This window comes from Akebia trifoliata, chromosome 8 (assembly GCF_017979445.1).
Source record: "Akebia trifoliata isolate Shusen 1 chromosome 8, ASM1797944v1, whole genome shotgun sequence".
In the NCBI taxonomy this organism is placed as follows: domain Eukaryota; kingdom Viridiplantae; phylum Streptophyta; class Magnoliopsida; order Ranunculales; family Lardizabalaceae; genus Akebia; species Akebia trifoliata.
Window position 1 is genome coordinate 48269136 of NC_141382.1, and position 57625 is coordinate 48326760.

General features: G+C 34.7%; 4 protein-coding genes and 1 pseudogene across 11 annotated transcripts; 3 read left to right on the top strand and 2 right to left on the bottom strand.

Moving 5' to 3' along the window:
- Positions 1–5610: 5610 nt before the first annotated feature.
- On the top strand, positions 5611–21429 carry LOC147397385 (thioredoxin M4, chloroplastic-like; annotated as a pseudogene). Its single transcript, XR_015180461.1, has 6 exons — positions 5611–6047; positions 15200–15244; positions 17164–17264; positions 18535–18840; positions 19035–19168; positions 20513–21429. The product of XR_015180461.1 is annotated as a thioredoxin M4, chloroplastic-like (transcript).
- Positions 21430–27171: 5742 nt separating this feature from the next.
- On the top strand, positions 27172–30133 carry LOC147397386 (E3 ubiquitin-protein ligase RMA1H1-like). Of its 4 annotated transcripts, none has more exons than XM_086452996.1 (3): positions 27172–27420; positions 28075–28180; positions 29246–30133. In XM_086452996.1, exon 3 carries the CDS (start codon positions 29284–29286, stop codon positions 30022–30024), a length of 741 nt encoding a protein of 246 aa, XP_086309122.1. In that variant the 5' UTR covers positions 27172–27420; positions 28075–28180; positions 29246–29283; the 3' UTR covers positions 30025–30133. The 4 variants fall into 4 exon arrangements, with proteins under 4 accessions (XP_086309122.1, XP_086309121.1, XP_086309120.1 ...); XM_086452994.1 differs by having other exon boundaries at positions 27175–27420; positions 29238–30133; XM_086452995.1 differs by lacking the exon at positions 28075–28180 and having other exon boundaries at positions 27173–27420.
- Positions 30134–31382: 1249 nt separating this feature from the next.
- LOC147397387 (pentatricopeptide repeat-containing protein At4g21705, mitochondrial-like) lies at positions 31383–35825 on the top strand. Its single transcript, XM_086452992.1, has 2 exons — positions 31383–31767; positions 34440–35825. Exons 1-2 carry the CDS (start codon positions 31477–31479, stop codon positions 35670–35672), a joined length of 1524 nt encoding a protein of 507 aa, XP_086309118.1. The 5' UTR covers positions 31383–31476; the 3' UTR covers positions 35673–35825.
- A 2072-nt stretch (positions 35826–37897) lies between these two features.
- On the bottom strand, positions 37898–44124 carry LOC147397388 (nuclear/nucleolar GTPase 2-like). 4 transcript variants are annotated; one of them, XM_086452987.1, is made up of 12 exons: positions 43967–44124; positions 43543–43793; positions 43242–43375; positions 42990–43119; positions 42219–42379; positions 41801–41902; positions 41608–41712; positions 41329–41457; positions 40930–41070; positions 39345–39445; positions 39189–39246; positions 37898–38356 (listed from the first exon to the last, which is right to left on the bottom strand). In XM_086452987.1, exons 2-12 carry the CDS (start codon positions 43781–43783, stop codon positions 38057–38059), a joined length of 1602 nt encoding a protein of 533 aa, XP_086309113.1. In that variant the 5' UTR covers positions 43784–43793; positions 43967–44124; the 3' UTR covers positions 37898–38056. The 4 variants fall into 4 exon arrangements, with proteins under 4 accessions (XP_086309113.1, XP_086309117.1, XP_086309116.1 ...); XM_086452991.1 differs by having other exon boundaries at positions 43543–43805; positions 43967–44070; XM_086452990.1 differs by having other exon boundaries at positions 43543–43864; positions 43967–44036.
- Positions 44125–45832: 1708 nt separating this feature from the next.
- EIFISO4G1 (MIF4G domain-containing protein / MA3 domain-containing protein) lies at positions 45833–53279 on the bottom strand. The gene is made up of 9 exons (XM_086452997.1): positions 52843–53279; positions 50721–50792; positions 50126–50221; positions 49274–49453; positions 48680–48777; positions 48025–48112; positions 47569–47919; positions 47237–47479; positions 45833–47140 (listed from the first exon to the last, which is right to left on the bottom strand). Exons 1-9 carry the CDS (start codon positions 53032–53034, stop codon positions 46130–46132), a joined length of 2331 nt encoding a protein of 776 aa, XP_086309123.1. The 5' UTR covers positions 53035–53279; the 3' UTR covers positions 45833–46129.
- Positions 53280–57625: the final 4346 nt, after the last annotated feature.

Below are 57625 nucleotides of genomic sequence, written 5' to 3' on the forward strand. Positions count from 1 at the left end.
TGAGGTGTTAGCTTTTATTTTCAACATGTTAATCCCAACAATTTAAAATCCATTATAGGGAACTACAGGAAAATACTACTACAGAGGACCCCCTTCCTTGATGAAGATTGTTTTGAGAAGATTATTTGGACCTATCACTATTACGTGTCATATTTTTACTGCATTACTGTCAAGTAATTTTTTTCATCGAGGATTTTATTTTTTTTATTTTTTTGAAAGGGGGAAGAGGGGGTTAAATTGGCTAAAAATGTTATAAATTAAGGCATGCGTGAATTTTGCACTATTTTTTTATTTTAAAAAAATGAAGAAAAATTAAAATCAATAATATGATTATCCACAAATTGAATAAAATTTTCATTTTCTAGCATCGAATAAATGATGATATCTCGAGCAAACCTTTGTTATCTCCATGGGTTTTTTTTTTTTAGTGTAAAAAAATAGTAGAAACTTAGTGAACTAAATATAGGTAAGGAAGGCTTTTAACTACATCTGCGTAACATTTCCCTTTACACTACATTTCTAGTCCCAACCCTAGATGAAGGATGAGTATTGCTTCAAGTTGATAGTCAAAATAAAATCTACCACCTCTTAAAAAAAATCCTAATAAAATAGTTTTAATTCGTTCATGCTAGGGCATTCTTCAAAGGCAATGCACTACAACAAAACCTATTTGTGGTAGAAAGTAAGTATGGTTAGTAGGGGCATCATGTGGAAACAACACACTAAAAGAATGCCCAATGTAGTAAGAGTAGGCAATATTTCTCATATCATATGGGATGATTAGACTTTGTCCATGCCCATCCTTTTTGGGGATAAGAGGGTAAAAGAAGAAAAACAATAAAGTTTTAGGAGTATTATTGGAAAAGGAGTAACATAGTAAAGGCAATTGTCCGTTGAGTAAAAATATTTTTCAAACAAACAAAAACAAATATAAAATTAAAAATCTACTTAAGATTGGCAAGTAGGGTCATTCCACTGAGGAGGAAGGGACTAATATTCAAGATTTTAAAAATTCAAAAGAAAAAAGGGTCTGATTTTTTAATGAAAACTAATTAAATTAACTAAAAACTTTATTTTCAAGTTTTTTTAATAACTCAAATTAAGAAATCGACAAAGGTTTTTTATTTGAAAATTTTAACAATAAAAACTCATTTTTTTTTATAAATCTAAAAATTAACTAAGATTTTCTTTCATTAAAAATTTTTATCTCTTAATAATTTTACATAATAGCTAGTATCCAATATAATGGGTTCACCCCAATAGTAACGGACCATGCTTGGGATAAGAGATAAAGAGAAATAAATAACAGAATTTTAGAAACAAAGTTTATTGAAGAGAAATCTATTAAGAATTTTGAAAAATATGCAAAAACTTTAAAAATAAAAACTAAAAAAACATCTTGACTTCATCAATATTCCCAAATTGAGAGATTAGCCAATATTCTCTTTAGAAAATTAAAAAATTAACAGATGGATAATAATTTATTTTTTATTGATCTTTAAAATAAATCTTGAATAAATATTTGTTTTCCAATTTGTAAAAAATAATAAGTAAAATCTAAATCTAAAAGAGAAAAAGAAGAGATTGGGAGATGAGAGAGGAAGAGGGAGATATGAAAGTAAGTCATGAGAACCCAAAAACTTAGAGAGTTAATGTCTTTTATAAAAAAAAAAAATATGATTGCTTTGACAACACGTTTTTATCATTTTTTATTTGAATTTTATCTTTTACATGAAATAAAATTATCTTACCCTTTTAATTAGAGTTTTAATCCCACTGACCTTGTTTCATTTTAATAACTGAGTCAAAAGTTACGTTCAAAATGGTGAAACATGACAGACTTGTAGTCTCTAACTTATTACATGTTTTTTACAAACTAAAAGTCTGAATTCACTATTTAACGTGAAATACAAATTTATTATTCTCTAAATCAATTTTCTAATATTAAAATCTCGTCTTATTTTGATAAGTAAAAAATTATGGGTAAAACGGTATAACGTGGTAAATTTAGAATTTGATCATGTCAATTTGATATTATCAAATCTCTTGGATTGTGTTTTGACTTTGACCATTGACTTTTCACTTTGGTGGTTTTTCCACTATTTGATTATTCAATTTCCATATGTTTTGTTTGCAAGAAATTGACATGTAATTAAACTCTCAAAATTCATGAAAATACATGCAATTTAATCAGTAAAATGTAACTTATGATGAATTAACTATTATGCATAATTTTATGAAGAAATCATAACTTTTAGATTATAAAATATAGTTAAGTGCTCTATAAAATAATGGAAAAATACACATTTTTAATCTCTTAACAATAATAAAGTTAAAAGGGATTTTTTTTTATGAGTAAGTTATACTTGAACTCACGACCTCAAATTTGCTTTGCAATGTGTCAAACCAACTGAGTTATGGATCTACGCTTAGTTAAAGAAGTCTTATTGAAAAGAGGATGAGAGAAAAAGAAATCAATTTAAAATTATTCCTTGAGATGTGTAGACATCCCAATTTGCAAAAACTTATTATAAAAAAGTCTAAATTTTCAAAATCTCAAGTTAATTTCAATTAAAAGCTTAAAGTCCTCCAATTGGCAACATTACATAATAATTGTCATTTGACACATTTCTTCATGCATACATGCACACATGCATCATTTCAATTGTTTTGCATGCCTAAACCCTGTCTCTAGTCCATCTATATACCCTAATCCAAACTCATTTTCTATGGATCAATCCATTATCCATATCTTAACTCAATACCAAGCCCATTTTCAAGTCTAGTTCAAATATCTAAATCTAAACCATCTTGAGCCTATAACCCAAGTCCAATGCTAAACCCATAAAAGCCCATGATAACTCCAAAAACTTAGGGTCCTTCACCTTTTCTCAAAAGAGGATACATGGTAGTATTTTATAAGTTCCAACATCCAAGAAAGATCCTCATTGGTGGGTCAATACTCTAACCTAATTTGAAAGTCAACTTCATTGAGAAAAACTCAAGAATGCCTCCTCAAAAAGTGAGATAAAAACAAAAAAGTAATTTGGTATTTGGTAAAAATCCTTAAAGTTAAGAGAATTTTCAATTCTATCATTAAAAGGTAATAATCTTTAAGTACATAAATTGAGTTCTCCCATTGGTCTATTTCAAAAATATATATCTACCATTACTTTTGAGGATATTTATAAAAGAACTAATGTCTACTTTTTATTTACCACTTCATCTTTACATTTGTTATTCCCCCACTTACCCTCAAAAAATACCTTTGTTCTCTCATTTTTATTCACCAAAAAATAAATACCAAATAAGTTTTTAGGGTTTCATATTACAAATTCCAATTCTACCCTCACGAAGATAGAAAACCCAAAAGAAATAACTAAAATCTCATATATTTTTTTCTTATGTTTTTAGGGTTAGACCACTTTATCCCTATAAATTTTTCAAAACACTATAAATAATCTCATTTTCTATAAGTAAGATATGCTTTCAAACCCCCATCTCTCAATCTAAAACTCTATCAAAATTCCTACTCAACATCTTTAACCAGCTCTCAACTCAACCCTCAACTCAAGAATTTCTATCCATCTTTCAACTATCAACTAAAAACCTTAATCTTCTTTAACCTTTAACTCTCAACTACAACTCTAAATCTTCAATTTTTTTTCAAGACTTAATATCATTCAAAAATATTAATGGACAAGGTGGGTGTAGATTAGGTCTTTTATTTCAAATACTTGTATCTTTTATTCTTAACCCTCTATTTATTTTATATTCTAGAGAGTCTTTATGATGTAATGCACAACCTCTCCCATATCCGGTAGGTTGGATTTTGGTTCGGTCTAAAGGATGAGTGTTGAAGCCCCTTTTTCACCTATAATGTCTCTCATGTATCATATTGTACATTATATATCCATTCACATATACTTGACAATGGTGAATAAATATGTCACCCGCTTGTTAGGGTTAAAATACTAAGTTTATAACTTTGCATTCATGCATTAAGGTTACGGCACTGAGGGAACTCCATCATGGAACCTCACTAAAAAGTCTAAACCAACATTCCTACTAATGAAAATAATATAAACTATATAAGTTTTTTTTTTTTTTTTATAAGATATTCTCAATGTTTCACATTGATATCAAAGCCCTTTTCAAAAGGACATTTTCACCTATTATACGCACTATCTTTAAACATGCACCTTCATACATATTTTAATTTCTTAAATTTTTTAAAAGATTTGCCAAGTTTCAAAGGTACCATCTTTGGTAGAGAGGATATGGTGCCTAACACCGTCCTCATCCACTAAGTGGACCTCCCTACTTAGATCTTAGGTAGACCATGCTATTTTTTTCGTAAATGAGAGTCATTGCAATGATAAAACAAATTTCAAAATCATTTCAAGTGCCTATTCACACTTATTTTCAAAAAAAGATAGTGACGACTCCAAATAACATAACATTAAGGTTGTATGATGATCATCTCACGTCTACAATAATGAATTAATTATTAAGTATGATTTTTTGAAGAAATTGTAACTTTTAGGTTATAAAATATGGTTAAGTGCTCTATAACATAATGGGAAAATACACACTTCTAATCACTTAACAACTATAAAGTTAAAAGGGATTTTTTTTATATAGATAAGTTGTACTTGAACCCACGACCTCAAATTTGCTTTGCAACGTGTCAAACCAATTGAGTTATGGGTTTAAGCTCAGTTAGAAAAGTATTATTGGGAAGGGGAGGAGAGAAAAATGAATAAAGTTAAAATTATTCCTCAAGATGCATGTGAAATTTAAAACATTGGGGGAAGATAATCAATGTGTTCTATTATATAAATTAGAATTCGCTTGTGCCTACAACACGAGCATCCTCTTTAGGGTTTAAAGAGTGAAAGAGGAAAGACAGTAAAGTTAAGAAGGGTATCATTAAAAAAGAAGGGAAAAAATAAAAGACAATAAAGTGAGGTTGTGTGGATTCGACTTTTTTATCTCAATTTTTATATTCTGCAAAACTGTAGTTAATAGAGTCCACCATTGTGTTTTACTACATAAATTGTGAATAAAGAAATTAATCCAAAAATAAAGGATTTTTCTCTCTAATATAAACATGAAAACTTTAGCATGTGAGACCTTAAAGTTAGTGGATACAATGGAAATAATGAAAATTGGTATGATTTGTTTACAAGAAATAATATATAAATAAACAAAAGCTAACAAAATTGATGGTACATGAGAAAGAAATAAAAATAATCTAATAATATAATAAATAAAAATTAACATATTATTTTTTTTAAAGAATTTTTTTTTATTTTTTGAGTATGATCGTGGATGTTGAAATGGATGGCTACCGAACTCCCATATTTAAAAATGAAATACAATGATGAAAATTAATTCTCTTTTTTCATATATTTTTTAAAATTCTTTGAATTTTGTCTTTTACAATCATGTGACATCAGATCATATTTTTTAGATGTCAAAATTGATGAGGTAAGAATCTCCTCTAACGTATGTTTACTAACAAGATAACCGCATAAATTTGAAGTTGCACGGTAAGATGAAGTGAGGTTTGATGGGTAACAAACTTTTAAGGTTCCCTTGGAGTTGTAGAACTCGAAGGGAGGGAGTTTTTGTAATAAAAATACAACAGTTGGATCTGCCGGGTAAATTTTTCTTATTTTTTATTTATTTATGCAGAGCACCCTTTTGGGAGAGGACTAGTCCCGTCGAACGCCTTGACTCCTCGAAAGTTTTCCAGCGTAGCTCGATTCTCGTATTTTAATGGCGGCCTCACTCGAATCAGTTACAGTTCCTCGATCTTCAAACTTTCGAACCACTCTCTCAGCACCCACAATGGCGTCTTTGATTTCCTCTCTCTCGAACAACTGGAACGTGAGTCCTTTGCGGGAATTCAAGAGTTTGAGGATCCATTCGCGTTTTTCGAAGCTCACATTAGTTTCGGCAAGGTTGAAGAATGCAAGGATTTCTCTTCGAAGAGGAGGTATTGTTGTTTGCGAGGCTCAGGAGTCAGGAGACGACTCTTGAAGGTTAGGGTTCTACGAGTTTCCCCCCTTTTATCTATATTTAGGTTTAGATTTAGATTTAGATTTAGATTGCTGTCTTTGGTTTTTATTATTTGTGTTTCTTCTAGGAGAACTAAACCCCGACCTCAAAGTTCATATTTCTCAATTTCAAATCCACATTCTCAAATTTCGCGTTTTAATCCGTAACAATGAATAAATATAAAAATATTATATTATATATTAACAGTAAAAAAAAAAAAACATTATAAAAAATAAAATAAAAACTTGTTTAGAATAAATGGTTTCAAAACTCGCCCCGAGACGTATCGCCTGAGTTGTCTCGGTATCAGGAATGGACGGGATGGACGGACAAGTCAATGTATTGGACGAGATTTAAAACCCCATATTCATTTTTCTCATGGTTGAACAAGGTGTCTCAACATATCGGAAAACTCGTCCTAGACAAGTAGGTATCTGGCGTGAACGAGACATGAAGTTAGAGGAAGAAATGCATTATTAAAATAAAAATAAAAATTGAGGCTTGCCTCTGCAGAAAGGCGTGTATGTCTTTTAGGTGCCTCAACTTTTATGTTTCAACTTGATGCCTCGGGGTGTTTTTAATGAACCTCATTCTGAGGCATGCCTTGAGGAGTACGCCTCACACACCAAAAACATTGGATAGAACAATTATTTTCCTTTCAAGTTTAACAGAAGACAATAGTTGAAAGATATGGATAGTAGAGATCATTGAGTAAGAACTTTAGGATATACCACTTTAGAAGAACACATAGAGGCTTTTAGTCTTGTACTTTGATGGATGGAAGTTGAGTTTTCTTTAGAGAAGATTGATTCTTTTTCAGCACAGTGATCTACCTGGTTAGAAGAGTACGCTTATGTGAGGTATAGACCTTCATATTTGATTTGAACTTTTTTTTGATTGATTATATTTGGAAGGAGAGAACTTATGGGTTTAAGCATAAAAAAGCCAATGAAAATGAAACTGTTGACAAGTTCCTCAAGCATAGGAAGAAGAAACTAATTACTCACTGACAAATTCAGAACCTTAAAAAAGTTCACCGAGGATAAAACCTTTTCCTGCTATAGAACACGGTAGGTTGTCATTTTCAGTTCCCATCTTTCCTTAACTAATAATCATTATTCAAGAAATGATTTGAAGAAACTAGTAACTCACAGGCAAATTCAAAACCTTAAAAAAGTTCACCGATGATAAAACCTTTTCCTGCTATAGAACACGATAGGTTGTCATTCCCATCTTTCATTAACTAATAATCATTATTCAAGAAGTGATTGTTATCCAATATGTAGTAGTCAATAGAAAAGGTAAATCTCTTACGATATTACTCTCTTTTATGTATGATATTATATAAATCACTTTTGTATCATATCAAGAAAGTTTAAGATATTTGTTTGGCAGGCAAGGATGGCGGTGTACAAAATCATATCATAGTACTTGTCTCACATATGGAGAGAGTAAAACCCATCATTTGAAGGGACAAATGTAAGAGATCCTGATGTACACAATGTTGGTTTTATTGATTCTAGATTTATTCTACTTTAGGAAGAGTGGGAAGAAGGTTAATTAGGTGAAGAAAAAGAAGAAAGATCACAGAAAGGGTTTTAATTGGCCATTGTGAATATGTCAACAATCCCAATTGAGTATATGTTGAAGGAATAAATACAAAGTTTTGCAATTAAGGATGTGAAATAGCATTCAATAAAGAACCCAACAATAATATTGATGAAGTATGACTAAAAAATATATTAGGTCCGGTCCAAGTGTATTTGTTTTTGGAACAATCTCCACTTTGGCGAAAAACTCTTCAACACTTGGAGAATCTTGGAATCCGATGTGTTTATAAAACCTCCACTTTGATGAGAAACCTCTCATCTCCATGCACTTCAAGTGGGGAGGTGCCCTCCAATTTCGACAAGCAATGAGATTGAACAAGTTCAAGCAATGTTCGAACTTATCCCTTGTAATCAGTTTAGTGAGAAAATCCAAAGCCTTCTCATCCATGTAAACATTTTCAACATTGATTTCCCCTGAGTTGACCCAATTTCGACGTTGATGGAATCTAACATCAATGTGTTTCGTTCTAGCATGAAATACTTTGTTCTTGGCAAGGCAAGTGACCTCTTTGGATGCCTCCGCTATAGTCATATACTTTGCTTCGGTTGTTGATAATTCATTTGTAATTTGTAGCATTGATCTCCAATACACTAGACCTCCACCTAATGTGAACACATAGCCCGTAGTGGACCTCATCTTGTCAAGATCTCCGACAAAATCAGAATCCACATAACCAACCACATTATCTTGCAAACACTATTCCCAAGTTCTCGTGTTTTTCAAATAACGAAGAACCCACTTGATTGCTTTCCAATGCACTTTACCCCTGATTTGTCATGTATTTTGAAATCATATTAACGGCTTGAGAAAGATCGGGCCTCGTGCGTACCATAGCATTCATAAGATACTCAACGACACTTGCATATGATACATTTATCGTCTCTTCTACTTCAGTATTGGTTGAAGAACATTACTTTGCACTCAAAGAAAAGTGTAGAGGTAAAAGAGTAGAAACCGGTTTAACATCAAAGCATACTAAGCTTCTTGAGCATCTTGTGGATCAGTAGATGTACTTTTGAGATAACCACAACTTCCCAACTTTCTTATTTTTCTTTATGTCCATCCCAAAAATCTTGGTAGTCGCCCCAAGATCCTTCATGTCAGATTCCCTACTCAATATTGCATTGAGTTCATTAATCTTCGACATGTTCTTGCTTGCTATGAGCATATCATTAACATAAAACATCAAGAGAATAATAGTACCATCATCGAATACATGAGACTAGATACAACAATCATATGTACATCTCTAGTAGTCACTCAACATGTAGGAATTGAACCGCTTGTACCATTGCCTTGGAGATTTGTTGAGTTCATGTAGTGACTTATTCAATTTACAAACAAGATCTTTGTCGGTTTCAATGAACCCTTTCGGTTGAACCACGTAGATGACCGTATCCAAATCATCATGAAGAAACACCATCTTCACATTAAGTTGTTCTACCTCCATGTCGAAATGTGCTACCATAGCCAGTAACACCCTTATAGATGTGTGCTTTGCTATCAGGAAAATAATTTCATCATAATCAACACCCTCATTTTGTGAATACCTTTTTGCAACCAACTTTGCTCTAATACCATTTGTTATACATGTGAATATCTTAGTGAAACTCTATTGGTAAATTGATCAAACACCTCTTAGGTATTTCACCAAACATCTATTATGCCAAACTTTTAAGATCTTTTTTGATAATGGTAATGAAATATAAATTTCAACAATAGTAGCAAATGGAAAAAGAATCACAATCACAAAAAGAAAATGGGAAAACAACACAATATACAAGACAAAGAATTTACGTGGATTATCTGAAAGTCACGTCCACAAAGGTATGAGTCTTGGAACTTGATTTCATTATAAAAAAAAGGGCAAATCGATACGAAGGAATCACTTCTATCACTTAACTTCACCTTCTTCTTCTACATCTCAATATTTCTAAACCACTCCTCTAAGTTTTTCTATTTTTCTCTGTTCTCTCCTCTAGAAAAGACTTAAACAACAAAAGAAGACAAACCCTTTTTTTTTAGATACACCGCAAAGTGGTCCACTTACACAAGTTACAAGCCCAACCCAAACTATTTAGGGGGTTTTCAATGGTTGAGAAGGGTACAACGATGATTGAAAATTCCGGTGGGGTGAAGTTTGAGGTGAAGCCATTTGATGGGAGGTCGAACTTTACGCTGTGACAAAGGAAGAAGAATATTTTTATCCAACAAGGACTTCATAATTGCATTTGGAGTATTGAAGTAAAGTTGGAGAGCATGTCCAATGAGACATGGGAAGAGTTGGATGCTATTAGTTTCAATGAGTGGCATGTATCAGATTAAGTCATGTACAACATCATGAAAGAAAAGACCACAGAAGAAACAAGGGATATGCTTGAGAAGTTTTACATGAGAAAGACTTTGTTCAACAAGCTATTCCTTAAGGACCAACTCTATGGCCTAAGGATGAAGGACAGGATATCATAGAGCACTTGAACACGTTTAATCGGCGTTTTAGTGATTTGTTGAAAGTAGAAGTCAAGTTTGAAGAAGAAGAAAAAGCATTGTTTTTGTTGACATCATTTCCAAATTCCTTCAAACACTTTCGGATTACTTTAATGTTTTACAATGAGACCCTCAAGTTTGAGGAATTGGTTCGAGACCTTATGTTTCATGTGACCATGAACAAGTCAAGTGGGAATGAGGCTCAAGGGAAATGACTCATTGCAAAGAGTTCAAGTGAGCGAGATTGAGCAAATGAGACGGTCAAATTCAAAAGAAAGAATTTTACATCTAAAACTAGAAGTAAAAAAAAAAAAAAAAAAGCTGAGTGCTGTCATTGCAAGAAGAAAGGAGATTACAAAAGAGATTTAGGAATATTGAAATCTAAAAGAAGAATGTAAAGCTAAGTGATAAAGACAATTCCCTTGCATCGATTTGCTCTTTTTCTTTATAGTGAAATCAAGCTCCAACGCTCATAATATATATATATATATATATTAGTGGACGTGTCCTTCAAATGAACCACGTAAATTCTTTGTCGTGTAGATCGTGTTTTTTCCTCTTTTCTGTTTGTGATAGTGATTCTTTTTTCATTTTCTACCATTCTTGGAATTTATCCTTCATTGCCATTATTAAACAAGATCTTGAATGTGTGGCATAATATATGTTTGGTAAAATACCCAACAAGTGTTTGATCAAATTATCAAGAGAGCTTCACTAAGGTGTTTACATACTAAACAATAATTGTAATTATGCCTAAGGGGATATTTATTGGCCTTATGTGGAGGGTTTATGATTGATTTAGGTATAAGTAATAGGTTAAATTTGGAAAAGAGATTAATGGTAAAGGGTGTATATGGTTTAGGGATGATTGGATAAATTTCTTGATGGGGTTAGAGGATTCTTGATAAGTTCTCTATAGATCCTTGATGGGGTAAAATCAGGAAAAATAAAGAAGATGATAGATTTACCTTGTAATCACACCTATGATTTCCATGGCGTCATCAAGTTGAATTCTCCCAAATTCAAACAATGAAAAATAGAAACTTTTTTAAAAAATAAATAAATAACTATTCATTCATTGTCTGATAATAATTCCTTACAATGGTTTAAATAATTCTAAGACTTCTAATTTGACTCTATTTTGTACTTCAAGGTATTTTTTGGAAATAGAAGCTTTCCAAAGAATAGTAAAATTTCTAATTCGACAAAAACTTCTAAAACAAGTAGGACTCAAAATAACATAAAATAAATAAAAAAGACTAATATCCTTATAATTCATCAAACTCATTAATTACAAAATTGTCTTTGAGGCCTATGACAGTTGGCTTGAGTCCCACATTAGGTCCCTTAAGCTAGAAATACCTTATAGTCTTTTTTTCCTTCTTTATTTTGGATCATTTCCATATTTTTTTCAGTTCGAAAGACTGTGAAATCACTGCCAACGTCTGGTTCTTAACGAAGACTCAATATTTGAGATAGGCCATAAACGACGGACGATGATCCAGAAGATAGTGCAATTCATTATTATTTTTTTCATTTAATTGGATCAACTTTTCTAGAGATTCGGGTGGGATTTACTGAGTGGTGGTCCACCCTTGGTATGTCTGCCACATGTATTGACACAGTGTTCTTGTAGTGTCTTTTGGTCTAGCTTATATATATATATTTATAAAACAAAACACAACTGAGTTGGAACAGTTGTGTGTGACACAAACGTCCCAACATAAACATCAAACATAAGTAGGGACTGAGATTAACTCTCCCTATGAATCTCGAGGTGACCAATTTAATCTCTCGCCCAAATCTCATATACACACACTCTCTCTCTCTCTCTCTCCATCACCTCATCACCATCTCTCTCTCTTTCTCTCTCTCTCTCTCTCATCTCATCTTAATCTTTTGTTTTGTTACTATTGTGTGATTCAAACTTAGATTTTGAAAATCCTATTTGCAGATTTTTGTCTTTAGATCTTGAGTTTGATTTTTGATAGCTTTACACATGTATGATATTGGTGGGTTCTATGTCTCTCTCTCTCTCCATATCAAGCTACGACTTTATAGATTTCTAGGGTCTTTTGATTTTTTGTTGATTAGGGTTTTTCGAATATTTTGTTTATTCTTAGGGTTTATGTATTCGGATTTGTAGGAAGGCGAACCTTTATTTTAGCTTAAGGCCCTGCTTGGTACCATGCAAAGCATTTGCAAATACAAAAGATTTGCTGCACTTTTTGGTCTGCAAACTATTTACTGAAATTTCCGAAGGGCTTAAGGGGTTCATGCAAATAATTTGCAACGCAAAAAAATTTCAGAATGTAACCAAGCATCTGTAAGTTACAAAAATTTTACATGGGCCTAATCCTAACTGTAAACAACTACTAAAGTTGTTTGAATGTGTTATAATGCTTTGTAATGCTGAGTTTTTATGATTGAAGTAATTATAAGGGTGTGATTGAGGTGCTAACAATGGCTCTTTTTAAAAAATTCTTTGGATTTTGGATTTTATATAAACCTGATCCTAACTATAAACAACTGCTGAAGTTGTTTGAATGTATTATAATGCTGAGAAGTCTCTCTTTCTCTGTGTTGTTGATTTGGTTGCAGCTTTATGTAATTTTGCCCCTTTTCCATGTACAAAGTTCCCTTTTCTATGGGTATTTTTGGTCTGTTTTGATCTTCTCTCTAGGTCTGTTTTGATCGTCGAGTCTCTCGCCCTGTTCTTTGTTTTGGTTGCAGCTTTATATAATTTTCCCCCTTTTCCATGTACAAAGTTCACATTGAGAGAACCCATCACAGTGCTCTGATCTTTTAGAGGAGGTATTTGATTTGTTTTAATTTGATCTTCTCTTCAACAGAAACATCTCTACCCGAAACCCCAGATAAAGAACACCATCTAATGTTACTCTACCATAAAAAAATTAAGAGAGCTGTTATTGGCACCCCAATTTTTTTTGCTAGATTTCTATTTTTTGAGTTTAAGATTTTATATGAGCCTAATCAAAATTATAAACAACTACTGAAATTGTTTGAACTGAATGTTATAATGTTTAGATAATAATTTGAGCCAGACCTTTATAAAAGTTGGGGTGGCAATAGTAGCTTCTTTCATTAATTTTTTTGCTAGATTTCTATTTTTGGGTTTAAAATTTTATATGAGCCTACTGAAATTGTTTGAACTGAATGTTATAATATTTTGTAACGTTGAGATAATAATTTGAGCCAAACCTTTGTAAAAGTTGGGGTGACAATAGTAGCTCCTTTCGTTAATTTTGTTGCTAGATTCCTATTTTTTGGGTTTAAGATTTTTTGAGGTGAGCATCTTGATCAATCCTTTTGTAAGGTTTTTTAAGAATTGGGTTTTGTTATTTTCTATTTTCTATTTTTTTTTTTAATTAGAAATCCCCCTTTCTATTTTCTATTGCATCTGGATCTATTTTCTATTGTTCTATAATTAGAGGTGAGCATCTGGTTTGTTGGTTGATGGAATGTGTAAAGGTTTGTTTATTTCTTTTTTTCTTCAATACCAAGGTCAGCTACTAAATTTGCTCTTTCTATCTTTCAAGTCATTAGCAACCCCTTTTGATGATTCCTTTTCACTGGCAACCTGTTTCGTATGTTTGGTGATTTAATTTGCAATTACATTGATAAACTTTAACTGCCAGCTAAAGTTTTTTTAGCTAAATATCTTTCTTCCTGTTTGTGACAGATTTATTTCAGATTTTAGAGTATTTGAATCTTCTGCAAAGTTACTTGCATACAGTTGAGCATTGGAAGATAATATCAAGGTTTTCATTTTGTGTCTATATGTGTGTGCATTAGTGTGTTGCTTGATTCATTGAACTTTTGTCTACAATATCCTAGAACTATTTCTAACTATTGGCCTAACACTGTCTAGCAGAAGACCTCTTTTGATTTTATATGACCTAAATGCCCTCACCTTCCTAATGACTTACTTGCTTAAATTGGATAACTTCATATATATAATCTGAATCTGATCAATTGGCCACGATTCAATTAAAATCAGATTGGATTTATGGGGGATCAAATGGTCATAGCCCAAAAAATCTGAATGAACTTCTCATTTACCTATCAAAATTAGATTGGATAGATTAGCTTTTACCATAATGGGAAGTCGTGGGTTCAAGTCCAACTTACCTATCACAAAAAAACACTGGGATCGATTGGTCTTTACCATAATGAGAGGGGATTCTTAATTTTGGTTATTATTTTTTTTGTTCTTCTAATTTGTAATGTTTGAGTGTTCTACCAAGAATAATCTTAATTATTTGCTTGCTTACACAAGGTTTAAACGATCTACACAAACCAATGAGAAATGAGAAAACTTCATATAAATTTGATTTCAGATTCATGAGCAATTGATTGGCCACGATTCATCATGAATCTGATTCTGAACTAAATTAATTGTATGAAATATCCCCAAAGCTATTGTCCTCATTTCCATTTATGTAATTACTTTCTATGTTTATAGGAGCTTGAAAGATGTACTTTATAAAAGATGAATGCATTGCAGGAGCTTGCAAATTTGCTAGAAGAGAGCAGATCATTACAGGCATTTTTATATGTGTTGTGTGTGTGTGTGTGTTCTTCTCTCCTCATTTGTTTTATCAAAGAGAACATAGTATTATTTAAAAATTCAGGTCTGAATTGGGCCTTTAAAGCCTCAAAGGACGTTTGAGACTCTATCAATCACACGTTTGAAAGTTTGGGACTTTTGGGGCAATTTTTTCATATGTTGGGAATCGAGGGAAGGGAGAGCGAAACTCGCTTTCTAGTGCATGGAAACAGCCTATGTTGGGGGCAGGTGACAAACTCGATGTATGGACGTTTCAATTGAAATGCGCTACAACAGCACTCTCACTAGGCAGGCTAGGGATTTATCGTTTAATAAATTCAAGGGGACTTGTAGCCCCAACCCCATCCCTTGGAAAGAAAAAAGGTAGCACCGAAGAAAGGAAAGAGCGAGATGGTGGTTTTTGTTGTTCCCGCAAAGCGAAGATCATTCACTTGGCAAATGAAGTGGGTCAACCTCTTTTTGGCTTCGGCCAAACACTTTTTCTCACTGGTATGCATCTGTTTTAATTTTTTAGTCTCTTTCTCTCTAACGTAATGGTCTCTCTTTATTTATTTCTTTGTTTGTTTGTTTTTTGTTTTAGTTTTAATTTTAGTTTTAGTTTTTGTGTATTGAATGACCTGTTTGGGTGGGAATGTGGGTTTGTGTAATTTTGTGAAAACAGAGAAAATTGACTCACATTTACCTTTGGGGATTAGATTTAATTTGTCGCGAGTTTGAATTTGTGTTAATATGGTAGAATTTTAATTAGAGATGCCCTCCTTGGATATGATCATCTATTGTAGTACAAGACTTCTAATGTTGTACCTGTTAAGGAGAACACTAAATGCTAGAAAATTCCCCCTTCTATAATCTAATCCAGTACTCTCTCTCTCTCTCTGTAAGTTTGTTAAATGAGTTTTACGGGTAGGGTTTTGAAAGCTTGCAAGTTGAAAATCGTCAAAATAGTAAGAGGCCTTTTCCCACTCTTATATTTACATGATACAATCATGTGAAAATGGTTTTGTTGAATTTTGATTAATAATTTTTTATTGTGGCAAGTTTAAGGTTGAAAAGCGAAAAAAAAACCTGCAAGTGATGTGGGCACTACCTCCATATTGAGTTGCAGTTTAGAAAACCATTCTCTTTTCATATATAAAAAATACTGTGGGTTTGGGGGGTATGATTGATCGGTTTGGGAAACCTTTCTTATTTCGTGTATTGGCATTAGGTCTTGGTGTGGAAAGAATGTTCATTGTTGCCTCATCATGCATACAAGAATGGTCTAACATCATACAAGACTTAATTTGGATCTTTTCCAACCTGTACTTAAGAGAGGATGTTGGTCTGATTTTTTCTGTTTAAAACATGTTTGATTTAGATCTAGAAAATTGTATTTTCTTTCTCAAGTCATGTGCTTTTGATTGAATCATAGTCAATCCAATGTATTCTTTCTCAATAGTTTCTTTATTATTCTATAGGTGGAAGTGAGGGTTGGTTTTTCAAGTGAGGCTTCAATGAAAGATTCAAGTGTTGGGGTTTTGGTTTTCTAAGAGATTTAGCTAACATCATTTAGAGAACTCCTGCAAGTTGCTTTGTTTGCAACCCTTATAGGTAAGGATTTGGGGTCAAGAGACCTCAAGCATTACTAGGGAGGGTGACATTGGCCTTAGCAAGTGAACCATTACTGCAGGTGGATACTGTAATTTGGTTGTTGTTGAGATCACTGATTGTGGGAACACACAGTAGAGTTTAGAGATCCTAGATTTTTAGACTATTTTAACGTTTTAGGTTGCATATTGATAAGAGAAGTTCTTTGCTATTGACATTTCAGCCATATCTCCCTCTCCCTCTCATAGGCTATTTCAACTTACGCAGATCTTCTCTTGGTAATCTCATTCCTTTATAGATTTTTTGGTGTAATGTTAGACTACATCAAAATGCTTCTCTTTGATCAAAATATCATGATTGGATGTGGTATCTGTAATAGATTCGAGACCATTTCTGGCATACAAATATTAGAAATGGGTTTCTATGATATTCTCAATTAAGGATATTTTATTTATTTCCTTTTAAACTCTTGAATGTACTTGAGTATGGGTATGTAGGATCATGCTTAAAGCTAATTGAGTATAGTTACTTCCTATCTTGACCACAAATTGTTCATGAGAGGTTTAGTGATGCAATGGCCCTATTTAAACAAGGTCCATATGTTGCCTTAGTTCCCAAACCGTGAAATGAGAAATGCCTAATTTTTTTTTTGTACTTGATCTGCTTTCATTATCTGGTTTTACACCTATAATAACCACATGTGCTTTCAAAATTAATCATAAAAAACGCGTTGGTACAGTCCATGTTTGATATTTCATCTTTCTGAAATCAGACCAATATATACTTACGAGTTAGATAGATCATAATTGAAATACATGTAGGCGTAAGGAATACATGCACGGAACGATGGGCTATGGTCATACTATCAGATTGATAGGCGAAGAGCGGTCGTTGCTACTGTACAGTTCAATACCTAAATTTTGTAAGATCATATGACTCCATTTGTTTCTTAGTTGAATTCTTCTTATTCTTTATTTTCCATATTTTAATTTGATCAAATATCTGATTGAATGTGTAAGGAATCCTTTTGTGCGCGTGCATGTTTGGGTTAGTAATTGATGGTACTAAATAGTTAGAGAAGGAATGTAACCAGGTCTAAATCATGTGTGTAATGTTATCACATTCTAGCTCCATGATCTAAAATATGCGTGAATCATTCGTGCCGTAGGCACAGGCAAACTCTAGTATATCCATGCCCTCTTAGTTTTTTCTTGTTTTTCTGGTTTTGATACTCTAGGACAGATGAATGCTTTTCAACAGAAGACAATACGCCTAGACATGTGCAGCATATATCAACTTAATCAAGTGGGCACTATTTTGCATGTTTAGCCACCTACTTATGAAAGACCAATGGGTATGCTTGTGGGGGTTTCGTTGAAGCCTATGAGAAATTATTCGTATGGGCAAGGATTAATCATGCTAGATCCTGGTTTGTAATTGGGATCTTCATTATATTTAGAAGAAGATATTGATTATGACAGATGGTAGCATCTTCTTTGTGAGATTATTTGTTGAGGGTGAGGAACCAAGGATTTTGTTGTTGAAACTTGAAAGAGCAAATTCCAGACCAATCTATGAGGTGGAATTGATCCGGGCCCAAACAATGTAATAGGGGCAAGTTCTAGTATAGATGCGAAAAACTACTAGAGGAGTCGCTGAAGGATGGTGAAACTAATTTCTAAAGAAAGAAAGAAAAGAGAAAAAAGACGCTTAAGTTAAGTTATGGTATTACTGCATCATAGGTTAAGGGAATGCCACATTTCTCATATAGAGAGAACAGGGGGTACTGGAGGTCAACAATGGCAAACAGTGATAATGTTTGCCCAGGAGCCTTATGATGATGTGGGCTTACAACAATAGTTTTACAACGATGATAATCAGTTGGTGTAGTGTCATAGCTGTCCTTTGGATTTCGTTTCATGTCATAATCATATGTTTTGTTACCAAGTGCTGCTACAAATTAATCTAATAAAAATCCTCAGAAGCTTATTGAATCCTTGCTCCTATAATTTTTTAGAGACAAGACCACACTTGGTCAAGTGAGCCGCCATTCTCAAATTTCTTTTGAGCTGAATGTCCCCGATTCTCAGAATTCAAGTCTTGTAGAAACACATCTTTTCACAATATGAAATAAGCACTAATCTTTCTGTACTCAAAAATTTCCCATTTTCTCTGGTTTTCAACTTTTGCAGTGTCGTCCGTAACTGATGCAACATGGAAATCACTTGTCCTTAATCTTCCCGTGCTGGTTGATTTCTGGGCCCCTTGGTGTGGACCATGTCGTATGATCCATCCCATTATAGACGAACTTGCAAAGCAGAGGGTAAACTGAGATGCTATAAATTGAACATCGACGACAGCCCTTTGACAGCAACCCAATATGTGATCTGAAGTATACCAACTGTCATGATATTCAAGAATGGTGAAAAGAAAGATTCTGTTATTGGTGCTGTGCCCAAGTCTGCATTGACTGCTAGTATTGAGAAATTCTTGTAGAGGTATGTACAGGCATGTTTTTTTTTTTATGTGTGTGCAAGAATTAGCCTATTTCTAGCAATGTAGATGATCTTTTTATGGTTTTCGAAGTTGTCATTTTTGCATATATACTCTTCTCTCACATACTAGATCTGTATAGTTAGAGGCTGTGATTCTCTTATTTTGTTGTACAATTGTAAGTCATTCTTTCTTCCAGTGTTTCTTAACTCCAAGGAGTAAGACAAGGCGGTTCACCTCCCAATGCCTTGAGTCAGAAGGATCAAAAGTCTTATAAGCAAGATAAGCATCTATGGTTCCTACACACTTTCACGTCAGGATGTGCGATATGAGGTACAATCTTGAGGTCACTCTAGCACAACTCTTTTTAAATAGATGAAAAATAAATAAATTGTAAAAGAGTAATGTTGGAGTGACTTCCTACGACGCTGAGCTGATGTGGAGGTGTGCACTCCACCATAAATGCTTTTCACTCTTATTTCTCAAGGAAAAGCATCTGTGGTTCTGTGCACACCTTCACATCAGCTCAATGTTGAACGCAATGTCCTGGGAAGTCATTGTAACATTTTCCATAGCAAAAAAGTCTAATAAAAGTGCAAATAAGCAAAACTTCAAAAAAAGAAATAGAATAATTTTATGACAATTCAGAATTTCACATTCCAAAGTTTAATATCCAAATTTAAACTTCAAATTTATTAGAATCAAATTAAAATCGAACCACATTTATAGTATAGTATTCCCTATCCTTGTTCTCTTTGCCTAAGTCAATGGAAGTTAAGATTGAAAGACTCATGAAGAATTTTCTGTGGAATGATAATAATGGTGGTAGAAAGTATCATTTGGTGAATTGGAAGTTAGTTTGTACTCCTAAGAAGAATGGAGGCTTGGGGATTAGAAGGCTAAGATTAACAAACAAAGCTCTCCTGGGCAAGTGGTTTTAGAGATTCGGAGAAGAAAGAGATAACTTGTGGAGGAAAGTGGTTCAAGCTAAATACGGAGAGAAGGATTATGATTGGTATAGTGATGAGGCTAGAGAAACTTACGGATGTAGTGTGTGGAGAGGGATTATGAAAGGAGTTGATAAGTTTGATAGGGAGATTAAATTCAAAGTTGGGTTGGGGGATAAGGTTAGATTTTGGGAGGACTGTTGGTGTGGAATTTCATCTCTGTCTACTCAATTCCCATCCCTTATACGTTTGCTCTTTGAAAAAAAATAATTCGATAAGACAGTGTCTGATTCGGAACGGGAACACAGATTCTTGGGATCTGGGATTTAGGAGGAATTTCAATGATTGGGAATTGATGGAAGTCTCTTCTTTCATTAATCTCCTTAACTCGATCAAAATCAGAGAGAACGAGCAGGACAGACGGGAATGGATCAAGGTTAAGGATAAGAAGTTCTCTGTCAAGTCTTTCTATTATTGCCTGCTTCCTTTGTTTGTGGTTTCTTTTTCTCCTTCTATCATTTGGTCCACTTTGGTTCCTTCTAAGGTGTCTTTCTTTGTTTGGCTTGCCGCTTTGGGTAGAATCCTTACCTTAGATAATTTAATTTGTCGGGGGTGGATTACCCTGAATTTTTGCTATCTTTGTTCGAGGGACGGGGAATCTGCTAATCATATTCTTATTCACTGTTCTTTCTCCCGTGTTATTTGGATGTTTTTCTTGTCTCGCTTTCAGGTGGATTGGGTTCTTCCCTTATCTTTTTTTGCGCTTTTAGAGGGTTGTAGTTTCAATATCTTCTCTTGAGAAAGAGGCATCTCTGGGCTATCCTTCCTTCAGCCATTGCTTGGGGTCTTTGGAGAGAGCGCAACAACAGGGTGTTCCATAGCAAAGAGAATTCGACTTACACAGTGATTTTAGACATTATGGGGTTTCTTTTTCTTTGGTCAAAGTTGAGTAGAGATTTTGAGGGAGTGTGCTTCCAAGATTTTGTTTTTAATTGGGAAGCTATTTGTGTTTAGTTCCATCCCTCAGTGGACGGGTTTTCCTTTCTTTGTTTTTCTCCTTGTCATTTTTGTTTTTTGTCTTGTATTTGGGGGCTATCTTAGCCTCCTCTTCTCGCTTTCTTCATTAATATAATTTATATTTATCAAAAAAAAAAAAAAAATAGTTACAGAGTGACTTTACTTTGCCTTTAAAAATGGGAAGAGACATCTCCCCAACATGTTCAGACCCATTGAACCTATTTAATAAATCAAGAAAAGGAGTTGAACAATTAGACGAGGAACACATTCGTTGAAAAATATACCTTTTAGTTATCAATTAAATAAAGAGATAAAAAAAATGGTAGATAATCTAAAATATTAATTAGGGACCTGTCTAATGTTAACATAGGTGTTTTTCCTGTAATTTGTTTATGGGTGCATCGTCATTGTCAAGTACTAAATAATATGAAAATTCCAACAAATCTAAGTCATCCATGGTCTAAAATAATAATAATAAATCCACTAATGTATTTAAACTTTGACAAGTTTCTGCTTATTAAACTCCGACTCTTTGAGATCAAGTCAATTTTACTTTTATTTTAGTAGATTTTTTATTTTATCAGTTATCAGAGAAGATTGCATACTTTTACTTTTGTTCTCTCTTTTTATTGGCAGGGATAGGGTACCTTTCAGTTTTGTTGCTTTTCCCCGCGTCATTCTTCACATCGTGTCCCCGACTAGTGGTCATTGCATTTGTCGACTATTACGTTAAGATTTTCTTGCACGTATTTCAAGGTGTCAAGGATTCTCTTTATCCACATTTTCTTTCCCTTTTTCAAGAAAGCCCAAGTTGCCCCAAGTTCGGGAATTAGCACTCTCACTCGTAATCATCCAATTGGGGGGGGGGGACCCCAATTCCTATCCACATTGAGCTACTAATATAATTAAAACCAGGCTAATCGAATCAATCGTTAATGTGAGCTAAGACCTTATTCGAATCAACTTTAAGCCTTTTCATCCTAATATAATATTTAATATAATTTATATGGTTTTTTATAAATTATCGATCAATCCGTTATCCTCCATTTGGGTCCCAAGTTATTATATTAGATCAAAGTAGAATTTCCAAGATGTGCATGATCCATGGATGGTCGTGGCTATATCAGATCAAAATTCTTTATATTATAAATTGATACAGACATTTTCTAATAATTTAATTTCCCAACAACCCAACTATATAAAAACCAAAGAAAGGAAGGCTAATGTATTACTTCTCTAGAAGCTTCTGGATGTTTATTATGAGTTTCTGACTTTCAAATAAATATAATTTTAAAAAGACTAAACAAACCAAAGATTCCAACTTTAGTCAACTCGACATATTATTGAGTCTACTATAGTCAAATTATAATATATATTATATTTGTTAAATATTATAAAAATAATTTTAAAATTCGACACTGTATTTATTTTTCTGTTTCTAATTAAGAGCATCAAATCGAACAGCCAACCAAACAGCCAACCATGTGTATTGATGAACTAGAGTTCACCCGTGGGGTAAGCATCCTCTTTCGGGTTAAGGGTGTTAAAAAAAAAAAAAAAGGGTAGAGTAGAAGGTGGTAATTTTAATAAGATTTGAAAATGACACAACATTAGTGGATTTGGATCATGTCTAATTGGATTTGGAGTATTATTAAAAAAAATTAAAACTAAAATAATAAAAAGATGAAAAACAATCAAATGAGTTAAAGGGGTAAAAGAGAAAGTATAATAAAATTATAGAGGGTGAAGTGTGAAAGAAATATTGGGTTCTTCAAAATTATAGTTTGATGAGAGAGTTAAGGTTGCACAAGTGAAAAAAAATAAAATAGAAGGGAATTATTAAAAAAATTTGGGGTTAAATGAGTTAAAGATAAAAAATAATAAAATAGGTTAAAATGGGTAAAAGAGTAAATATAATTAAATTAGATAAATGATAATAAAGTTAAAAGGATAAAAAGAAAATGATAATGCTGAAGTAACATTAAAATGTACATTGCGAGGGACATTTCTGACGAGAAAATGTGTCACATCCATGTCAGAAATGTTTCTCATGATGTACATTTCAATGTTACTCCAGCACGACTCAAGATAATAATTAATAAAGTGGTTAAAGTAATTCCCACACAAAGGTTTGTGTCTCACAACTATATTAATTCAGTTGTATTTTGTTATATAGAATTTTGATTTCAACAACCAAGTAAATTAAATGAAAAAATTCAATTAGGTCAAGTTGACTTAGCCAAGCTTTCTGTGAGCTCATTTAATTGTATAATTTAGGCCCATGGAATTATAGTAACCAAGGCAAGGGTTCAATTCATTTAATTAAGACAAAATTTGAAAATGTACAAATGATGATTTTAGATTTCTTATGAAAATCCATCATCTTCTACTTCCCTAAAAATTCTATTTTATTCTTGAGATTTGAATGCTAAAAGAAAATAAAATATTGAGATTGAAGGATTAAAATATTTTCATATTTAATGAATAACCTTCAATTAATTTGTTAATTCATTTATTTAATCCACTAGTCCTTATTTGAAAAATTCAGAGAGAATGTTTTGACTGTATTTGAAATTCGTGGGTGAAAAGGAGATCATATATGCTCGGTGTTTAATAGTATTGTTGTATAAAAAATACAAGATAACAAGTCCCAATTTTATATTTTGGGTTGGGCCTAGTTTTACTAAGTGTAAAGCTTCTAGAAGACACTGACGCAACAAGTCCTGCATGTGCTTTCCACCTAATCATGTTCACTATCTCTGGTGATGGTGGAGTCTTTAATATAGGAGTGCAATGTGGTCTAGTTCAAATTGAGAATCGAGCCAAATTAATAATTTTAGAGTGGTTTGATTTAATTTGGAACAAGTTGCGATTCGATTCCAGATAATGAAAATGGAGAATTGATCAATTTGATTCGGTTCTCCGATCAAGTTTATATAGAATCGAACCAAACCAAGAACTGAACCCATATGCAATAAATATATATATGGGACATGTTCAGCAACAAACATTTTGGCAAAACATGGGTTAGAAGTTTTGGAATGGGCTGATTTTTGGTGAGGATGATCGCTACAGTGAGGTGATCATCATCATCAAAAATCAGCCCATTCCAAAACTTCTAACCCCATCAAAAATGATTTACAAAAAATGGATGGTCCACAATTTTTCAACTTGTAAACATAGGACTAGAAGTTTTGGTGTAGAGATCATCCTCACCAAAAATCAGCCCATTCCAAAACTTCTAACCCATGTAGGACAAAAATGGTTGCCTAAAATGTTGGCCAAAATGTTTGTATATATATATATAGTAGCGTTCAATGGCCAACAGTTTGGCAAACATTTTGGCAAACACATTTTTCAAAACATGGGTTAGAGGTCTTGGAATGGGCTGATTTTTGGTGAGGATGATCTCTATGGTGAGGAGATCATCATCACCAAAAATCAGCCCATTCCAAAACTTCTAACCTCATCAAAAATGGTTTACAAAAAATGGACGGTTCACGATTTTTCAACTTGTAAAATGGGGCTAGAAGTTTTGGAATGAGCTGATTTTTGGTGAGGATGATCTCCTCACCGTAGAGATCATCCTCACCAAAAATCAGCCCATTCCAAGACCTCTAACCCATGTTTTGAAAAAGTGTTTGCCAAAATGTTTGCCAAACTGTTGGCCACGGATAGGGACCCATATATATATATATGGGTCCCGTTCGACACCCTACGCCTTACCTTACGTGTTTTGTTCTATATGGATTAGAAGTTTTGGAATAAGTTGATTTTTGGTGATGATGATCTCTATGGTGAGGAGATCATCCTCACCAAAATTAGCTCATTCCAAAACTTCTAACCCCATCAAAAATGGTTTACAAAAAATGGACGGTCCACGATTTTTCAACTTGTAAATATAGGACTAGAAATTTTGGAATGGGTTGATTTTTGGTGAGGAGGATCTTTTAACCGTAGAGATCATCTTCACCAAAAATCAGCCTATTCCAATGTTAAAATAAATGTTGATTAATATTTATTTAAAATTGATTCAAATAAAATTAATTAAGTTTATTTTAAAATGATATTTGAAAATTACTTTATGGTTGGTGTACTTTTTATTAAAGAAAAGTAAGTATTTAAAAAAAAAAAACATTTCTATTGGTTAATAACTTTTCACATGGATTGAAATTTATAAAAATTCTTTTTGGCTCTTTTTTCAAATATTCTATAAATCTCACATTGTTTTTTTAAATGTTTTGGAGGGATTTTTAAACTTATAAATAAAAACCTATTCTCAACTCTTTCTTCATTCCAAAGACTCTCTCCTTGAGAGCTCCTAATAGTTTCAAGCTATATGGAAATTTAATAATTCTTTTTTATTTTATTTATATATATATATATAAAATAAGAAATAAAAGAAAGAGAGAGAGAAAAAAATTAAATGTTTAATAGGGCTGTCCAATTTTGGATAGGCACCAAGGCCGATTCGAAAGGTATCGAAGGGGCCTAAGGGTGCTTAACGGATTCCTTGATCCGAATAGGTGCCTAGTGGTTCCAATGGGTTTCATACCTATTGAGATTCAAAAACCATTTACGAATGGGTGTGACTTTTATAATTATTATCTATTTTATGAAGATCAGTTCTGTTAAAATTTTTTAATTCAAAAATTTTCTACAAAAAGAGGCATTCGTGTATCCGAGATTCTGTGTAATAGATTTTCTCAAAATAGTACAAATTTTGAGGAAATATACAGTTGTATTAGAACTAGACTCTGTTGTATCCTGAAGACAAATTCGTCAGCAATCCATCTGCATCTTCGTGTTCAATCGGAGTGGGGGCGTCTGTTGTCTATAAGACAACGTAGATTACTATGTACCTCAGAACAATTTATAGAATTGATTTGGTTGTAGTTGTGAAATCAACCTATGTCAGATTTTACAATTTAACCTCAATCTGAACCAAACCGAACCAAGTTGCACCCCTCTTTAATATACGCGGCGGGGACACGAAACTACTGCTCCTCTGTTTTCTTTCGCATGTCATCTTTCCGTCCAGTTATTTCTGTGCAACATCTGTCGCAAATAGTAGACAAAGATTGGTCCCATTAAATGACATCAACCTTATACATAAGTGGGGAGTTAGGATTCCTCTGTTACAGAAGTTGGTTAGTCTTATCTAACTCCACGTCTTCTGTTCTGCCACTTCATATATTATAGTCTTTCAGATTCATGGACTCACCTTTTAGTGAGTTTGGGGAACATTTAAAAATAAATAAAGTAACTGAAAAATATCAAATAAATTACTAGGAATTACCTTTTATTTTTGGGTGGATAAAATTGATAACTATTGTGTTAGATGACCAGCTTCAATGTTCTTGTACAAAATCTGATTTTTAATTAAAACTTTATTATTGATTTGATTCTTGTACAAAATCCAATTTTTAATGGACTAGTAAAGTTTATTAGAGTGAAATCTTGTATTTTTTTTAACTTTCGGTGATTATATTTATATGATTTTTGAAACCCTTGATGGCGTCAAGTTTTTTTCTACTTATACCGTATTAAAAAAATTCAACGAGTTGACCCTTCATGGTTTATTGGAAGGCCACATTCACGTGATAATCACATATTGATATTTGACTATTGTGGTAAACAAATGTCAAAATTTGACCCTGATCTCTGTGATTTATATGATTAGAAGATTACTTATTGTTTGATTGTCTTCTTTTGCTTATTATTTTGGAGTAAGTGTCCTTGTCGTTTTGAATTTTGGATTCAAACGTTCGACCTATAAGAATAATTTCAAGAAATGAGTGTCGGGAATAATCTAATACGCCTAACTCTATTATCTTTCTTCTACTACTTATTTTTAAGAATATCCTGATCAATTTTATATATTATTTTTCCTCTTCTCTCTTATTCTAATAAATTCCTTCAATTTTATTGTCTTTTCTCTTCTATTCAACAATCTTAAAGAGGATGCCAAGTTCCTATAACATGGACAATCTCAGGCTTTTTATCATTAAAATATTAACTTGTCGAAATATTTATTGAGTCAATGTGAGGTGTGATTCATGTTGACTATTTGATCACACCCAAGTTTATGATGACTCATCCGTCTCATCATGACGTTGGACAATGTTTTTAAGGCATGCAACACCACTAGAATATTACAATCAAGCTCTTAGGGCGCGTCACGTCTCACTCGAGCATTTCTAACACGCTTATATGCGAAGCCCATAAGCCCACCGCGAGGTTTCCAGTCTTCTAGAAGAATTAAAATGTCCTTCCATGCATTACGGTACCTAATAAAATAAATACTTACCTGACGATATACCAACCAAATACGAAGCCTCTCACACACGCGCAGTATCCGTCACACGTGCCACGAGTGAGGAGAGGACTCTATAAAAACTGCCTTCGGCGTGGGTTTCGCTCTCAACCATTCCTTTCCAACCTATTTACGTATTCGGTTTTTTTGTTTTTGTTTCTATGCAAATTTCTCTTTTGGTTTGTTCTATATTTCTTCTCCCTCATCGTTTCATCGGTTTGATTCGCCATTAAAATTCTGAAATAAAAGCTTTCGATAATGTCAGAATCAGAACTGATCGATCTCTCAGATGTCTTGAAGTAACGGTACGAAATCGAAATTCTTTTGGAGACTTTCTATATATGGATATCTGTATATAAAAAAATTGATTTTCCTCTCTCTTTTATTTTATTTTCTTTTTTTATTTTTATTTTATTTTATTTGGGGGATGTTTCTTGCGTTTAGATCGGGAATAATAGATTTGTGTATTTTTATTCTTGTTCATTGATGAGCGATCAGATCCAGCTTTTTCTTTTTTTGCCCCTATATTTTTTTTAATTTACTATTTAAAGCTGAAAATCGTGAGGTTTCCAGAGAGAGAGAGATTTAATGGTGGTTGGTTTGAGATGAACGATCTGATACGTATTTTTCTCTTTCTCATTTGATTTATCTGTTTAAAGCTGAAAATCGTAGTTAACGCGATGGATTGGATAATTATTGTTCGGAGATGAACGATCGGATATGATTTCGTGATTTAGGTTTTCCATTTGGAGAAAATTATAATTCTCATATGGCAAGGGGAGGGGGATACTATGAATCCGGTTTTCTTTTCAAGAAGAATCCTATTTGATGGTTTAAAATTTTCAACTTAGTTTTTTTTTTTTTTCGAGATTTCTGGCATTGAAGAAATTATTGGTTCCACTTTTTACTTACATGTAAAAAAAAATGATGTTTTTAACTTCTTTTTTTCTTTTTTTGAGGGTTCTGCAATGAAATATGGTGGTGTTTCCTTAATGAGTGGGCTTGGAGTTCCTTTTATATGATATTTTTCGTACGAAACTGGCAAAATCCTCTTTGCAAGAAACGGTAAAAGTTGAATTTTTTTCTTTTTGTAGTCTTAGAACAAAAGTTTAATTCAATATAACAACTGTTGCTGGTATTCCTGTTTTATGATTAGTGTAATCGTGCCATTTTAGAATCTCTATTATGTAATTTTGTAATATGTAGAAGATTTGAAAACTAGATTGTAGTGTTTTACATTCATTCGCAATGCCTACAACTATTTGGTGGTGTTCTACCAACATTTACTTGTAATATTTCCCTTTCTAATAAGAATCCCAATAAGGTAAGGTGTCTTGTTCCTATAGAATAGGAACGGTATTTATTTATTTATTTATTTTTATATTTTTTTAAAACGAAGGGTATCCGGGCCAGCTTGCGCGCATCCTGCTAGTCCCTACGCCCCGCACTCAGGCTATGGCTGGTGCTTGCTTGGTCCAAGCCAGTACGTGGCCACCACAGGAATATAGTTGGTGAGATTTGAACTTGAGACCAACTAGGGAGCAAACCTAATAATACCCAAGTCTACCACTCAACCATCCCCGTGATGGTTAGAATAGGAATGGTATCTATGTCGCTTGTTTTGGTTGGTATCGAGATTAAATACATGAGGCTGCAGAGACTCTTATGATAATTCATCCTAATTTTCTCATTAACATAGAGTTTAATTATACTAGAAAGTGGCATGTGCAAATGAACATATATCAAAAGGTCTTATTTGTAATTTAAAATATAGATTAAATGGTTGTTGAAGATTACATAGTAAAAACAGATATTTTTGCAATTTTGAAAACTAACCACCATGATTATAAGGTCGCGTGGGTTGCGATTTTCTTGGTTTTTGATCAAAATAATATTAAGTTTAAATGTAAAGGTGGGGGCATTTGTGAGATCCAAATTTTGATGTCGAACCACTTCCACTCCGCCTTCGCTCATTATGATAATAAAGATAGTGGTAGACAAGCCTTCTTCTTTTATGTGTTTGACTGGTGCTATCCTTTGATTGATGTCTGCCTGCGGACTTGTTGGAAACCTAGATTCTGACCTTGCTCCTTTTCTCTCTCTTTTTTTTATTTTTCCTCAGATTGATAGACTGGTAGCGCTAAAGGAAACCTTTGGAAACAGAGTACATGGCACTAGAGCAATATTTCCAAGAGGCTTATGCTCACCATGATATGGTGGATGGAGAAGACGAATTGTCTTCACAGAAATGGAAGTCTGTTGCTGATGATGCTTCAACAGTAGCACCAGACAACAGTACTAATGGTTGTTTTGACTGCAACATCTGCCTCGATCATGCTCGGGACCCTGTCGTCACGCTTTGTGGCCACCTCTACTGCTGGCCATGCATTTACAAGTGGCTCCACTTCCAGAGCAATTCCTCTGACCCAGAGCAGCAGCAGCAGCAGCCACAGTGCCCTATCTGCAAGGCCAATGTCTCCCATGCTACATTGGTCCCCCTATACGGCAATGGGCACTCCTCCCCAGAAGTTGAAGAATCCAATGGCAAGGGACCCTCTTGTGGTCTAGAGATTCCGAATAGGCCTCCTGCTTTTGGAACCTATGCCCTTATCACAACAGCTACTCCTCCTAGTCAGTTGAATCAGCATCAACAAGCAGCCACACCAATGTTTAATGTTGGGGGAACGATGACGCATCCAGTGGTGGGGATGTTCGGGGAAATGGTGCATGGAAGTGTGTTTGGGAATTCAAGTGAGGCGGGTTTTTATGGATATTCGAATTCGAACCAGCTATTAATGGGGAGTAGTGATGCGAGGTTGAGAAGGCAGGAGATGAAGGCGGATAGGTCGCTTAATAGAGTTTCCATCTTCCTCTTCTGTTGTTTCTTATTGTGTCTTATCTTATTCTGATTAAGGCTGTCTCTCTTTCTTTCTATCTTTTATTTTATCCTTTTCTCTATACATACTTGTAAAGATCATTGAGTTCAATAATATTGGCAACTTATGCAATTGTTCTTCACAGAGAGGCTCTTGTAAGAGAAAAACTTATAAAAGAGACCAAGATCAACTGTTGACACAGCAAAACATACGCTGTCTGTACATGGCATAGGCTCAGAACCATTGATCTCTTTCTTCAGGGTACACAAGGAAAAGATCAATGGTTATGTGCCCTTGCTATGTCAGCCATGTTCAGACCTCAAATGTTTTGCATTTATCATTAGTTTTCTAGATTTTATATCAGAAGAAGAACAAGCCACTGCTGAGGAAATTTAAAAAAAAAAACAGACGCACAGCCTAACACACCACTTCACGATGTCGTTTTTTCCTTCAGAAATTGAAGTGATGTTATTCAAAATAATTTGAAAAAGATTTGTGATAATCTGACGGCCCCTCTGACATATGCCCCCATCACAGAACTGTAGATCATATTTGCCTTGAGATACACAAGAAGAAGATTTAAAAAATGCCTGTTCAAATGGCATTTTTGAATATAAATTGAACATGCCACTTGAAAAGGTTTTTCAAGTCTTTTTAATGAGATTGATTTTATTTTTTTTTTCAAAAAATGAAAATAGCCATCAGAATTTGGTTGTTGATAGATAGCCATTGCATAACGGCTCTTTTAGCATACATGACATATGCCAACCTCATTCTTTACTCTCATATTCATTCTCTAATTCTCAACCCTCTCTCTCATTACTCTCTTAATTCTCATAAAATTTGCTCTCTTGTTAGTCTCATTCTTAATTAGTATGGTGGAAATACACAAATTTTTTTGACCCCATTGGAGATTATGCTTTCGTAGTTACACAACGCCCATCCTCATTTAGTTTTGTAATATTCAACATAATTCTCAATACGATCCGTTATAACATTAGATAGTGAGAAAATTTTAATTGATATTTTTCTTTTATCAAAGGAATTGGAAATATATATTACCAGTTAACCAAAATTTAATTATTCTTGTACCACAACATGAAAATATTAAAAATGAACCAATCAAATTAGGGTAAGAATTTTCACGATGGACCTAGCTCATCAAATTAATACCAAATCACTGACCTTAATCGATTGGGTACGATTCAACTAAACATAATTTTGTATTACAATTTGATTTGGATAGCGGAACACATATGATCATATGTCAACAAAAGTTGAAGTTCATCGAAGTAGCCGAGTGCATCAAGAACCAAAATTTTCCTCACAAGTTGTATCTCGAGAAAAAAATCTACTTCGAGTGTTCTTGCAAGTCACTGCAGTCATTTTGTGCTTTGGAGTCCTTAAACCCTGAACCTTAAAGCTTCAACTCAGACTTATATTCTACATTTTCTTCGCTTTCGGAAACCTAGAAATCAATCTATTATGGGTTCCAATCTATTCTCGATCTTGACTCGATTGAGCTCGAACCTCAAATTCAATCATAGATTCTCTGAATCTTTACTCGAAACTGCATTTACGAGGAGATCATTGTACACAAAGACTTTATCCAGAAATAATCTGTATGTGAAGATCAGTCGGCTCGGCAGCTCTACTACTAGTGTCGTTCCTGTACTCGATGGTTGGGTTGAGAAGGGCAAAGATGTTCGAGCAGAGGTGCTGCAACGGATCATTCGTGATCTCCGGAATCACAGGAGATACACTCAAGCTCTAGAGGTTTGTGTGTGTGTGTGTGTGTGTGTGTGTGTGTGTTCCTTATTGGATTCTTGGTTGTCCCTTGTTTCGGCTTCAATACGGATTCTTTGGAGTTTAACCCCATTTGCAGTATGTTGGAGGATTTGAAAAGAGAGGAATCAATGTGTCTTTGAGGAAAAGGAGCGAGCTTTGCAGGAAATTATATAATCTCTATCATGGTTTTTTTGTTCTTTTGGAAGTTTTTAAGGAGTTTAAGGGAGTTCTTTTTAAAGGATTTTTTGAGTGGGTTTGTAATAGCTTGATTTGTGTGGGCGTCTTGTTGCCTTGGCTGGTCTTCTTGACCTGCTTTTTATCTCTCATAAAAATAAAAAAAAATTCAAAAGAAAAGGGAGACATAGAAATGCCCTAAGGTCTGTGTATGTTATTTGGCCAGAAACTGAATTTCTGTTTCATACTTAGAACCCCTTTATTTTTCGGTTTGAATTGAATTTCATTTCTTAGTTATAGGATTCTGAGGAGTGAGTGGGAAATAGTTACCCTTTCGTAAGGGTTTAAGTGTTTGTAGAAATCAGTAAATTGGGTAATTATATTTTGGGTTTGTTATTGATTTTTGATATCTTGGCATCTTTAATGGTGCTTGAAATGTGGGTCAATAGTTTAAATGGTGTTTGAGAGGCATATAAATGTGCAAGGTTGTGTTGTATGTTATACAGAAACTGAATATCTTTTTCTTGATAATTATTCTGAGAAGCTGTTTGGTCTAAGCAATTGGTTTGAATCTTCTTGCTTAGTATGGTGGTTGTGAGAAACAGATGAGAAATGGTTATTGATTTCTAAGAATACAATTTTTTTGTGATGCCTGGATATAAGGTGTGAAGAGACACATTTCCCCCCCTCTTTGGTCTTATATGGGAAACCCACGTAGTTATTTTTAGAAGTAGGTGTTTTCAGTGTTTGAATGGGCTTGGTTTGCATTTCTTGAATTTTGATAAATTGGCAGCAAACAATTGTCATCTCTAAGCACAGAGGAACAGTTGGTAATTTTGTTGAATGGTTTAGAAGCTGTATTGGAAATGAAAATATTTGCAGCTGAGAAATAATTTATAAATGTGGAGAAATGCCTTGATCATTTACAATAAACTTGTAATTTGGTCAATTTGTAGTGGATGTGGGGAAATGGATGGGGGACAAGTGGATGATAGTTGGGGAAGTGGGAAATATTTATGGATTCATTTTCTTTAGCCGCCTAAGAAATGCTCTAAGAATTTGTAGGAAATATAAAGTGAATTTTGGAGGCGCATCTAATAAATAACATGGAAATAAGGAAGTATTCCAGTGTACATATGAGAAATATTTTATGATTGGGTTAATTTTTTTACGTTATTTGTAGGTTGTGGAAGTGTAATTTTCCACTTAGATAGGAGGGAGAGACAATTCCTATAAACAGAAGGTAGAAAGGGAGTGGGGTGGTTTTTGTGTCGTACTCATTTCCTATTACATTAGAAGTCTATCTTAGCTAGTGCTTCTATATATATAGGGTCTCTAAAGTTGAATTAAAGAGAGAAATAGATTGAAAATGATCTATTAGTGTTATTTATAATTGTTTTACTTATGTGTAAATATACTATATATTCAGTTGAAGTAAAGAGAGAAATAGATTGTAAATAATATATTAGTGTTATTTATCGTCGTGTTCTAATCATTTTACTCAAATAAAATATAATTTATATTAAATTGTGTGCACTATGCAGTGCCTAGCGCTTGAGCACCTGCATGGTATTTAGCTCGGCCTAGATGTAAGGGGTCTTGGCTAGGGGACAGTCACATAAAACTTTGTTTTTTTTCTCTCATTTCAACATGTGTTTTGTACCTCTAACAATTAGACCATAAAAACAATGTGATGTTAAAAAAAAAATACTTTTTAAACGTGTTTTTTACATTTAAATGTGTTTTTTACGTTTTAAACATGTTTTTTTTCTCAAAATAAATAATAACCTATTTTTTGTAGGCATATGGTTAAATTTTGTGGCCTAATGGTTGTTTGTGATTTGGTTCATAAATGTTGTTTAATGTTGGATTTGATGATAATGTATTGATGTTATAATTTTTTATTAATATGCTATTTTGCTCGAAAGACATGTGATGGTTAGACTATTTATAGCATCATAAAATGTTTAATTATAAGTGGAAACATGTAATCATGCATATAAATTCAATAGTGCTTTTTAAAAAATAAAAAAAATAAATAGATTCATAATTTTTTATATTTATCGTTTTATTCCCCTTTTTTCTGGTTTCTTCCTCCCCCCCCCCCCCCCCTTTTTTTTCTGTTTTCTCTGAAGTTTTCCCTCGCCGTTTAAACTTGTATCCCTTCTTGATGATTATGCTGAGTGAGCTGGTCGCCTAGTTGACATCTGAGCAAAGCTTTGACTTCCAGTGCTATGTATGTATGAAATGCATGTGTATATGCTTCCACAGTAGCAAGTCTCTCTCCCATACAGTCGTACTACTAAGTGGGACTTTAGAAGCAACAAATACTGCCTTTTCAATTTCTCCTTACCCATCTCTTTATGCTTTAGGTGAAAAACAACATTGGATATGGTTGATGTGTTGAATGACCAATTGCTATATAAAATATATGTTTAAAGTTACTTTTCTCTAATCTCTTAGTGTGGGATGCTTTATGGGTGCAGGTTTCTGAGTGGATGGGTAGCAAAGGTCTTCGTACATTTTCACCAAGCGACTATGCCGTGCAGTTAGATCTGATCGATAGGGTACGTGGGCTGGAATCTGCTGAGAGCTACTTCAATAATATTATTGCCCAATGTAAATCAGATAAGACATACGGCACGCTCTTGAACTGTTATGTCAGAGCACAACGGAGTGATAAATATCTTCCCCATGTTGAGAAGATGAAGGAGATGGGTTTTGCTTCATCTCCGTCCTACTACAGTGGCCTCATGCGCCTTTATTCAAACATCGGTGAGTACGATAAGGTCCTCAATGTTTTCACCGAGATGAAGGAAAATGGTGTCATCCCTGACGATATTGGCTACAAAATCTGCATTCAGTCTTATGGGGTGAGATCCAACATCAATGGAATGGAGGAGGTTCTAGAAGAAATGGAGAATCAATCTCACATATCGATAGACTGGAACGCATACACCACAATGGCCAATTTTTACATAAAAGCGGGTCTTAAAGACAAGGCTGTTGAGATGCTGAAGAAAGCAGAGCAGAAGCTGGACGATAAAGATGGGCTTGGCTACAACCATATCAACTCACTGTATGCAACTCTTGGGAATAAAGCTGAGGTGATGAGATTATGGGAGCTTGAGAAGACTGCTTGTAAGAAGTATGTTAACAAGGATTATATTACTATGTTGGGGTCGCTTTTGAAGCTCGGTGAGTTAGAAGCGGCGGAGAAATTGCTGGAGGAATGGGTGTCATCCGGTAACAGATTTGATTTCCGTGTGCCAAATGTCCTCCTAATTTGGTATTCTAAGAATAATATGGTAGAGAAGGCCGAAGCAATGCTCAAAGACCTAGTCAACAAGGGGAAGGTTCCGATACCAAACAGTTGGGGTATAGTGGCTGCAGGGTTTGTTAACAAGGCCGAGATGGAGAAGGCCATGGAGTGTATGAAGAAGGCTTTCGCACTACATGTGGGTAATGAAGGGTGGATGCCAAATGCGAAGGTTATTGCAAGTATCTTGCATTGGATTGGTGATAAGAGTGAGGTTGAAGAGGTGGAAGCTTTTGTGGGTTCCCTGAAGACTGTGACCCCCATGAATAGAGATATGTATCATGCATTGATAAAGGCAAGTATCAGAGGCCACAAAAAAGTGGATGAGCTTTTGGAGAACATGAAAGCTGATAAAATAGACGAAGATGAAGAGACCAAGAAGATTCTAGGTATGATGTAAGACGACGCCAACTGATTTGATTTTTCTTTACGGTTTCGATTTAAGGATGCATTTTATTTCTTGCATGGTATCGGCCCATGGAGGAATTTTGAGATTGAAGCATGTGGATATATTGGTTTCAGTGATAAATCTAAGCGTACTGTTTTTCCTCAATTTTGCAGATCAAACTAGTGTCATCAATGTTTATTTAAGCCAAGTATCTCGTTTTAAAACTGCAGTTTGATTATTTTTTGTTTCTTTTTTTTGTTCTATGATTTTCCTTTTACCGATACAGGATAATTTTGATGGTTTCTTGAAAGGTTTGAGATGTAGTAAGTTTAATCCATCCGGTAGGCTAATTGCAAAAGTTTTGGAGTAATCTCATAATTTGCTCAAATCAGATATTTCCCTTTATCTCAAACTGAATCGAGTGTGCAGATGTAATGTAACTAAATCCATTTGTGATCCAGGTAGGATGGAAACATAGCTCAATGCATAATTCAAAAAGAAAATTGATGAAATGGGCTATTCTATGTATGCTTGTCTCACTCGTATTCATATTGAAGTTAGTTACTTTTTTGCAATATTATTTGCAAGTTGATGAACTTCAAATAAAATTGAAGGTGTTATTTGTTAGTTTGGAGTTGTTCATTGTTTCATGCTTCGTGTTTTTTCAAGTGTGTTCATATTTGCGTTCAATAATTTTAAGAGATTTACACACCTACATCACCTTTTTAACAACACATCAACTGATCCAATTATATATGACACACTAAATAAAGATATAGACACACTAACAAAGGGTTTCTTGAGGGAAAAAAAGTCTTACCCTAAAGATTTGAACTGGCTAAACAAATCATGTTCCTTTATGAATTCATATCTGCTTTCACTGTCTCCATCTAAGTTCTTTTGGGTCTGTATCCTCACTCTTTTAGGATCTTCAATTTGAATATTTCTTTGAATTAAGACTGTAATAAGCCATATTTGAACATGCCCAAACCATTTCAACCAACGTTCTTAGTTTATTACCTGTTGAAGTTACTCCTACATTGTCCTGAATGAACTTGTTACTAATTTTATTTTTCTCATCCATCTGTCTGCTACGCTCAATTTTAACTAAATAAACACACCAAAACACCATATTTTATTGTCTGCCATATTATAAACACGAAATCCCAATTATCGGATTTCATGTTTTAATAAATTCAGTTTTCCATCCAACCTGGTTAAAACAAATATCCCACAAATGTAGAAGAGTAGGGATAAGATGAAGAACACATAGACTAGAGTTTTTCAACGTAGAAAGCAACTCATGAAGGTTTATCTTCTCTTTGGGAAGCAAGTCCATTTGAACATCTTGAAGTCTGGTGTGTCCATTGATGCTATATTGTCAAGTTCCCTTGTTGATATGTACGTGAATGTAGGGATATTAATGCGTGGGTTAGGGTTTTTTGAGTCCATTTCAACGAAGAACTTGAGCTGTTAGAATTCAATCATCGGAGGTCATGCTAGACATGAGTATGGAACATAAGCATTGGAGGAGTATGAAAGAATGAAGAAAATTGGTGTTAAGCCGGATTACATCACTTGCTAACGTGTTAGCAGCATACTGCACATGGAGGATTGGTTGCAGAAGGCGAGATGTATTTTGAATCTATGGAGAGAATACTAGATTCATGCAGGGAGGGAGCATTATGCATCCATAGTTGACCTTTTTGGGAAAGCGGGTCAGATAAATTGACAAGGATAATGCCATTTGGGCCCGATGTTGTTGTGTTGGGTGCTGCATTGCTTGGTGCATGTGGCTTGCATTCTAGTTTGGAATTCGATTTGTTGCTGCAAAGGACTTGTACAAGGTGGAGCAAGACCATCCTGCAGTTTACTCAATGTTGTAAAAAATTCATGGTGATATGGGAGTATGGAGCAGAGTTATTGAATTGAGGAAGATGATGAAGGATGCGAGAAAGCTAAAGGTGGATAGCTGGATCTAGTAGTCTTCCTTGAACATCACGTGAAGGGATATGTATTAAGCATTAAATGTTCCCGAAAGCATTCAACTCAAGGTGTCTCATCTTCAGCCTCTGTTCCTCTTCCCTTAACTTTCACAATAGACATTAATTCAAGCTAGTCGTCAGGTTCTGTGGATGAATCTAAGCTTTGTTAATATAGGTCTTCATACTCATTGAGATGCAACATTTGCAAGTGAGGCCCATAGCATTCATATCCATTGCCTAAAGATAATGTGATAACGTTAAAAAAAATTACTTGCAGAAGTCAGGAAAGGGGACTCAAAAATCCTGTTTGCAACCACAAGGGAAATAATTTTACATGTCTTATCCCACTCAACATTTTTATCTTCTCCTTTTTCAAATCTCACAACTTAAAACAATACACACCAAAAAGATCTATGATATCGACTCTAAAAGCAGCTCAGATTTCTCTTCGCGCAACTCGTCCTCATTAAAGAGGTCTCTTTGAACAGGGACATGTTTTAGCTGTTGTGATGAAATAACGTTAGCGATGGCTCTGATAGCTGCCGAGGCTCGGTCATTGTCCACTGCTATGCCTTCGTTTGAGCCAATAGCTGTGGGTTCTTCCAACGGGCCATCTACTTGCTGAGGTGGGGGAACAAAGAAGGGAATCCGACCTCTCTGCCAGTCATGAAGGACCATCTTTGCTGCTGTCATCAAGTCGGGTTCACCACCCTGGACACAAACCCCACCAAGCATAAATAAAATACACTCATTTATTCCAGAAAAAATGGCATGTGCACACACGTGAAAAATAATTAAAACTAATATGCACAAGTCAACTTTTTTGGGTTAGGAATTTCAAGCTAAACATGACCCAAATGGATTAGCCATCCAAACTATCACTTGTTTATGATGGTAACCCCACCAAGATCTCTTCGTTTTTTTTATAGGTAAAAGAGATATATTACTAAAGACAGAGGTCAAGATGACCAGTTGCAAGTACAAAGTGGAACAAAAAGGAAAAAAAAAAAACTTACAAAGACCACAAGAAGTCCCACCTAAATACAAACTCCTCCAAGAAAACCCCTTTAACTAACCCCAACTTATGCCAAGATCACTTCGTTAGTTGGGGTATATCTGGCCATGCCTTATCTAAAATATTGGGATTGGACACATGAATCCTATTTTGCCATTCAAGTCTATCTTTAGACTTAGATCACCATATTTATATATTATTACAAGCATTCTATCTCTTAGACTCATTTCTCCTTGTGCATACTAAATTTCATGTAGCAACAATTTCATAGAAATTAAAATCATTTCATTAATAACGTCTTCATACATAAACAGAGCAAGGTTTGGGAGCCCAATTCTGAGGCAGTTCAAAACCTATCGCATTTGATCTAGCTTTTGAGTTTATAAAATGTTCATCCTTTAAACATACTCGGCTAAACTTTTCCAGTACTCCCGAGAATACCTTCAAATTTTCTAAGCACCGTCAAATTTAACAAAATTATTTATAATTGCAAATGCTGATTGTAAGCATTAGGAATTAGAAACACACCTTCAAAAGTTTTCCACTCAATTTGCATAGCTGGACGAGAAAGTCGTTATCATCAATCCTGAGAATAAAACAATAGTGAAAGTTTAGACACAAGAAAGCAGGGCAGAATAAAAAGAATCTGGGCATAATAAGAGAATAGAAATTTTGCTCACATACCAATCTTTTATCTTATATGCTCTTTCCAAATGCTCCTTCTTCACACGTTTCAGAACTTCCCCAATGTGTTCAGATGCATCTTCCAAGTTTGTAACACGTACCTGGTTATGACTCAAAATGTTTATGAAAACAATAAACAAATAAAAAGAAACTGGATAGCTTTGTGTAACAAAAATCAGTGTGAAAGCTGCAAAACTAGCTGCAATATTTCATTTCTAATTATTTAAGCAAGTTGTAATGGTTTTCGTGTCTAATTATCTAAGCAAGTTTTTTAAAAAAATAAGAAGAATTGGAAACAGATCTCCTACCAGAAAAGAAGATTGGAAACTGATCTATTGGTATGAGTTTGACTCAACCAAATTTTGGGTCAAGTTTTTGTTTCTTTGATGGGCCATTTTAAACTTGCCAATTGACTAAGAACTCGAATGTGTTGCCTTCCTTTGGTCAAGCTTTATTATGAACACCTTCGCCTCATTTTCACAAAAGGCTGTATAGGAACTATATTTTCATGTAATTGACACATTCATGACCATGATGGCTGGATAACTCAAATTTTCCAATTCTAGAAAACAATAAGAACACAGATGTTCTATCATTTCCCGAAATCAAAGATGTGTGGCTTTCGCACATACACAATCCAGTGTATGTGATGTAGGGTAGAACACACAAATCTGGACTAAGAGTACTGAAGAATCTCTATGTCGAGGGAAGAAAAGTCTTTTCTTTTATTAAACTTACTTCTTCACTGAATTTGTTTATTGGAGCTCCTTATATAAATAACTCCATAACAACTTAGAAACCTTCTAAAACACTAAAAAGTAACTTCATAATCAATCTATAACATATTACTAACCTTCTAAACCTATTAGAACTCAATTTGGACTTCTGATTATAACCTAAAGAATAAAAACGAATTTAAAACAAAAAACAAGTTTACAACTAACTAGGAAAAGAAATTTTCTAAAATTGAAATAAAAATTAACTAGGACTACTTAAGCAACTTAAAAAATAGAAACTCAATGAAAGAGAGATTCCTAAGAGAAGTTGGACTAGGTCTTGTGGACTGGTCAAAGCTTGAGTCAAGTTGACTTAGTCAATCCGAGTTGACTCAGCTTTGACTGATTTGACTCCGTCAATATTGCTGATTTCTTTCTTCTACGCATCTTTAACTCAATCATAGGTATTGAGATAAGTGTCAGCAAATCTATCCACATCAATATGTGTGTAAACATCCAATAAAAGTACATTGTAGTTGAATAATTTATGTTGATAAAATATGATATTCATATTAATATATTATTTTCTGTGATTTCTGGTATAAATAAATACCTTATTATCCTGCCATACATACCCTTCTCCAATTATGATGATATTTTGATGGTATACATGTATCAGGGTATCATAGATTCACAACATGATTCATTGACCTACTTGTTTATCGAAGGAGTATCGAGAAAGGCAAAAGTAATAAGTGGCAACCACTACTATTATAATTTCGGTAATGCTTCAAACTTAATTGTAAACAATTTTACTTTAGAAACAATTAAGGAATGCAAATAAGCAAGAGAAGCCACCAAGAACTTACCACCCCCTTAAGTACAATATCCGTTTCAGAATCACTATTTTGGTAAACAACTCCAGGGCAGTCTATCAAGAAAATCCGTTTTGTAAGTGTTATATATTGCCAGACTTTAGTTTCCCCTGGAATTGGAGCCACCTTGCAGACCTTCGTAAAGAAAAGATAACAAATACTTTAGTTAAGCTGGAGCACTAACCTAGTATCATTATCCACAATGAAGAATGAAACACATAAAAACTCGATATGAAATAAGACAATCAACTGAAGAATAGTTCCATAGAAAATTTCAAGTAAATCCATTAATGTATCTCACTATATTCAGCTATGGACAAAGTTCATTCACAGACAGAGTAAATTGATTAAAAATGCAATATCAATATCCAAAGTAACAAAGATGAAGATTACATTCTTTGTACGTAAGGTGTTGATAACTGATGATTTTCCAACATTTGGGTACCCAACAAATCCGACTGATATTGCTTGTTTGTCACTTTTTAAACGAGCATATTGCCTCAGTATAGATAGAAGGGAACCCTGTTAGAAACAAACACAAATTTAAAATAAGTAAATAAAAACACAGCATTTAATATAAAAAACAATAGCATGACAATGGAAATGTAATATTAAAGTAATTGCAAGATATACCTATAAAAAAAAGGTAATTGAAAGATATGTTAAAGATACCTTGCCAAATGATTTATTGACACTTGCATGGAATGCTAGAGTAGGGTATTCTTTCGATAACACTCGGAGCCATCCTTTCGTAGCCCAAGCCGGAACCAAATCACACTAAGGAAAAGGGTATCAAAATTGGATGATTGTAGAAAAAACATAAACCTCTAAATATCACACTTGATATATAATATAGAAAACAAACCTTGTTTAGTAGAAAAACCATGTGCTTATGCTTGCAATGTTCTTTCAAATGCCTCTCTAAGTGATAGCATCGTGTACCTTGTGGGTCCCTAGCATCCAACACCTATAACAGAGAGTGAAAAAGGAGGGATCTGAGAGAAAACAAATGGTCTTGTCTCACATGTACCACCACACTATCGGTAGACCTGTCTTATGATTTACCCTAACCGATAATCTAAACAGTAGCCAAGTTGTCAATAGAGGTGACTACAAGTCATGTTGCATTAATAATTCTAGCCAACAAGCCCTCAAATTTCAACCTCACAATATAAATAACTCAAACCTACATGCACACAAATGTAGATACACACGAGCACACACATAATAGGATCATTTTAAAACTTTATTGCAACAATATTTGACAACTAATAAATTCTGACCTGCACGACAACATCTGAAGAGTCTATAACCTTGTAGAGCTCACCCCAAATACGTTTACTTTGGCCCTTCTCAAACATTGTATGTCTAACCAAGTCCCTTAAACCATCTGCCTCACTTTCTTCAACAGACGGAACAGCTGTTGACTTCTGCTCGAAGGCATCTACAAATCAAGAAGCAAACATGATAAACTTAATTATCTTCTCAAACTAAGCAATGGCACCACTCACGTCAATTTGCAACATAAGTTGTTCCCATCTTGGCTTCCTATGCTATTACACATAAGTTGCAAACTAATTATAAGCCTTTTTACTTACTTTTACTCTATGCTAAAGGCCTCTTTAAAGGGAATACTAATATGAATTGGGGTAACTAGCAAAATAATTAAGAATTATTACCCCTCCCCCAAGAAAAAGCAATGGAAAAAATGTAAATAAACCCAAAGATATCTTTACTATTATAATGAGAGAAGACGGAGTAGAAGTGGTTCAATATCAAATTTTGGATTCCAAATATGCTCCCGCCTCAACATTTAAACTTAATATAATCAGGGTCATATTTATCAGGGTAATTTTGGTAAAAACCAAGAAAATTGCAATCTTACACCCTTAAAATCACGTTAGTTTGTTTTCAAAATTATAAAAATATCTTTTTTACTACGTAATCTTCAAACCCACCCTTTAGGTAATATTTAAGATTACAAATAAGCCCTTCAGATTACAAGTGCACATGCCACCTTCTAGTCGACTATAACACAATACAATTATATTTACCCTGAGATCCATCAGCTTTCTTAAGCAAAGATTCATAATCAGCTGCCAAGAGCCTTGGACGCTTTCTCTTCTTCTTTGGTCCAAATGCATCTTTAAAAGGCTCGGTATCCAGAAGATGAGCCCTAGCTTGCTTGAAATACCAAAAAAATACTAAAATTTTAGCAAAAGAAATATGTATATTTCAAGGAAAATGGATGTAAAATTACACAAATATCACAAACTTGAATTAATAAGCTTAAAAAAAATTAATACCTTTTGGTGATCGTTTAGAAGGGACATGGGTAGTTTCCTATCCTGCAAAATAACATTGTAGTTGCTCGACATTCGATTTTGGAGCTCTTCACGGAAAAATTCGAGCTCTTTCTGATTTACAACACGGGTATTTCCTAAAGTTCTCAAACACAACAAAAATTAAAATTCACACACATGAATTGCCCAAATAAGTTTGTTCATCTATGGGTAATTTCAGTTAAAATCTGTACATCGCTACAGATTCCAATTCAATCAGTTGTGTTTAAGAAAAAGTGAATTGAGGTAAAAAGATTTAACTTACCAAACCAACGACGATCGGGTTGGATTCGGGTCGATGGTAGCTCCTTCGACTGTAATTCGTGCTTCAAAACCTTTCCTTTACGATCACGTTTCGGCCTGGTGTTGTACATCTTGAGGCGCCGCACTGTTGCAGCGCTTCGAGTCTCTTTGTCTCCATTTCCCTTTCCATTTCCACGGTTGACGTCTAGCGAATGCTTTGGCTTACCAGATACATTAACCTTCCTTTCTTTCATTTTCACCATCTTTGTTCTTCTAAAAGAAGAACTCAAGAGAGAGAGAGAGAGAACAAAAACGTAGCTCGAAGAAGATAGCTTATAGTTCTACTGTGAACATAACGTGAACCCTAAACTGTAAACTTGGGAAACAAAACCCTAAACCTAAGATCTTAAAAAAAGAAGCTTAAACTGGATAAGATTTAGGTTTACCTGAGCTTGAGAGAGATGTCCGAAGTTAGGGTTTTCTTCGGTGAAAGGCAGAGGAAACCTTTTTAGGGTTTCCAAAGAGATGATCGTCGTCAGGAACCATGGTTTTTAAACTCGGTATATCGTCTCGTCTCGTTCAGCTCCGATACCGAGTTGACTCGGACGACACGTCTCGTCTCGCTCGCCATTGAGACAATGGTTTTTAACCATTTAAAAAATCTGAAAAATTCAGAAATAATTCCTATTAAAAAATAAAACCAAAAAAATATAAAATTAAAAAAAAAATCAATTTGAGGGTGAAAGAATAGAAGATTGAGGCACAACTTGTTTGTCTCGATTAACTCAGACAAGATTTTGAAAATCTCGTCTGAGACGTCTCGTTTAACTCGCAAGTTAAACACTTTACTGCGCTATCTCGTTCGTATCGTTGGTATCATCCGAGATAATTTAAAATATCGTCTGAGACAAGTCGCTTATCTCACAATACACGGTGGTCTCATAACACTTTGTGAGTTAGTCTCGTTGGACTTTGATATTAAGTTAACTCAGACGATACGTGTCGGTCTCGAATGAGTTTAAAAACCATGTTAGAACCCGAACAGGTTTTATCTATATTCAAACTCGTTCGAGACCGAGATGACTCGCACGAGTGAGATAGTTAATGTGAATCATTCATCACATTGTTTCGTCCGAGACTCGAGTCGTCTTATTCACTCTGTCGAGTCACCTCTGAATCGTCCACAATTTTTCTTTTTCTTTTTTTGTGCAATTTCTTTTTGTTCAATTCGGTGATTTTGTTTTAGAATCGTGATAATCTGACTTACCCACACAATTTTGACTTGCACGATTGAGATAGTTAATGTGAATCGTTCATCACATTGTTTCGTCTGAGATCTGAGTCGTCGTGTTTACTCTGTCGAGTCGCCTCTGAATTGTCCACAATTTTTCTTTTATTCAATTCGGTGGTTTTGTTTTAGAATCATGATAATCTGACTTACTCATGTGACATACTCAATCGACATCCCTAACGTGACACGTTCAAGAATAGTAAATCTGCATGCCTCAAGATACACAATTGCACTTTCCCAAAAAATTAGGGTATCCCAAGAAAATCATATATCCCAAGGTATACAGGTCTATAATTCAAAACATATCACTTCAGGATGCGTCAGATTGAGTATGCCACGTGGGTAAATCAAATTATCACGACTTTTTATTTTATAAGAACAAGAAGGAACTGTTTTCTAAGATGGAGAGAAAGCTGACTTTTGTTCTCTCTTTTCCTGTTTCTATCAATCCAAATAGAGTGAATCTTGCAAATCCCAAAACCCAGTAGACCTCTCTAACGTAATCCAAACAGAGAGAAATAGAATGATTCAACTCTGTCTCTTCGAGGACCGAGCCGTTATGGTTTTAAAACTCGCTATTCCGAGTCTTGTCTTTTCTCCCCCTCGATACCTCGATGATTCGATCATGTTTATATTATATTAAATTATTAAATAATAAACTTTTGCTAACGCGAGATTTTGCCTTTTATGAGCAAATTCGATGACATACATGTAAAATGACCCAAATGCCCTCATATTTATATCTGAAGCCAAAACCCTTTTTTATTACTAAAATTAATAAAAATATTTTAAATCGACAAGTAGAAAAGAAGTATGATCTGCCCAAGCAAAATTAGGGAGAGAGATAGAGGCACCCTTACACAGGGGATCTGTGAAGTTCAAGTCAATTGCTATCATTTCCTCCCTCTTCAGAGAACTGTAGAAATGAAATTAAAGGCATAATCAAAGAAAGATGAAACTGGGGCCAATCCCCAATATACATCATACCATCCACAATCTGGAAAATTTAACAGAAACTAAATTACTCAATCCTCAAAATCAAAATTTAATTAAACATAAGACTGGTTCATACTTGAGGCCTTGTTCATCTCTATCATCACTCAGCTGAAATTCATGGCCTCTCTCTCTCTCTCTAATAAACTCTCACATGACCTCAGGAAAATATACAACTCAATAAAATAACTCAAAAGGGGTAAAAGCTAAAAATGAACAACAAAATTAAATTAAATTAAAAAAAAAAAAAAAAAAAAGTTTGGTTTCTCAGCTTACATAATCTAAATAACAGAACTACCCATCACAATTAAAGGCACATTTTGAATCAAGAAAGCAATTCCTTACAGGCCTGGATCTCAGCTCCCTGCGCACTCAACACAGCCCGACTGGAAGGGCTTGTGCTGATGCTTCTCATTGTACCATCAAAAATAGCCCTCTGGAACATGGGATCTTCAACCTTCTTTAGGACCTCCTTCACCATCTTGAAGTCGAGAGATCCAGACAGGACCAATTTCCCCATAATCTCGCCAAAATTGTTGGGTGCTTTCGGTATATCAATGCCAATGTCATCCAATATCAAACTATAATGCAGACATCCTGTCCCAATGTCCCTAGCAGTCAAAAGCTTCTTAGTGAACAAGAAGTCGAGGAGCTTTGCAACCGGTTCTACCAAGGGTGGGCTCTCCTCTAGTCCAAGTGTTATAGCTTCCTTGACTACCTCAGGATGGTATTCAGGAGCTTTCAGCTCCTCCACACACTGCAATGCCTCATCCAGAATGAGGACATTGAAATATTCCTTGAGAAGAGAAACCGTCTTCTTACTAAGTTCAGCAGGATTTAATTTTGTCACAGGAGCTGACTTTTTCTCCAGAGAAGGAACCGCAGATGCCGATGGACCAATGGGTTTGGTAGGACCAGGGCTTTGTGCCAGAGAGTCGCCACCTGTAACTAAGCTGGAAGGACGAACTGCGGGGGCACCACTGCCCTGCAACAATGCGCTTGTCTTACCTGCCATCGGGCCACCACTACCCTGTGGTAACATCTGTGAGTTGAGGGATGTTGACTTGCCGACCAAGGAAGATTGAACGCGTCCTGCAGACTGCATTGCCACAGACCGGTTACGAGGAACCTCCCAATTTTCATTGTCAATCCCGGGCATCTTCCTGGTTCCAGGCATTCCTGGCATCATTCCTCCAGAGCCAGGTCGGGTGATGGGGAAGCCTCCTGCACCAACACCACCACGACCACCACTTCTCAGGCTGGCAGTCGCACCAGGACGCAAACCAAGATTCTTCTCTGCCTCCGAATGGATTTCAGTGATGGTCTTGGCCTTAATCTGCAAACCAAGGGAAACAATAGGATGATTGGGGTAAAAAAATAAAGGTAACAGAAATGATCAATCAGAAAAGGCACACGAGATTTAGAAATTTACTTCTTCACGCCTGGGGACCCAGTTGTTAGCCCGCAAATCAAGAACATCACGGACCATGAACTTAAGCCGTGGTGCCAATTGAGGGTGTGCTGTCAGCTCCTTCAGTCGGTTGAAGTAAGCATCATTGAAGCGCCGAGACTTTGGGCTCTCATCTAACTGCTTGCCAATGGTATTGAAGAAGTAACATATGGCCTCAACGTTCTCCTCATCTGGACAAGTCTTACCATCATGTCCCAGCAGCACCTATTTAACACAACCAGCAGATATAAGGCAGAGATCTCAAGGTATCTGAAAGGAGGAGCTGAGAAGAGAAAAATAAATCAAATAATCACCTGAACAATATGATGAACAATTTTCTCGGGCACCATCTTCTGCTTGAGAAGTTCCCCAATAAGGCGAATGTTCCCAAGAGTGCGCAGCTTCACCATTCTTTCTTTATCCCTACGTTCCAATTCTTGCTCAGGAGCGGTCATCTTCCTGATCTCCGCCCTCAGACTTTCAGAACCTTCGAATGCCTCCTGACAATTATTCAAGAGAATTCGCTTGAACGTGATTTCTTTCCCACCAGGTTCATCAGAAGGAAATGGTGGAAGATTTTCGTTGAGATCAGAACATAACAGAGCATACATGGGACAAAATGTGGGCTCCAGCACAGCCTTATCAAAAATCAATGAAATAACACCCTGCATCATTACAATCATACTCATGAATTCCACATGCAACTAATGGGAAACTAAAAGATCTCAGCGAAACATGGTGAAGGCAAATTCTGTAAGAAAAAGGGGAACCTTTAAGATATCTGGTGTCGTGATCCCAGAGTCGATTAGTTGGCCCTTAAGAAGATCAAACTTCTCAGGGGTCAACTTGTTCAGTATACTGCAAAAAAAATAGGAAACAATATGTGATCACAACACAAATCACAGATATAAGATGGACAGCTAAAAAACTAGCATGTAGAATTTGGAGAATTCAAAATACACTTTTTTAGAGCTGTTATTGGCACCCCAACTTTGACTCATTACAACCTGATTTCTTAAATTATTTACCACCCCAATTAAAGATTAAAACACACTCTTCAAACGTTACAAAGGTTTGGCTCAAATTATAATCTCAACATTACAAAACATTGTAACACTCATTCAAACAATTATGATTAGGCTGGAATAAAATCCTAAAAATAGAAATCTAGCAAAAAAATTGAGAGCGCTTCTATTTGCACGCCAACTTTTACATATTCTCAACCATTCACTTATTTTCTTTGTTTTTAATTGGGATGCAATAAGTAAAAGTTGGGGTGACAATAGCAGCACTCTTTTTTTCTAATTACTATTTGTGCTGAATTGAGCCTTGGGTTCTAGAAACGCAAACAAGCCCTGTTTAAGAATTAAATAGTAAGACAGCACATGCACATGAGATAAAAATAGAAATGTTCATAACCCCCACCCTTTCACTGTCTTCAAGACACGTTCTTTCTCAGAAAGATTCCCCCTTCGAGCTGACCATGGTGCTTCAGCCTTGACAAGAGCAGGAGCAGGTCCCACCTGGTAAAAAGAGAAAACAAATAAAAATGAGAACAATAGCCAAATAGCATCCATGCATGCCAAAATATACATAAACAAGAACACAGTATTTAAAGCGAGAGAGAAAAAATCTCAAAAAGCTCAACCATAGGATAAAACTGTGCAGTAAATAACATAAAGCAGAAAAATGATTCAAAAAACATGACTGTCATAGATCTTCCCTCCTCTTAAAACTAAGCTCAACCTTTGGATTGGTAAGGATCCTACAAATGATCACGACTAGCATTTGAATCTTAAAGCAATGGAAAAGCAAAGCAAAAGAGAAACACCAAGGTCCACAGATATAGACAACGGAAAAGCAATTAGTTGCTTATCCAGCAAACTCCAAAATAAAAATCACACCTTGACCAGCAAATAACATCAATACACAGGAAATCAGTTTCACAAGATAGCATAAGGATGGGAACAAGAAAATTATTATACAAATCAATTAGATAATGCCATAAATGCTCATTACCCCTTTGCTAGAAGATATGTGAGCCCTTGAAAACTGTGTGTTTAGTTGTTCTTGGCGATTATTGGTATCTCGAATTGTTTCCCAGGACCGCTCATCAACAGAAGCAGGTAATTGTGCTGATCGTCCATGCCAATCACGGTTGTCTGGCTCAGTATAACGACTTTGAGGTTGAGGTTGCACCTAGGGACAAAGGAAAAGGTGTCAAGACAAAGTGCTACACCAACAAGAAGTATGCAGAAAACAACATCACTATCATCATCAACTGTGCTAGATTCCGGCTAATTTGAGGTTAGCAGCATTAATCATTTTCCATGCTTTTCAAACAAAGAAGCATAAATTTCCATAGAAAGCACTTGACTTCTGTTCTCATAAGTCATATCGTAACACAATCACCAGAAAAACACTAAATAATAAATCCAGATTAACAGAGGCGAAGCTAATAAGGAGTTGGCGAGGGCAATTGCCCCCACAGAACTTTGAGACACCCCTATATTTCAACTAATTACATGCCCCATTTGTCCCCACTCCCTCACCTCTCTCTCCCCATTTGCCCCCACACCCTCACCTCCCTCCAATTCCCCCCCCCCCCTCTTTTTTTTTCAATTTTTTGTTGATGACATTGCCCCTTGACCAGGCCTTCTCATATATTAATTGTAAATGACCTAAATATCCTTTTCCAACCAAAAACCTCTGAATTTCTAACTAAAACCATTCATCTTCAAGTTCTTCAACTATACAACTAACCATAGTTTGTCCCCACTACAAGAAAATCCTGGCTACGCCCCTGCAGGTTATCATTTCTTATATACAAGAGGAGTTAGACAACTCATAATTAGATACAAAGAACCTTACATTGGCATCTCCACGGCCCCAGTTCTGACCTTCACCAAAGAATTCAGCTTCAATTTCTTGTTTGAGCTTCAGTATATCCTCCGGGGCACTAACAACCTATGGGATGGAATAATTATAGAACCGGTCAAAAACAATAAGATGTAAGAAACCAGCACTGGATTACATGATTACAACACCAAGGAACTTGGCCCTAAAAATGGTGAGAAGTCTAAATTAACATGGAAAGATAAATTGGAAAAAAAAAAGTTCAATATACATAGTGATATCTTGGAAAAAAAATTACAAAGATTACATGTTCTATTATTATTAATTAACCTGAAATAATAAAAAGGAAATTGGATAAATGTTTCTTAATGATTTAAGAAAACAGATCCACTTAGTTTTTCCAAAATGAAAGGATCGTAAAAAGATACAAGAAAAAAAAATGGAACAATTTGGGAAAGGAGTGACCATGCAAAGGCATAAAACATGAATAAGAAACAAATAATTTCATTAATCACAACTTTCCATTTATTGCATATCCCTGGATTATAATATGTTTTTCTCATTAATTAACAACACACACAAGTATCAAGTCAAAAAATAGAATATTCACCTCCCTAATTTGAAGAAGTTGGTCTCGGGAGTACCAAACACGCTCGCGATTCTCAAACCTTGTGTCTCCTGACTATAAAAGCAGAACCATAGAAGTCAGTGACAACATTTCCTAGATTTTGTATTTTGACCAGATTCCATGAACAACAAAGGATATGATGAACAAAATATTGAAAGAAAAAATAATTAACCAGATGAACAAATACCAATAAACATGTTATTGATTGAAAACTAGCCTACAAATGATGAATTTAGCTAACATAAGAAGCAATCACCCAAAAGAGGAACCCTGAACAGTTGACCTAAGAATCCGACTTTGAAGCGGCCAGGCCGCTTCAAAATTTTGGAAGAACCCTCCTCGTAACCATAGTCACCAAGTCGGGGTTCGGGAATAAGTCAACAAGGGGAAAATTTGACAAAATCAGGAAACATTGAAAAAAAGTCGGGAAAAAATCGAGCTAGATTAGGGCTATGTAATTGTTCCTACTAATGGCTGTTTTCACATTAAATCAACAAGTTCCTTATTAAACTAGAATGATTAAGCAAGAGTTCCCATGTTGATATCACTTGTGCATCCATCCAAAGCGAGTAAGCACAGATTCACAACATATTCAAGGTTTATACTACTCAAAATATAAAAAAGACCACAATTATGTGCCATTAACACATCAAATCAATGTCCTTCTCATTTGCATCTTCATTCTTATACATATTATTCGTGATTTAATCACGAATTTCATAAAAGTCACGTATTATTGAAAAAGTCGGATTAAATCAGTGAAGGAAAAAAGTCACAATTAAATCGTGACTTTTTCAATAAATCGGAGACTTTGGTGACTATGCTCGTAACATAACACGAACTTTTTGTGTTTATTTTACTCCCCTACTTTTCCCTTCATATTTGGGATACCTCCTCGGAGATACCACATGTAATCTAAAAGACAGGGTTCTTTTGAAATTATGAAGCAGGATGGGTGCTTCAAAGTTTGTCTGTCATCCTAAATAGGCACCAAGCTACAAGCCAAAACTACATTTATCATTTTGAAGGTATAATTGGCAGTCCAGCTGGTGAATGCCGATACACCACTTGGAGAAGACCGGACAGATAAAAGATTCTCATATAAAAGTAAAGTTCCTATCAAACTGATACATTTTGGTCCAATGGTAGATTAAAAGTGGGTCAATCATGATAAGGTAAAAATTACTAAAAATACAATAAAAACAAAATTTCAGCTTGCTGCGAAACTAGAAGTGTACCAAAAACAAGGTAAAAAATATTATTAAAATTTCTTGTTGGCCACGATTTTAATTCTCAGACGTTCAAACACAAATTCTACACAACCAGAAGGATTGTGGCACAAAAAAAACTCAAAGCATTGAAGGTGCCACATTGGTGAGGTGGTAAATTCTCTACATGGTACTACCCCAAAGACCTGTGATCAAAGCCCCGTCTTCACACTAGAACCTAACCTTAAACCACAAACAAAAAATAATTTTTGTTTAAAAATAATAAATAAAAAAAAGCATTAAAAATGTGGCAACGAGGGCACACGAAAAACTTTATGACAATGTTTAGGTTATCACTTTGTTCCAGAAAAAGGAGAAGAAAAAAAAAAAGCCATTTCTGAAAGCAATTTTTATAGGGTTTTTTTTTAAGTTCTTGGTTGCAAAAAGGTATCTTTTTTCTGGTGCAGAAACAGCAATCCAAATTGCTTCTTTTTATTCTATATGAGACTTTTCAATCACCATCCCATCTTTCTGCTGTACAGTAGTACAGTCAGAAAATAAGATCGAAATGTTCAATCTTTCATCACAAAAAACAAACTAGTAATTATAATTCAAAGATGTGTAAGCCAATATAGATCAATCGAGAAGGATGAACAATCAGAAAGTTTAAATCTGCTAAAAACAACAAAAGGATCCAATACATGCAGATAATCCACAAAATTACACATGAAACGGAAAAAAACATCAATTCAAATCGATCAAAAAAATAAAAATAAAGCATCTTGATCAAATAACCAGTACAAACATAATCAGCAAAGAACGATCCAAAATCCATTAAAAATGAGATTTTTTTTTTCAACTTAGATCCGCAAAAGAAAGCTAGGGTTTTTGCCAACCTTGATAGACATAGTAAGAGGAGCGCCGCCATGAGGACGAAGAAGCTGGAGATCAGAGGACGAAGAACCACCAGCAGCGCCGCCTCCACCACTAATATCGAAAGAGGAGTCGAAGCGAGGACCAATGAGTCTGCTACCTCGGTTGCCTCCACCACCAGGTCTTAAGTTCAAAACCGTCGTATCTGACTGCATAACTCGATCTCTCTCTCTCTCTCTCTCACTCTCAATCTTTATCAGGAGAATCTCCACCGTTCGATCTTGGAACTATAGTAAGAGAAACAGCGTTACGGGACACTGAATCAGAAGGTATATAAAGGGAATTTCTGGTAAAGAGAAGGCGAGAAGAGAGGAAGAAAGTGGAAAAGATGGAGACCCCTCAGTCTCTATCCTTTGCCTCTCCGCTGCCGCAAAGAGAAAAAAAAATTAATAATGAATAGAAGAGATACGGGAGGAAGCGAGGCTAAGAGAGACAAAACCCTTTTCATGTCGTTTTATTGTACAACGTCGTTGGACAAAGGGGTCCAACAAACGGCTGAAATGGTGAGATTCCCCTAGTTGTTCTGATACTAATCTCGATAAAAACTTTAGTTCTCGATTCATCCTTTCGTTGGACGCTCAGTGTCCATCGTCAGTTGACGCAAAAAAAAGCAGTACCCCCCCATCGCCTTACATCGTTTTTAGTACTTGAAAGAAGCTGTTGTCAACCTTCCAATTCTACCCTGATTTTGTGATATTTGTCTTTTAAATTTTAATTGACAGATCTAACCCTGTTAATTTAATTAAAAAACAAGGCACTTAAAAATGTGTACAAGTGAAAGTCATTCTCAAATTTTCTCATGATTAATGATGGAGGGACCTCAAACAGGAGGACAACGGGTGGTGGCGCATGTATGTTTGTAGATGCATTTTTTTGAGATACAAGTAAAATGCATCTACTAACATACGTTTGCCATCACGTCAAGGTGTCCCCATGTGTCTTCCGATGAAGTTACTCTAACACGACTTCAAACTTAAAGAAAATCTCATATATATATATGTGGGTCCCATTCGGCACCCAACCATTTACCAAATCATTTTTTCTTTTATTAGAAGGATACCTGGGCCAGTTTGCACGCATCATTTGCCCAGCATATTTTGTCCTACATGAGTTAGAAGTTTTGGAATAGACTGATTTTTTGTGAGAATGATCTCTATGGTGAGGAGATAATCCTCACCAAAAATCAGCCAATTCCAAAACTTCTAACCCCATCACAAATGGTTTACAAAAAATGGACGGTTCACGATTTTCAACTTGTAAACATGGGGTTAGAAGTTTTGGAATGGGCTAATTTTTTTGTGAGAACAATTTTATAACCGTAGAGATCATCCTCACCAAAAATCAGCCCATTCCAAAACTTCTAACCCATGTAGGACAAAACATGTTGGGCAAATGGTTGGGTAAATAAAGGGTGCTGAACATTTCCCTATATATATATATATATACCCAACATTTTGCCCAATAATTTGTCCAACATGTTTTGTCCTATATGGGTTAGAAGTTTTGGAATAGGCTGATTTTTTGTGAGGATGATTTCTGTGGTGAGGAAATCATCCTCACTAAAAATCAGCTCATTCCAAAACTTCTAACCCCATCACAAATTGTTTACAAAAAATATACGGTCCACGATTTTTCAACTTGTAAACATGGGGTTAGAAGTTTTGGAATGGGTTGATTTTTGGTGAAGATGATATTTTAACCCATGTAGGACAAAACATATTGGGCAAATTGTTGGGTGCTGAACATTTTCCCATATATATGTATATATATATATGGGTCTCGTTCGGCACCCAACCATTTGCCCAACATGTTTTGTCCTATATATATATATATGTGTGTGTGTGTGGGTCCTGTTCGGCACCCAACCATTTACCCAACAATTTGCCCAACATGTTTTGTCCTACATGGGTTAGAAGTTTTAAAATGGGCTGATTTTTTGTGAGGTGATCTATATAGTTAGAAGATCATCCTCACCAAAAATTAGCTCATTCCAAAACTTCTAAATCACAAATGATTTACAAAAAATGGATGGTCCACAATTTTCAACTTGTAAACATAGGGTTAGAAATTTTGAAATGAGCTGATTTTTGGTAAGGATGATCTTCTAACCGTAGAGATCATCCTCACCAAAAATCAACTCATTCTAAAACTTCTAACTCATGTAGGACAAAATATGTTAGGCAAATGATTAGGTAAATGGGTGGGTGCTGAACATTTCCTTATATATATGGGAGTGGTTCAGTAACCCTAAAGTTTGCCAAACATTTTTCAAAACATAAGTTAGAAATTTTGTAATGAGCTGATTTTTTGTGAGGATGATCTCTATGATGAGGAGATCATCCTCACAAAAATCAGTATATTCAAAAACTTCTAACCCTATCAAAAGTGATTTACAAAAATTGGACGGTCTACGATTCTTCAATTTGTAAATTAGGATTAGAAATTTCAAAATGAGCTGATTTTTGGAGAGGATGATCTCGTCATCACACACACACACACACACATATATATATATATCAACATTAAAACACCATAAAGAAAATAGGATTTTAAAGAGGTTTAACTTCAAGATGATGAGATTTCGTTAAAAAGAAAATCAAAATAAAATTTTGTAATAAATTTTTTTCTAAATCTTCTCGAATTTGTTTGATTTAATCGAAATGAAGCTCTATCAAATAATTATTGAATTAACACTTTGTTACTACTACTACTATAGGTATGATAGTGATCTTGGATTGGATTTGAATTTAGATTCACAACTCATAACTCAAGAGCAAACTTAAGTTTCAATCTAATATAAAGCCTATTTTATTTGAGCTTTGACTGACAATATAATGCCAATGAATAAAAAGCTTATACTTTTAATGTGTTCCATTCTAAACAAATTATCAATTTCGAGCGAAAAAACAATTAGTTTCATATCCAATTTGCATGACTTGATATTGTGATCAATTTCTTAAATTTAAAATAAATAAATAAATAAACATTCACAACATGGGATGCCTATCATGCATTAATTCAGTTGATTTTCTCGAGATAAGCATCCGCATCAGATGTGTCTAATACACCTGATTGTGTGCAACTTGTTTGATTAAAAAATAACAGATTCATTAGAAAAGAAAGGGAGAAGGGCATTTAATCAAAATATAAGATTTTAATGATGAGGGGTATGATCGTACTTTCAATTTTTAATATAAATATATTTTGCGAGTGTTCTCGAAATCTCGTTTTCCTAAGACGATAGAGATCCGAATCATAGTGTTTGATTGTTCGCCATATCGTCCTGTGGGACCCACCAATCTTCCAATCAAAAGTTCACTGTACCACGCCATGCGTCAACGAGTCATTTATTCAATGCTACACGAGGACTTCTTAGCGTACACGTGTCGCACCAGTTGTTCCCTTAAGAGCAATTTCATCGGTGGTAATGGTGGGCCTATCAGTTAGTCAGCTTTAATGGTCTTTCAACATTAGATAAAAAATGAAAATAATGTCTGGATCCAACAGCTGAAATTCGTCCATATAAACATTTCGTATTACAGGATACATCGAAACCCCTTTCAGATATTTTCACACGTGTTACTAAGTCAGAGTCTCAAATTTCTTATTTTGCGACGTGGTCGAGACTTGGGAGAGTTTCCCACCAAACTTTGATTCTCCCAATAATTTATTGAGAAACCCTTCCCTGACGCAAAGCAAAACCTCGAGATTTATTACGAATCCCGAAGACTTGTTTTACTAAATGGGAAAATTACCGACTTTTTTTTAGGGACTTTTTTTCTCTTGAAATACTCTCTTAGTCCCTAGGTCTTATCTCACCTTTATAATATTTTTGAAATACACAAACTATCATTTTCTCATATTCTTCATTTAGATTTTTCAACGGTGATTGTGATCATTTTCTGACAGGTAAAGTCAGGATTTTTGTTTAGGGTGACAAATTATAATCTACTTATAAGATTGAAGTCCTTGAATTAAGGGATATTTATTAGAAGTTAAAGAAAAAGTGCATTTAAGTTATTTCTTGTTAGTCTATTAAAAAAGACCTCATTTCTTAAATTATTTATCCCACTCCAATTAAATATTAAAACACAGCATTCAAACATTACAAAGGTTTGGTTCAAAATATTATTTGAGATTTAAAAAATATTATAAATCTCGTTCAAACAATTTCAACCATTTACCTGTTTTCTTTATTTTAATTAGGGTGTAATAAGTAAAAGTTGTAGTGTCACTAGATACTCTCTTAGTTTCAAAACATGAATATTCATCAAAATGCGAACATACCCCCTTTTGATCTCACTCTTCCCTAATATATTAATGCAAAATGATCTCATTACCCTTATTTTCAACTTGAAACCAAGCCCTTTGATTTCTCTTTCCAAATTTGATTATATTCAACCTATTTAGTGTAGTTTTTACCGTAGTCTTCAACCTTGAGATTGATATACTTTAACCTTCAAACCTAAAGAAAAATATAGGATTATACGATTCTTCGATAGAAAATTTTACTATCTTTAACAAGGGATTAAGGCAAGGTAGTGATGAATTTAAGATGAAGACAAATAAATTATAGTTAATTTGCTATGAGGACTGAAGAACTTGAAAAATATTGGATTTTTAAAAAAATTAAAAAAAAAAATTGGTTAGTGGTTGAAAATAAAGGAAAATTTACGCCATTTTTTGTTAGTTTGGAAAATAAAAACAAAGTTAAAGGGGCATGTCATCAATTTGAAAATAAGGGTA

Bases quoted from the DNA above. Each gene is read 5' to 3' on its own strand.
- LOC147397386 (XM_086452996.1), top strand. From the start codon at position 29,284: ATGGCACTAGAGCAATATTTCCAAGAGGCTTATGCTCACCATGATATG.
- LOC147397387 (XM_086452992.1), top strand. From the start codon at position 31,477: ATGGGTTCCAATCTATTCTCGATCTTGACTCGATTGAGCTCGAACCTC. The intron at 31,768-34,439 runs GTTTGTGTGTGT...TTATGGGTGCAG, and splicing joins GATACACTCAAGCTCTAGAG to GTTTCTGAGTGGATGGGTAG.
- LOC147397388 (XM_086452987.1), bottom strand. From the start codon at position 43,783: ATGGTGAAAATGAAAGAAAGGAAGGTTAATGTATCTGGTAAGCCAAAG. The intron at 43,376-43,542 runs GTAAGTTAAATC...TGAGAACTTTAG, and splicing joins ACCCGATCGTCGTTGGTTTG to GAAATACCCGTGTTGTAAAT. The intron at 41,458-41,607 runs GTATCTTTAACA...TGTTTCTAACAG, and splicing joins TCAATAAATCATTTGGCAAG to GGTTCCCTTCTATCTATACT.
- EIFISO4G1 (XM_086452997.1), bottom strand. From the start codon at position 53,034: ATGCAGTCAGATACGACGGTTTTGAACTTAAGACCTGGTGGTGGAGGC. The intron at 50,222-50,720 runs GTGAATATTCTA...TCCATCCCATAG, and splicing joins AACTTCTTCAAATTAGGGAG to GTTGTTAGTGCCCCGGAGGA. The intron at 47,480-47,568 runs GTGATTATTTGA...TGTGTTAAATAG, and splicing joins TTGTTCATCATATTGTTCAG to GTGCTGCTGGGACATGATGG.